Consider the following 68,588-nt stretch of genomic DNA (forward strand, 5'->3'; position numbering starts at 1 on the left):
AAATGGATTCCAGGTGACTACTTCAAGAAGCTGGTTGAGAGAATGCCAAGAGTGTGCAAAGCTGTCATCAAGGCAAAGGGTGGCTACTTTGAAGAATCTCAAATATAAAATATATTTTGATTTTGTTTAACACTTTTTTGGTCACTACAGTACATGATTCCATATGTGTTTTTTCATAGTTTTGATGTCTTCACTATTATTCTACAATGTAGAAAATAGTAAAAAATAAAGAAAAATCCTGGAATGAGTAGGTGTGTCCAAACTTTTGACTGTTACAGTGCATTTGGAAAGTATTCAGACCCCTTGACTTTTTCAACATTTTGTTACGTTACAGCCTTATTCTAAAATGATTAAATTATTTATTTTTCCTCATCAATCTACACACAACACCCCATAATGACAAAGCGAAAACAGGTTTTTGGTCAATTCATTTGATTGGACATGATTTGGAAGGCACACACCTGTCTATTTCAGGTCCCACAGTTGACAGTGCATGTCAGAGCAAAAACCAAGCCATGAGGTCAAAGGAATTGACCGTAGAGCTCCGAGGCAGGATTGTGTCGAGACACAGATCTGGGGAAGGGTACCAACACATTTCTGCAGCATTGAAGATCCCCAAGAACACATTCTTAAATGGAAGAAGTTTGGAACCATCAAGACTCTTCCTAGAGCTGGCCGCCCGGCCAAACTGAGCAATCGGGGGAGAAGGGCCTTGGTCAGGGAGGTGACCAAGAACCTGATGGTCACTCCGACAGAGCTCCAGAGTTCCTCTGTGGAGATGGGAGAACCTTCCAGAAGGACAACCATCTCTGCAGCACTCCACCAATCAGGCCTTTATGGTAGAGTGGCTAGACAGAAGCCACTCCTTAGTAAAAGGCACATGACAGACCTCTTGGAGTTTGCGAAAAGGCACCTAAAGGACTCTCTGACCATGAGAAACAACATTCTCTGGTCTGATGAAACCAAGATGAACTCTTTGGCCTGAATGCCAAGCGTCACGTCTGGAGGAAACCTGGCACCATCCCTACGGTGAAGCATGGTGGTGGCAGCATCATGCTGTTCGGATGTTTTTCAGCGGCAGGGACTGGGAAACTAGTCAGGATCGAGGGAAAGATGAATGGAGCAAAGTACAGAGAGATCCATACCTCCATAACTTGCTACATTTGCACACACTGTATATATATTTTTTCTGTTGTATTTTTGACTTTGTTTTGTTTTACCCCATATGTAACTCTGTGTTGTTGTTTTTATCGCACTGCTTTGCTTTATCTTGGCCAGGTCGCAGTTGTAAATGAGAACTTGTTCTCAACTGGCTTACCTGGTTAAATAAAGGTTAAATAAAAAAAAATAAAAAAATGAAAACCTGCTCCAGAGCACTCAGGACCTCAGACTGGGGCGAAGGTTCACCTTCCAACAGGACAACGACCCTAAGCTCACAGCCAAGACAACGCAGGAGTGGCTTCAGATCTCTGAATGTCCTTGAGTGGACCAGCCAGAACCTGGACTTGAACCCGATCAAGCATCTCTGGAGAGACCTGAAAATAGCTGTGCAGCGCCACTCCCCATCCAACCTGACAGAGCTTGAGAGGATCTGCAAAGAAGAATGGGAAAAACTCCCCAAATACAGGTGTGCCAAGCTTGTAGCGTCATACCAAAGAAGACTCGAGGCTGTAATTGCTGCCAAAGGTGCTTCAACAAAGTACTGAGTAAAGGGTCTGAATACTTATGTAAATTTGATATTTATTTATTTATTATTTTAGCAAAAATGTCTATAAACTTGTTTGTGCTTTGTCATTATGGGGTATAGTGTATAGATTGATGAGGGACAAATACAATGAATAACGCTGTAATATAACAAAATGTGGAAAAAGTCAAGGGGTCTGAATACTTTCCGAATGCACTGTATCTCTCCACGCTCCATCTCACGTCCTCACCCCATTCTCTAATACCCTCAATCATATCCATATCTACACTTGTTTTCGGAAACAGCCACAGAGAAACATTTCCCAGTGTAATTGCCTTCCCTCTCTGTCTCCCCCAGTCCATATTCTATCACTTTCTGCACAATTGTCCACCCGTACGCCCTCTGCTTACCCACTCCTCGCTCCCAGCGTTCCCCAGTTGCCATGATCGCAGGATGTCCTTCTGATCTCCCTTTTAACCTCGCCCAGTACGCTAATGCAAGTTTGTCCCGCCTTATCCTCAGTGGCAGTTCCCCACTATCCACCTGTAATGCCTCAACAGGTGTCGTCCTGAATGGACCCACACACAATCTCAGCGCCCTTGATTGTATCCTATCCAAACGCTGTAGTACCGTTTTGGCTGCCAATCCATATACAAAGCAACCATAAACCAAAGATGATCTGATCAATGCCTGATACATACACAACAGTGTTTGTCTATCTGACCCCCAATGATAACCTGCCACTGCCTTCATGAGGTTCAGCACCTTCCTACACTTAATTTCAATATCTCAACATGTCTCTTCCTCGTGAGCCTCTCATCAAACCACATACCTAAATACTTAAACTGAGACACCCTACCTATCTCCTGACCGTATATTTGCAGCCTAACATCTTTAACCTTCCTCCTAGAAAACACAATAAAGCAGGACATGGCCACAGACATCCTAAACTCCCATGTTATAGACCAATCTTCCACAACTCCCACAGCTTCTTGCATCTTCCTCATCACATATTTCACAGTCCCACCTCTCTTCCATACAGCCCCATCATCAGCATACAATCATCGCTTTTCTGTGATTTATGTTCCATTTCTGTAGATGGTAGTCACTACTTACCACAGCCACAAAGTCGCTCTGGATAAGAGCATCTGCTAAATGACGTAAATGTAAAATGTAAATGTATAAACCCCGCCCATTTCTACAATGTATCTTCTTAAAGGGCAACTCCACCACTTTTCAACCTCATTTTCATGATCTCCTGCACAATACCAGTGTCAAAATAATGTGAAAAAAATATCAGGTTAAAAAGTTCTACCCGATGACATCATCAAAAGTTAAAACATTTAAAAAATAGTAATTTTTAAACACTATTAGATTTGTGGTGACATGGATAGCAAGAAAATGCCTTCCCTTGGGGAAAAAAACCCCACCAGCGAGTGGGGTGTCTCGCTTCCGCTTCCATCTCTAAACGAGCTCTGCAATGCAAAACACAACTCTTGTTGCAGATCAGATGGTCCTATGGTACTAGAATTACTGTAATGGGATCAACTCACATACAATACTGACATGTAGGCCTAGCCCTAATCAATCTTTTTCTTTGCTCCAAAAGAAAAGCTTATGTTAGTCCTCCTCTTGGACAAGCTGCTAAATCCATCTTTCTGATGAGAAGTGTCAGTCATTTATTAAAGGCCATTTTAGAGTTATTTTACCAATCTCACATGGAAATGTACATTGTTGTTTTGTAAATTTCTCCCTTCTCAAAAGTAGATTGTGTCATATTATGCTCTTACTGGTGTGTCAATCTATTTGAAAGACCGACATTTGGTTGAAAGACAGATCTTCTTGACCACTAAAAGGACACACACTACCTACACACTCTGGCTACGAAATTGTTCACTTTTGCAGATGATATACAGTACCAGTCAAAAGTTTGGACACACCTTCTCATTCCAGGGTTTTTCTTTATTTTTATTATTTTCTACTACATGATTCCATATGTATTATTTCATAGTTTTGATGTCTTCACTATTATTCTACAATGTAGAAAATAGTAAAAATAAAGAAAAACCCTTGAATGAGTAGGTGTGTCCAAACCTTTGACTGGTACTGTAGGTTTCGGTCTGTATTCACACTTTTGAGAATATGTCTGATAAATCTGATGGTATTGGGTAGACAACAGAACAGTATTTCCTTCAGATAACATAATAATATAATAGGCTACTATCAGTATGGCTTGTATTGTAAAAATGTAGAGAAATAAATACAGTAGCCTACATGCATGACAGAGCATTAAACAGCTGTACATCACGTCTGTGAAAGTTGTGGCTAAAAGGGTTACTGCCTGACTTCCTTCCTGTTGCGTACATAGTTCCCTATTTGATTGCCTACTACATGATTTGATTCTAACTGAATCTGCAGTTCCAGGACTGAGGATGGACGACCAAGTAGTCTACGCAAGGAAACAGGCTACAGTTGGATTATTTTTAGTCTGTGGAAGTATAGGCTAGACCTCTCCTGCCCTGCACTATGGATAAAAAACAGATCTACATTGCAATTTAATGAGAGACATTGTGCCTTGTGGGAATCAAGACATTTAGACAAACAGAGAGCTGCAGCTGCTACAGATTCAGCTTCCTCTTTTTCCGCTGAGAGTATCAGGGAAACCTTTGGTGTGTTATATTTGCAAGTTATATTACATTTTTTGTAGTTACTGTATTTAACTTTTCTTTTTTACTTCAATAAGGAGCATTCATGTTTTGTGATTAACTCTCTGTTAAGTGCTTAGTGTGTATACAGAGCAGCACATCTATTAAAATAAATAAATAAATAAAATGTGAAGGATATTTCAGTACAGTTTTTCTTATTGGGGGTACAACATTTGAATAGTCTGGAGAATGATGTCAAGAACATGTATGGTAAGTTGATGTTTTTTCTTCTCCTAAACCACATGTACTGTTTGTAGTTGATCATCTTAACAACAAGATAATCTATTCACGAATGTGATATTTATACAAGATCAAACTTGTGTGTTTTGATAAACAGTTATGTTGTGAAAGGACTAGTGATGGAAAAAGTACCCAATTGTCATACTTGATTAAAAGTAAAGATACCTTAATAAAAAATGACTCAAGTAAAAGTAAAAGTCACCCAGTAAAATAATACTTGAGTAAAAGTCTAAAAGTATTTGGTTTTAAATATACTTAAGTATAAAAAGTAAATGTAATTGCTAAAATTACTTAAGTATCAAAAGTAAAAGTATAAATCATTTCAAATTCCTTATATTAAGCAAACCAGATGGCACCATATATATATATATATAATATTATTATTATTATTATTATTTTTTATTTTTATTTTTTACGGATAGCCAGGGGCTCACTCAGACATCATTTACAAACGAAGCATGTGTGTTTAGTGAGTCGGCCAGATCAGAGGCAGTAGGGATGACCAGGGATGTTCTCTTGATAAGTGCGTGAATTTGACCATTTTCCTGTCCTGCTAAGCATTCAAAATGTAACAAATACTTTTGGGTGTCAGGGGAAATGTATGGAGTAAAAAGTACATTATTTTCATTAGGAATGTAGTGAAGTAAAAGTAATCAAAAATATAAATAGTAAAGTAGAATACAAATAGCCCAAATAACTACATAAGTAGTACTTTAAAGTATTTTTACTTAAGTACTTTACACCACTGGAAAGGACCCATGTTTAATTCTCTTGTTTCAGGTTGGTTCCGTCAACTCTTAGTGAAACCTAAAAAATATTATCCACAGAGCAGCTCCTCTCCACATGTACCGGTCAGGGCCCCATCCCCTTCTGTTGATGGTGCCTCATCATTGGCTCCCACTTCCACTCCTAACCCACCACCACCCTTTCTGAGTTCCATGATTCGTTGGAGCCAGACCTACGACTTGTGTGTGTGCCATAGCCCTGTGGACATCGAAGAAGCCATCCATCTGGCCTCATATCTGGAGAACCCGGCATGTGGCCTGCGCTGTTTCCTGCGGCAACGTGACGCCAGCGTGGGGGGTGCCATCACCACCGAGCTATGCCAGGCTGTGCAGAGCAGCCATTGCTGGGCCTTTCTCATCACCCCCAACTTCCTGCTGGATGACTGGTGCCAGTACATGATGCACCAGGCGCTGTCTGAGGGGCCCATGTCCAACCGGATCATTCCCCTGGTCCTCAACCTGTCTTACTCTCAGTACCCAAAGGAGCTACGCTTTTACTACTACAAAGACCTGAGCAAGAACCCAGAGCGAGGCTACACACAGGTGTACAAGACAGTGCTGAAGTGTGAGTAGTAAAAGTCTGGTACAGACTTCCTTTGCAATTCTTCAGCTATTATGAGTCTGTGTGGTTGTTGACAAAGAGTAATCTGTCAACAACAACTAAAGACATGTTCAAATCTATGGCTGAATAACTTCTTTGTGCTTTCCTTTGTAGACTTGGAGGACATGGTTGAAAAATATGCTGATAAAGTTGATTGCAACATGGACAGTACTAGCAACAGATTAGAAGGGGCATCCTGTTTTCCAAGGACAAAACTGTCATCAAATTATCAGCATTCTGAGCCTCAGTTTTCACTTCAAGAGACTGAGAGGACAGAGGCTGCAGATTCATAGGACTATTGTAAATCACACACAGGAGGCTGCTGAGGGGAGAACAGCTCATAATAATGGATGCAACGGAGCAAATGGAATGGCATTAAACACCTGGAAACCATGTGTTTGATGTATTTGATGACATTCCACTTATTCCGCTCCAGTCATTACCACAAGCTCGTTCTCCCCAATTAAGGTACCACCAACCTCCTGTGAAATCACCCGATAGCTAGAATAAAGAAGGAGCTGACTGACTTAGGGAAATCCCCTTACGAAAAACACACCACTGGGCACACACTGGTTTAATCAACGTTGTTTCCACATAATTTCAATCAAATCAAATCAAATTATGTTGAACCAACGTATAATAGACGTTGAATTGACGTCTGTGCCCATTGGGACAGCAATGGTTAACTGATCTGACATGACCACAATTGACTTATTTTTTGTATAGAGTTTCTTTTCACAGATGTAAATATTAATACATTGAATCCCTGTTGTTGTGTGCAGACTTGCGATCTCAATGTACACTGATTCACACACGGTACTCAAAAGCCAGTGTTATGTGCAATAGAAACCTACTTGGACTAGGTTTTCAGTAGACTAATATGTAACCCAACATGGGAGAGTGATGCAAGATAGTAGAACAGAACATCCCTTTGGTACCAGTGATGTTGCCTGATATGTCATAACCAATGATGTGTATAAACCCTGGATGACTGACAGGGTGCACTGTATTGAAGCCAACAGGCAGCCATCTTGGCACTCCTCCTCAAGTGTAAAAAATATTTTGGAAGCTATAGAAATATATTTATTAATGTCTACATTCTTTTTTGATATGTTTATTCTATTACAGACACCTTAATGCATACTTTTAAATTACATTATGTGAGCTACACATAAAATAAAAAAATAAAAAACTATATACAAACATTTTCCTTAAAGTATTTTTTTGGAGTACATCAACAAAAATACTTAAATACATGTAATTTTGTCCTTGAAACATTTAGTTGAAATACTGTTGATTTTGCAAATTCGGGCACTTATGGAAGTTAAATGTTTTGGAAAATGAAACCTCTTGAAACTGATTTTTTTCTATCTGAATATTTTCTTCACTCTGTCTGGAAACAAGATCTAATAGTGGCTGACACCATACTATTTAAGAATATAAAGATTTGTATCGGTTTCCCCAAATACCTGAGGGGACATTTATACTATTTGGAAGTTTTCTTAATTATATGTATTCATCATTGTCATGTCTAAATGTCCATATATGCCTTGATGATACTCAGAAACATGTATTTACCACATCAAAATCTTAATATTTTATATTACTTTAGAAATTATCTTAAGAACAAGCATATAAGGTTCACATATGGGAAAAATCATCAATATCAATTGTAATTTAATACACCTTTGCCTCAAAAATATGTACCGTGATGGTAATGACTTAGAGTTGTGGTAATGACATTTCATATAAAACAACTGATGAAAAATACCATTAAACATTTTAATGTCACAGAACTCAACAAACCATTTCTGTATGGACCTCGCTTTGTGCACGGGGGCATTGTCATGCTGAAAAAGGAAAGGGCCTTCCCCAAAACTGTTGCCACAAAGTTGGAAGCACAGAATCATCTAGAATGTCATTGTATGCTGTAGCGTTAGGATTTCCCTTCACTGGAACTAAGGGGCCTAGCCCAAACCATGAAAAACAGCCCCCAGACCATTATTCCTCCTCCACCAAACTTTACAGTTGGCACTCTGCATTGGGGCAGGTAGCGTTCTCCTGGCATCCGCCAAACCCAGATTCGTACGTCGGACTGCCAGACGGTGAAGCGTAATTTATCACTCCAGAGAACGCGTTTCCACTGCTCCAGAGGAGGCTAGCTTTACACCACTCCAGCCGACCTTTGGCATTGTGCATGGTGATCTTATGCTTGTGTACGGCTGCCCGGCCATGGAAACCAATTTCATGAAGCTCCCGACGAACAGTTATTTTGCTGACGTTGCTTCCAGAGGCAGTTTGGAACTCGGGTAGTGAGTGTTGCAACGTAGGACAGATGATTTTTACGCGCTACGCGCTTCAGCACTCGCCGGTTCCATTCTGTGAGCTTGTGTGGCCTACCACTTCGCGGATGAGCCGTTTTTGCTCCTAGACGTTTCCACTTCACAATAACAGCACTTACAGTTGACCGGGGCAGCTCTAGCAGAGCAGAAATTTGAGGAACTGACTTGTTGGAAATCAAATATTTGTCACATACACATGTTTAGCAGATGTTATAGCGGGTGTAGCGAAATGCTTGTGCTTCTAGCTCCGACAGTGCAGTAATATCTAACAATTTCACAACATATACCCAATACACACAAAAAAGTAAGGAATGGGATTTAAGAATATATGCATATATGGACAAGCAATGACAGAGTGGCATGGACTAAGATACAGAATAATATTATAGAATAGAATGCAGTATATACATATGAGATGAGTAGTGCAAGATATGTAAACATTATTAAAGTGACTAGTGTTCCATTTCTTAAAGTGGCCAGTGATTTCAATAGGCAGCAGCAGCCTCTAATGTGCTAGTGATGGCTATTTAACAGTCTGATGGCCTTGAGATAGAAGCTGTTTTTCATTCTCTCGGTCCCAGCTTTGATGCACCTGTACTGACCTCGCCTTCTGGATGATAGCGGGGTGAACAGGCAGTGGCTCGGGTGGTTGATGTCCTTGATGATCTTTTTGGCCTTCCTGTGACATCGGGTGCTCTATGTTTCTTGGAGGGCGGGTAGTTTGCCCCCGGTAATGCGTTTGGCAGACCGCACCACCCTCTGGAGAGCCCTGCAGTTGCCGTACCAGGCGGTGATACAGCCCGACAGGATGCTCTCAATTGTGCATCTGTAAAAGTTTGTGAGGGTTTTAGGTGATAAGCCAGTTGCGCCTTCTTCACCACACTGTCTGCGTGGGTGGACCATTTCAGTTTGTAAGTGATGTGTACGCCAAGGAACTTGAAGCTTTCCACCTTCTCCACTGCGGTCCCGTCGATGTGGATTGGGGGGTGCACCCTCTGCTGTTTCCTGAAGTCCACGATCATCTCCTTTGTTTTGTTGATGTTGAGTGAGAGGTTATTTTCCTGGCACCACACTCCCAGAGCCCTCACCTCCTCCCTGTAGGCGGTCTCGTCATTGTTGGTAATTAAGCCTACTACTGTTGTGTCATCTGCAAACTTGATGATTGAGTTGGAGTCGTGCTTGGCCACGCAGTCATGGGTGAACAGGGAGTACAGGAGGGGGCTGAGCATGCACCCTTGTGGGGCCCCAGTGTTGAGGATCAGCGAAGTGGAGATGTTGTTTCCTACCTTCACCACCTGGGGGCGGCCCGTCAGGAAGTCCAGGACCCAGTTGCACAGGGCGGGGTTCAGACCCAGGGCCTCGAGCTTAATGATGAGCTTGGAGGGTACTATGGTGTTGAATGCTGAGCTATATAGTCAATGAACAGCATTCTGACATAGCTATTCCTCTTGTCCAGATGGGATAGGGCAGTGTGCAGTGTGATGGCAATTGCATCGTCTGTGGATCTATTGGGGTGGTAAGCAAATTGAAGTGGGTCTAGGGTGACAGGTAAGGTCACCCTAGCTCAGCTGGTAGAGCACGGCGCTTGTAAAGCCAAGGTAGTGGGTTCGATCCCCGGGACCACCCATACACAAACATTTATGCACGCATGACTGTAAGTCGCTTTGGCTAAAAGCGTCTGCTAAATGGCATATTATATTATTATATTATGATCCTTGACTAGTCTCTGAAAGAACTTAATGATGACAGAGGTGAGTGCTACAGGGCGATAGTAATTTAGTTCAGTTACCTTTGCTTTCTTGGGTACAGGAACAATGGTGGCCCTCTTGAAGCATGTGGGAACAGCAGACTGGGAAAGGGAGAGATTGAATATGTCCATGAACACACCAGCCAGCTGGTCTGCACATGCTCTGAGGACGCGGCTAGGGATGCCGTCTGGGCCGGCAGCCTTGCGGGGGTTAACATGCTTAAATGTCTTAATCATGTCGGCCATGGAGAAGGAGAGGCCACAGTCCTTGGTAGTGGGCCTCGTCAGTGGCACTGTGTTATCCTCAAAGCGGACGAAAGAAGGTGTTTAGCTTGTCTAGAAGCGAGACGTCGGTGTCGGCAACATGGCTGGTTTTCTTTTTGTAGTCCGTGAATGTCTGTAGACACTGCCACATACGTCTCGTGTCTGAGCCGTTGAATTGCGACTCCACTTTGTCTCTATACTGATGTTTTGCCAGTTTAATTGCCTTGCGGAGTGAGTAGCTACACTGTTTGTATTCTCCCATATTCCCAGTCACCTTGCCATGGTTGAATGCGGTGGTTCGCGCTTTCAGATTTGCGCGAATGCTGCCGTCTATCCACGGTTTCTGGTTAGGGTAGGTTTTAGTAGTCAGAGTGGGCAAAACATCACCTATACACTTCCTGATAAACTCAGTCACTGTTTCTGTGTATATGTCTAAATTATTTTCGGAAGCTACCCGGAACATATCCCAGTCCACGTGATCAAAACAATCTTGAAGCGTGGATTCCGATTGGTCAGACCAGCGTTGAATAGTCCTTAGCACAGGTACTTCCTGTTTGAGTTTCTGCCTATAGGAAGGGAGAAGCAAAATGGAGTCGTGGTCAGATTTGCCGAAAGGAGGGCGGGGGAGGGCCTTATAACCATCCCGGAAGTTTGAATAGCAATGGTCGAGGATTTTAGCAGCGCGAGTACAACAGTCGATATGTTGATAGAACTTCGGCAGCCTAGTCCTCAAATTTGCTTTGTTAAAATCCCTGGCTACAATAAATGCAGCCTCAGGATATGTGGTTTCCAGTTTGCATAAGGTCCAGTGAAGTTATTTGAGGGCCATCGTGGTATTGGCTTGAGGGGGCGATATACACGGCTGTGACTATAACCGAAGAAAATTATCTTGGGAGATAATACGGTCGGCATTTGATTGTGAGATATTCTAGGTCGGGTAAACAGAAGGACTCGAGTTCCTCTATGTTACTACAATTACCCCACGAGTCGTTAATCATGAAACACACACCTCCGCCCTTCTGCTTCCCGGAGAGATATTTATTCCTGTCTGCGCGATGAACTGAGAACCCATCTGGCTGGACCGATTCCGACAGAATATCCCAAGAGAGCCATGTTTTCGTGAAACAGAGTATGTTACAGGCCTTGATGTCTCTCTGGAAAGAAATCCTTGCCTGTAGTTCGTCGACTTTGTTAACCAAAGATTGAACATTAGTGAGTAGAATACTTGGAAGCGGTGGGTGGTGTGCGCGCCTCCTAAGTTGGACCAGCAGGCCGCTCCGAGTGCCTCTCCTCCGCCGGCGATGTTTTGGGTCAGCTGCTGGAATCAGTTCAGTTGCCCTGGGGAGAGCAAACAAAGGATCTGCTTTGGGAAAGTCGTATTCCTGGTCGTAATGCTGGTGAGTTACCGCCGCTCTGATATCCAATAGTTTTTCCCGGCTGTATGTAATGATGCAAAACACTTTCTGAGCTAATAATGTAAAAAATAATACAGAAAAAAACAAAATACTGCAAAGTTTCCTAAGAGCTAGTCGCGAGGCCGCCATTTTCGACGAAGAAAGGTGGCATCCTATGACAGTGCCATGTTGAAAGTCACTGAGCTCTTCAATATGGACCATTCTACTGCCAATGTTTGTCTATAGAGATTGCATGGCTGTGTGCTCAATTTTATACACCTTTCAGCAACGGGTGTGGCTGAAATAGCCGAATCCACTAATTTGATCCACTAATTTGAAGGGGTGTCCACATACTTTTGTATATATAGTGTATGTCCTTGTCCTATCCTTGGTTGATTTAGGGGGCATCTTATAGAAAAATTAAAAATTTAAGTAATAACCATAGTAAGTAAGTTACATAAACAGACATCAAAATCACTCAATCATCCTAACATACATTTTGTCATTACCACCACATTCTGTCCTTACCATCACAGTTCATTATGTGGTGGTAATGACGTGTGGTCGGAATGACATTTCTACAGTATTTGGTCATAAATAGCAGGGATTCTAGCATGCTAACTCCAGTTGAACAGCTAGCATACAATGTATCCTAAATACACATAATTAAAACATAATTTCAAAAATCTAACATAATTAGTGGAGCAGGTCGAGAGCTTCAAGTTCCTTGGTGTCCACATCACCAACGAACTATCATGGTCCAAACACACCAAGACAGTCATGAAGAGGGCACGACAAAGCCTATTCCCCCTCAGGAGACTGAAGAGATTTGGCATGGGTCCTCAGATCCTCAAAAAGTTCTACAGCTGCACCATCGAGAGCATCCTGACTGGTTGCATCACCACCTGGTATGGCAACTGCTCAGCCTCCAACCGCAAGGCACTACAGAGGGTAGTGAGTACGGCCCAGTACATCACTGGGGCCAAGCTTCCTGCCATCCAGGACCTCTATACCAGGCGGTGTCAGAGGAAGGCCCTCAAAATTGTCAAAGACTCCAGCCACCCTAGTCATAGACTGTTCTCTCTGCTACCGCACGGCAAGCGTTACCGGAGCGCCAAGTCTAGGTCCAAAAGGCTTCTCAACAGCTTCTACCCCCAAGCCATAAGACTCCTGAACAGCTAATCATGGCTACCCGGACTATTTGCACTGCCCCCCCACCCCCACCCCCACCCCATATTTTTACGCTGCTGCTACTCTGTTAATTATTTATGCATAGTCACTTTAACTCTACCCACATGTACATATTACCTCAACTACCTCAACTAGCCGGTGCCCCTGCACATTGACTCTGCACCGGTACCCCCCTGTATATAGCCTCCCTACTGTTATTTTATTTTACTACTTCTGCTTTCTCAACCCTTTTTTGTTGTTGTTGTTGTTGTTTTATTTTACTTTTTTATTAAAAAATAAATGCATTGTTGGTTAAGGGCTGTAAGTAAGCATTTCACGGTAATGTCTACACCTGTTGTATTCGGCGCATGTGGCAAATACAATTTGATTTGATTTGATTTGGTAATGACGTACAATACATTATCTTGTCAAGTCATATTTACCTTTATTTTTCTATAATTTCCTGGCATCAAAATGTGAATTCCCCTCCATGACATCCATGTGCTCCACTGTCACTATACATATCCATGGTAACCAAGTACACAAACTTTAGAAAAAAGGTTATTATCATGTAATTTGCTTGTCATGGAGGTAATGACATAATCCTTAGAGATGACTGTATTTTGTGTAATTTTTTATTTTTTTATTTCACCTTTATTTAACCAGGTAAGCCAGTTGAGAACAAGTTCTCATTTACAACTGCGACCTGGCCAAGATAAAGCAAAGCAGTGCGATAAAAACAACACAGAGTTACATATGGGGTAAAAAAAAACATAAAGTCAAAAATACAACAGAAAATATATATACAGTGGTGCAAATGTAGCAAGTTATGGAGGTAAGGCAATAAATAGGCTATAGTGCAAAATAATTACAATAGTATTAACACTGGAATGCTAGATGTGCAAGAGATTATGTGCAAATAGAGATACTGGGGTGCAAAAGAGCAAAATAAATAACAATATAGGGATGAGGTAGTTGGGTGGGCTAATTTCAGATGGGCTGTGTACAGGTGCAGTGATCGGTAAGGTGCTCTGACAACTGATGACTTATGCACATCTTTATTTTTATTTAACCTTTATTTAACTAGGCAAGTCAGTTAAGAACAAATTCTTATTTACAATGACGGCCTACACCGGCCAAACCTGGATGACACTGGACCAATTGTGCGCCGCCCTATGGGACTCCCAATCACGGCCGGTTGTGATACAGCCTGGAATCGAACCAGGAGGTCTGTAGTGACGCCTCAAGCACTGAGATGCAGTGCCTTAGACCACTGCGCTACTCGGGAGCCAATGTATATCTATATCTAATATGTATATAATTTTCATCTATTTGTCTCTTTTTCTTAAACAGGTGCATTCAATATTTTGTAATTATCAAGACTTTTGTAAGTGTAATACATAGAAGATGTCAAAAGTATGGGTGTGAGACAAGACGAAAACAGTGCAAAACAGTAAAAACCAGACATTAAATGCTTTAGAAAATAAAATAAAAAAACATTTTGAAAGATAAAAAAAAAAGTGTACTTATATTCTATTCTCTACTTAATGGATGTGAAATAAAAAAATCTAAATTAACATTTTATCTTAAAAATCTAACCCTGAGACACAAAAAGGCCCGTATTTGAAAAATCCTCCTCCTATGGAGGACTGCTCCTACTAGGGTTGGCCAATATGGCACTTGTTCTTAGTATCTACCACTAGGTGGTATATGTCTTCCACATTTTATCACTGGAGAATGGTATGCAATGAATTAATGTTCATACGAGAGTCTTATTTTTTGCAAAAAATTATCAGCAGATTGAAATGTCACAATACCAACCACACCACACATCAGCACAGACACTGCACATAACATGAAGCATCATCCTTGATCAATTTGTATTATAGCCTTACATATTAATTTCTATTCCCAAGTACCATCAACATTTTCCTTTGCCAGAGAAAATTATTTGTCATGTTTTCCATTGGCTTCCCTGCAGTGTTGTAATTAGGGTTCTGAGGCAGATGATTTTTGACTTTAAGTGGCTTTAGCTAAGCTTATATTGGAGTTGGACATTTCAAATGACCTTTGATCAGGCTGTTAGGTGGGATTATGAAAAACGTGATACCCTTTAGTTGGTAAAGTTGCACACAGTAGATATGACCTAATTACTATTACCTTAGTCAGGAATGCTTATTGGTTCTAGTAAGAAAGTTTGTTTGATTTCAAATAGAAAATAATACTCTTAGATGCAATACAATGAGATTACATTTGGATGGTTTGGAATATGCGTTTCTTCCTGGAGAGGTGTTTGTTTTGTTTTAGGGTGCAGCAGTAAAACCTGATCTGTAGTGGAGCAGGTGGAGCAGGTTGAGAGCTTCAAGTTCCATGGTGTCCACATCACCAACAAACTCCTTGGTGTCCATATCACCAACAAACTATCATGGTCCAAACACACCAAGACAGTCGTGAAGAGGGCACAACAACGCCTATTCCCCCTCAGGAGACTGAAAAGATTTAGCATGGGTCCTCAGATCCTCAAAAAGTTATACAGCTGCACCATCGAGAGCATCCTGACTGGTTGCATCACCGCCTGGTATGACAACTGCTCAGCCTTTTTTTTTACGCTGCAGCTACTTGCTGTTTATTATCTATGCATAGTCAGTTTATCCCTAAGTAGATGTACATATTACCTCAATTACCTTGACTAACCTGTACCCCCGCACATTGACTCGGTACCGGTACCCCTGTATATAGCTTCGTTATTGTAATTTATTTATTATTATTTTTTTTAATTTTTTTTACTTTAGTTTATTTAGTAAATATTTTCTTAACTCTTATTTTTCTTAAAACTGCATTGTTGGTTAACGGCTTGTAAGTAAGCATTTCACAGTACGGGCTACAATACAATTTGATTTTATTTGATTTTTATTTGAGAAGAGTCGGACATGAAAAAGCACAGGAAAACCCCTCAAATAAGAGGCAAGCTGTGTGTCAGCATCTTGAAGCCTGCCACATGACCCAAGCAGAGAAACTACAGCAGCTAGGGCCAGAGGATGGCTAGCTGGTTTGATTGGGACCACCAACAGCATGGAAAAGCACTCAGAGCTTTGGTTTAGATGGTGGTAACCTGTACTTTTTGAACTCAGGCTCTCTCCCTCCACACAACCAAAGCAAACAGTTTACCTCTAATGGATGAGACTTTAGTTGTGAGGGTGATCAGTGAATGGATGATCAAGTACTTCTGATACTTTGAAACGTGGGGCTTTATGTATCAAGCGTCTGACTAGGAATGCTGATCTAGGATCAGGTCGCGCCTGTCCATTCAATCTTGTTCATTGTGGTCTAAAAGGCAAGATTTATCCTAAATCAGCACTCCTACTCTGAGACACTTTATACAAACAGCCCCAGGAATCTGGTCTACCCAAGTAAAGAACTGTTTAGAATGACGTTCTCCCCATTTCAAGGGATGATCCACAGCCAAGCACCTAAAGACGCACACAGATCAGACTGCAAGATGTAGATTACTGGCACTTCAAATGAGATGTGAAAACTGAAATGGAAAACGGACTACTCCCACGCAGTTACAACCAAGCAGTTCTCCTGTCTGTTTTTTACAGGGCTCTGGTGCTGCCCTTGGTCAAAGAATAAGCAAACATTTGCTCACCATTTTGTTATTGGCTTTCAAAGTTTGTAATCTAATGTCAGGAATAAGAATTTCAATGTCCAGTAAATTTAGGACAGGGGTGGATCCATTTAGTTACATTAGACATCTACAGTATAATAACTTTACAACTTGATACAATGCGAGAAGGTATGGATACATTAACAGTTTTATCTCCATCTCTTCATTCAAAGACTCAATCATGGACACTCTTACTGACAGTTGTGGATGCTTCGCGTGATGTATTGTTGTCTCTACCTTCTTGCCTTTGTGCTGTTGTCAGTGCCCAATATTGTTTGTACCATGTTTTGTGCTGCTATCATGTTGTGCTGCTGCCATGTTGTGCTGCTACCATGTTGGTGTCATGTGGTGTTGCTATCACGCTGTGTTGTTGTCTGTCTTAGGTCTCTTGTCCTGATGTGTGTTTTGTCCTATATTTTTATTTTTAATCCCAGCCCCCGTCCCCGCAGGAGGCCTTTTGCCTTTTGGTAGGCCGTCATTGTAAATAAGATTTTGTTCTTAACTGACTTGCCTAGTTTAATAAAGGTAAAATATTTGTATTTATTTTAATTATTCTGAAGTTGAGGTAACATTTACATATGAAAGAGATATTCCTCTTGAGTATCTATTTTCCCCTTTCAAATAAAAATCCTGTGTGCACACAGCAGGCTATACCAACGTGACCTAGCTCTACAATTGTCTCACTTCACTCAACTATGTTGGCATATTGTTCAAGAGCTCCACCTGCTCTTGGGTCTCATCCACAAATGACAAAGTACAGGGTATTTTTTCCCTTTGGGAATCAGCCTACTCACTCAGGCTCAAGGACGCAAAAGCAGCCCACTAGTTCTAACAGACAAAACAAATCCTATGCTGTCAACTGTGGGTGTTGCCAGTAATAGTATTGGCCACAGCCATTTTCTATTCACACTAATATATATATATTTTTTGTTGAATAAATATTAAATAGGTTATTATAAAATATGATGACTTGAGAATGTGTGAAACTGTTTGTAGTTCACAGAAGAAAAAAACATTTAGTTGTACTTACTTCAGAACTTCTTTAAATACAGACAGCATGCATATCAGCATTCAATCAATCAATTGATTATTCATTTTCTGACGGTCAATATCTCAAGAACTGCATACGCTGCGCATGCGTCAAAAATACATATTTTGAAAAAGGGTAGGCGTTGAACTGACTACATTCCAATGGACCGTTAACTCTGCCTACGGAGTTAGCAACCCGTTAGATTATAGCCAACAAATTATTAATTTGCTTCTTAAATGTGGTATGTGTCTATGTTTTCAAATCGTGTAGGCCTAATCAATGAAAGGGATACCACGGCGCCTCCCACTCGGCGCATTAAAACGCCTATTTCTTGCATCTCAAAGATAGAGTTTAACATTGCGAACGTTAGTTTACATGCCTATGCTATTCTGCTTGTGCTTCGGATTGCCAAATTTGTTAACTACATTGCTGGTAAGTGAATTCACATTTGCTTTTTCAATCTTTTTTTCTAGCAACCACAGCTTCCAAATACTGTGAGCTAGCTGGCTAATTTTAATCATTCAGGAAATAGCAGTTGCAGGCCCAGCAATCGCATAGAGGCAACTAAAATGTTATAATTTCTTTAAAAGTTTCTGAAAACATTAATTAACTTTGACATCTGTTTGCAAATGGGTTTGTTTAGCATAGGATTGATACTTTGTAGCTAATAACCACTTTGTCAATGTTATGCTGTTGCCAAATTACAGCACATCAATTGAGGCAGAAACAGGGCACACTCAACTTGGTCATGATTTTTTATAAATGATGAACAAAACAGTATTTAGTTAGAAGTACTTTCCAAAAATGTGAAGTGAAAAACAAGAGCAACAAGGCAGTTTGATGGATATACAATTGTTCTAGGAAAGTTTGCAGAATGGTTGTGGAAGTTGTAACATTGAAAATGCAGTCAGGGATGGTGGAAGATGTTATCCTTTCATTTTCACCTCCCTGTAATCTCACTAAGCAGTGTGTTAACAGATTCTTGAGAGCTTCTATTCTGAATTTGATTCCCCACATGCTGTCTGTCTGTCAGCAGGGACATGTCGTGAGTTGCCCCCTGCTGAAATAAAATCTGGCCCCTGAAATGGAGAGCAATGAGTTTGGCCTTGGCAGTTATGACTGTCTGCAAACTGTCATGCATGTAGAGCAACATGCAATGTCCATTGTGTTATATTCAGCTAAATCATTATGTTTTGATTGTGAAAGAATATAGCAAACTGGTGAAGCTCCACACAACAAAGAAAATGCAATAAACTGTTAGGCTATATTTTTACTTACTTTAATTGTAAGGGTGCTGACAGTCTTTTTTTCTATTAATGACTTTAGTGTCCCCAGCATTCTTGGATTAGGCCTAAGCGTTATAAAAAAACACTGATCAATTTATATGCCTATAGTCTTATACAGAAATACACAGTGCATGTTCAGTTTCTTGTAGGTCAGCCCACTGGTCCTAGTATTGAAAGGTATGACTCGTTATAAAAAGAAGAGCATAGTTAGTGTATGATGAGATGACCAATGTTAACTTGAATAGATTTTGTTTTCTCAGATGAACATTGAGAGACATCCAGCAACCTGAGGGCATTGTGTTGTTTTCTTAAGTGCCGGTGGGATGTCTTTATTGGAAGAGTTGCCCTCTGCCCGTCTGGCTATCTGCCATTCTGATCCTCACAGCTGGATTAAACAAGCTCACATCACATCAGTCCTCTGAACAGTACACTATGGCTGCGTTTACACATCTTTTGCTCAATTAGTGAATAAAAAAGATCAGAATTGGGCTGCCTGTTTAAACACGGCCTAAGTCAATGTTCAAAGGTTGCATTGGGGAGTTGACTCAGAAACTAGTCCATGCCAGGGGCGTAGGCATGGGTGGGCCTGGGTGGCCCAATCAGATTGAGCAACAAAATGTTTACTTTACTTGTCAGTGTTCCAAACGGGATATTAGTCTTTTTACCTAAACATGCAAACACATATTAGATAGAATTCATAGCAAGCAGTGCACTAGGTTAGTAAGATTTGATTAAATATAACAGAACAGATTAACTGGAATGACATTCACTCTCACGGAATGGGTTGCCAAAAATAGCTAACTGAAAGTCACACCCCCAATTAACCGGGAAAATGACTGCATTGAGGCATACTGTATGTCACTGTGCTTCTATGGCTATATGCACCATGCCACTGCCTATTTAATTTGTTCATTTAGCAAACAAGATAGCTCATAACCCAGTGCCTTTATCACAGTCAACACACATATTTTAGCTTTAAAAATGCAACAATTTCTCTCAGCCTCATTCATGGCAAAATGTGTAGAATAGCATGAACTGGACATTTTTCTCTTTGCCCCATGGCAAAATGTGTAAAATTGCAGGAAGTTAGCTGCGTTCACAAATAAAAAATGCTTATATATTTTTGGGGGGCCCACCCAAATTTCTACAAGCCCACCCACCAACAAATGTTTGGCTATGCCACTGAACGCTGCATACTTCATTCAACATACTACTCATTTGGTGTAGGATGGCTGTTATCAAAGAAAGGAATACAATACAAGTAGCCATGCCAATTGTCTCAATAGACTGGCAATCACAAGGGGTTCTTGGCAACAGTGGAAGCATTGACTAATGTGTTATCTCATAATAGGCATAGGCCTGTCTCCTTATCTAGATTAGGTTTCCTCTTTCTACAGCCATTATGATAAGATATCCAAGTTTTGAACTATTTATAGGTATGCATAACATTGCTCTGTATAATTCAATTTGAGGCTTGGTTCTTGATTTTGGAACCAACAAACCAATATCGGAAATGGTTAACGCATGTGGTTTGTCATAACATCGGTGCATCATGTTTGTGCAGACTAGATTTACTTTAGAAATGTAGCCCAAATGATATTTTACTGTAAAGATAACGTTGTTGAAAACATAGGCTACTTTTAAAGAATTTCAAGAGGGTTGGTGCAGCAGTTTGGAGGAAGGTTTGTTATAACATTCTAATAACACAGAAAAAGTAGGCTAAGCACTATACTGTTCAACACCAGTGTCAGACCAGACTGATACTTAGCCTAGGGATGCAGGGTTGCTCTGTACAGTAGACTAGTTAGTTTGTGAATTTGTGGAATTTATTTACTTCTTAATGCGTTTGAGCCAATCAATTGTGTTTTTACAAGGTAGGGGGGGGGGGGGTATACAGAAGATAGCCCTATTTGGTAAAAGATCAAGTCCATATTATGTCAAGAACAGCTAAAATAAGCAAAGAGAAACAACAGTCCATCGTTACTTTAAGACATGAAGGTCAGTCAATACGGAACATTTCAAGAACTTTGAAAGTTTCTTCAAGTACAGTCGCAAAAACCATCAAGTGTTATGATGAAATTTGCTCTCATGAGGACCGCCACAGGAATGGAAGACCCGGAGTTACCTCTGCTGCAGAGGATAAGTTCATTAGAGTTACCAGCCTCAGAAATTACAGCCCAAATAAATGCTTCACAGAGTTCAAGTAACAGACACATCACAACATCAACTGATCAGAGGAGACTATGTGAATCAGGCCTTCATGGTCGAATTGCTGCAAAGAAACCCCTACTAAAGGACACCAATAATAAGAAGAGGCTTGCTTGGGCCAAGAACAACAAGCAATGGACATTAGACCGGTGGAAATTTGTCCTTTGGTCTGGAGTCCAAATTTGAGATTTTTGGTTCCAACCGCCGTGGCTTTGTGAGATGCGGTGTGGGTGAACGGATGATCTCCGCATATGTATTTCCCACCGTAAAGCATGGAGGAGGAGGTGTTATGGTGTGGGGGTGCTTTGCTGGTGACACTGTCTGTGATTTATTTAGAATTCAAGGCACACTTAACCAGCATGGCTACTACAGCATTCTGTAGTGATACGCCATCCCATCTGGTTTGGGCTTAGTGGGACTATCATTTGTTTTTCAACAGCACAATGACCCAACACACCTCCAGGCTGTGTAAGGGCTATTTGACCAAGAAGGAGAGTGATGGAGTGCTGCATCAGATGACCTGGCCTCCACAATCCCCCAACCTCAACCCAGTTGAGATGGTTTGGGATGAGTCGGACCGCAGAGAGAAGGAAAAGCAGCCAACAAATGCTCAGTATATGTGGGAACTCCTTCAAGACTGTTGGAAAAGCATTCCAGGTGAAGCTGGTTGAGAGAATGCCAAGTGTGTGCAAAGTTGTCATCAAGGCAACTTCAGCCCGGTCCGGCCCGTTCCTGCTCCCCGCACCAAGTCAGTGGTGCGCTTCGTCAGCCCGGTCCGGCCCCTACCTGCTCCCCGCACCAAGCCAGTGGTGCGCGTCGTCAGCCCGGTCCGGCCCGTTCCTGCTCCCCGCACCAAGTCAGTGGTGCGCTTCGTCAGCCCGGTCCGGCCCGTTCCTGCTCCCCGCACCAAGCCAGTGGTGCGCTTCGTCAGCCCGGTCCGGCCCGTTCCTGCTCCCCACACCAAGCCAGTGGTGTGCGTCGTCAGTCCGGCACAGCCCGTGCCTGTTCCAGGCACCGGTCAGCTGCTCCACGCAGGAGCTAGAGCAATCCGCTCCACCAGTGTTCAGTCCAGCTCCGGCCAGCAGGGCCAGACCGGACCAGGGGTACTTTGGGGAGTTAGAGAGGGAGTGGGGATCATGCCCGGAGCCGGATCCGCCGCCAAGGCGGAGTGCCCACCCGGTCCCTCCCCTGTGGTGTTTGGTTGGCGCGGTCGGAATCCGCGCCTTTGGGGGGGGGTACTGTCACGCCCTGGCTCTGGGGACGCTTGTATGTTGAGCCAGGGTGTGAGTTTTCTTTGTATGTTCTAGTTTTGTATTTCTATGTTGGCCAGGGTGGCTCCCAATCGGAGAGGGCTGTAGCTCGTTGTCTCTGATTGGGAGCCATACTTAGGTAGCCGTTTGGCATTGTTTTATGTGGGATCTTGTTCCAGTATAGGTTTGTGTTAGAACCGAGGACGTCACGTTATCGTTTGTTGTTTTTGTTCGTGTGTTCATTCTAAATAATAAAAGTATGTTCGCCTTCAACGCTGCGCCTTGGTCCTCTGTATCCGACGATAGTGACACCCACAGTAGTTATTGGGGTCAAATTTGTCTCCACTTTTGTGGATTGGGGTGATCAGTCCTTGGTTCCAAATATTGGGGAAGATGCCAGAGCTAAGGATGATGTTAAAGAGTTTAATGATAGCCAATTGGAATTTGTGGTCTGTATATTTTATCATTTCATTGAGGATACCATCAACACCACAGGCCTTTTTGGGTTGGAGGGTTTGTATTTTGTCCTGTAGTTCATTCAATGTAATTGGAGAATCCAGTGGGTTCTGGTAGTCTTTAATAGTTGATTCTAAGATTTGCATTTGATCATGTATATTTTTTTGCTGTTTGTTCTTTGTTATAGGGCCAAAAAGATTGGAGAAGTGGTTTACCCATACATCTCAGTTTTGGATAGATAGCTCTTCGTGTTGTTTGTTTAGTGTTTTCCAATTTTCCCAGAAGTTGTTAGTCTATGGATTCTTCAATTACAGCAGATTTCTGACATGCTGTTCCTTCCTTTTCCGTAGTGTATTTCTGTATTGTTTCCTTAGTGTATTTCTGTCTCCCTCACTCTCTGTCTCGCTCTCTCTCTGTCTCGCTCTCTCTCTGTCTCGCTCTCTATGCCTCTCTCTCTCTCTCTCTCTCTCTCTTTCTCTATGCCTCTCTCTCTTTCTCTATGCCTCTCTCTCTCTTTCTCTATGCCTCTCTCTCTCTCTCTCTTTCTCTATGCCTCTCTCTCTCTCTCTCTCTGTCTATGCCTCTCTCTGTCTATGCCTCTCTCTATGCCTCTCTCTGTCTATGCCTCTCTCTATGCCTGCCTCTCTGTCTATGCCTCTCTCTCTGTCTATGCCTCTCTCTCTCTATGCCTCTCTCTGTCTATGCCTCTCTCTCTCTATGCCTCTCTCTGTCTGCCTCTCTCTCTCTATGCCTCTCTCTCTATGCCTCTCTCTCTCGCTCTCTCTCTCTGCCTCTCTCTATGCCTCTCTCTCTCTCTCTCTCTCTCTGCCTGTCTCTCTCTATCTATTTATGCCTCTCTGCCATGCTGTCTGGTGGATGGTCACTGGACACATTCCACATTCCACTTTTTTCACAATGAGCACAGAGCCAGAGAAACACTGCAATGATTACCGTCAGTCAGGGATCCAGAGTCTATGTGTTGCCTTGGTGTTTCATCTCACTCCCAGCTTCTCATTTATCATCCGGGAGGAGAAAGATGTCATTTATGGTGCCGTTTAAGGCGCTTGGTTCTTTTAATTGGCTCGCGCCACTCCTGTCCAATTGAGCCAGATGTTAGAGGTGCTAATATGTTGTTCTTCCTCCTCCTTCCCCCTCAGGGTAACATCATGCGCAGTACCGAGATGAGAGGGCGACGGAGCATGTGAAGATGTCCCTAAAGACTGCTAAAAGTAAGCTCCCCGCTGCTTCTTTACAGTGGGTGGTTAATAGACCTGTACATAAAATACTTTTATCAGACATTTAACCCCTGTCTCTTCATTAGTGGCAGTTGTACATGAAATTAGTTTTCTTCTGTTTTATTTTCTTTACTTTTCTTTTTATCTAAGGTTTACAGTATTTGTACAACTCTAGCCTGGTACAGTTTCATTCTTTCAATTCACTCAAGCTTTTGGTGGATGTAGTGTTACACAATAACATCCTTGTGTAATAGCTCTCACATACTGTGCTTTGTCCTATACATTATTAATTCAGCCGTTGTACATACTATAAGACACATTCCAAGCATGTCATGTATAATCCAGATGTTCCTGGATGTGTTATGATGATCATACAGAAACACACATCTTGGCGCTGCCTTGATCTTCTCATTTTCTCTTATTTGACAGAAAACACCGGCCTTGCCTTCAGAGCCGGGTGCTTGCTTTTGCCATTTACATCAGCTCATTTCAGTTTGACTATAGCTGCTGTGCTGAAAATGAAAAGTCATTTCAAGGTTTCTCTGGCTCAGTTAATGGGAGTCCCAGAAAGCAGATTCAGCTTGATGGAGACTGGGTTTAGTTTGGCACTATATGTTTGCCTTTACCGTATAAGCAGCCATTTGTATTCCTGGAACAAACGTGTGGGAAGTAGGTCTTTGAGCTGGAGGACTGCCCTCCATCCCTCCCAATCTCCTATATATGTAGGGCACTATCTGGGCTGGGGAGTGTTTATTTACCAGACTAGAGAATGGTTGTGGTCATTGACATGTTGCTAGTGTGGAGGTAGAGGGGACTTTTGTTCGGCAGAGTTGTTTGATATGGGAACTGAAAGTTCTAGGGGCTGCTGTTGGTTTTTTCTTTACGGCTCAATTAATAGCACTCCTCCTTTCCACTCCAGTTAAGTTAGTGATACTGTACTGTAGGAAGTGAAAATCTGCCTGCAGTCCTGCCTGCCTGCAGATTGGATCTCATGCAATCTCATGCCATAATTAGCAGCAATTTGCAATGTCATAGACTAGGATTTGACCACAGGCTATACAAGAAAAGCATGATGTTGGTTTCTAATCTATTGCATGTGGTTGTTCTCTCTCTCCCTCTCCAGCATGGTGCTATAGACTGATCGCTGTTGTTCTGTTCTTCATCTCCTACTACTGCTCCCACGTCTTCCTCCAGAGGTAAGGCTGCTCGGCCCTCAGCCCTGATCTACTGCCTGGAAGCTCCCTCTCTGTGTAGTGGCAGGTAGAGCAATCACACAGATACTCATCTATGCTTTGCTGAAGGAAAGAGAAACCTTGAAATAAGGCTGCTGCTAAATCACAACATGTTGACAACCCACTCCATTCACCTAGTCTAGCATCTGATCTACCCACAGCTTTAAGAGGGTAAACGGCGGTCAATTTAGGCCTTAAATAGATACCCACACTTGGCATTTTTGTATTTTCTAAATTAAAGTCACTGGGCATGGTGAGTGTTTTAAAAAGTATGCAGTTTCTGTTCCAACTGTGGTGATTCGTGTGCTTGTCTTTCAGCTATGGCGGCACCAGCAAGTCTCCTCCAACTCCGAGCAAGTCACTGTGCGGCGGCTGGCTAAAGCAGAAGAAGTGGGAGAGCCTCAATTTTAAGTGAGTAATGGAGTGTCTGAAACAAGGAGGGTGGGGTTGATGCCAATGCTTTTACTGGAATGCGAGGTGCCAGCTTCTTTGGTGATTTGGGGGCTGTTTTCACCCAGTCACCAGTAAAATTCAGATTTTTTGGGTAAGTAAGAACAACAAAAGGAAATAATTTTCTACCCAGAGACTCATTAAACTACATTTTCTGTAACAATCGTTCAAGTTGAAACTGTTGATGGATCATCATTGAAAACAGACCCCTAAGAGCAAGTCTGTTTTTAAAGGAGCTTTCGATTCACACAATTACAGGACAATGGACAAATGTATTCCTCTGGACCTTTGTCCAGGATACTTGAATGGTCCTCCATTCATTATTACTCTGTGCTATTATCAGTTTATTCAACTGGGTATGTACTGGAGCTGTTCTGTTTGTGTGCCCTGCTCAAGGGTACAACAGTGATATGCCCCATCTGTGTCCTCCTGGTCCATCAACTTTGGGGTCAGCAATTTGTTTCTCTGACCACTAGACCATACAGTTCAGTTGGCCTCCTCAGCTCAGCTCAGACAGGACTTGTAAAATATAGAGATTAACAACGCTCCATTTTCTCAAGGTCAATACTGTTTGCCAACTGATTGTGATTCATGTGCGTGGCAGTGATGAGAAGGTCAGGTCATTTTCCACATGCAAATCAGATGCTTAATTATCAGAGACACTGGGAGGCCTCCTAGGCAATAACAATGTCACTCTCTGCCTAAAAGACATGGGGGTTGATTACACTGAACAATGAGAAGGAATTACGGCCATTAAGGTCATTTCAGTTTAATGACTGAAACTAAAACTGCCAGGTCAACAGTGTATAATGTATATCTCCATGCCATTGGCAGTATAGAATATTTAGTAGGAACTGTACAGTATATCCTTGTATTTCTGGGTTGTAATGTGAAATATTTTCTCCCCTGTTTTTAATACAGCATTAGCAGACAAACGCAGCTCTTCTTCAAACTGGAGGATTTCTTCTGGCGACAGCATCAGTCCACTCTAGCGTTACCCTACGGTATTAAAGGCAGTGGTATGTTCTCTCATTTCATTGTGTAATTGCTTTGTTTTCGTCTCTTTCCCACAAAGCACAAGGCCTTTAATGGAACATGTTTATGAAATTACATTTAATTCTAATTTTGCTTTTATTTAAAAAAGTAAGGATGCCATTGTGTTCTATCTTTGATAAACACAGATATTAAACTTTTTTTCCAAAATGTTATCGTCTCAAGAGTTACTTACCCAAATTGATCCACACGGACCAAAGCGGTTTGTTAAAAAGCGTTTATCCTTGGATAACTGCCGTCGACTATTACATATCTTAGATGCTTCATCAAAACAACAGCTCCTTGGCCTTTATTATCTCTCAATGCAGAAAAAGCTTTTGATAGACTAGAATGGTCATATCTCTGGTCTGTCTTGGAACATATAGGAATTGGCTCCAATTTCATTAATACTATTAAAATACTATATGCCAATCCCTCAGCCATAGTTATAACAGGCAATATCTGCTCTGCTCTGTTCAGAATCACTAGAAGTAGCAGACGAGGCGATCCAATTTCACCTCTGCTATTCTTATTATCCATGGAACCTCTGGCCCACGCAATTCGTCAATTGAAGGAAATAACACCAATTTCTCTCAAAACCACTGATCTATTCAATCTGACCTCAGTAGGTGGAATTATATCCCAGTTGCTTTAACCAGGAGAATATCTATTGTCAAAATGAATATATTGCCACGGCTGAGTTTCTGTAGTTCAATGCTTCTGGCTATTTGGATAAAATTCATAGTGAGGTTCCAAAATGTATATGGCAATATAAACAATCCCGGATAAAATGAATACATTTACAAAGAGGGAAAGACGGAGGAGGACTATTTGTACCAAACTTTAAATTGTATTTCCAGACTTTAGCATTTCGCTCATCTTAAATTGGTTTAGACATGATTCTTCTACCCCCCTAGCTGAGTAGAGAGAGATAAATATGGTGTCTCCTATGGCCCTGGAAGAGGTGGTCTTCACTGATATATCTCTTAAACAATGTAAACTACGCTTTGGTCCTATTATTGCTCCCACAATTTCTATTTGGCACAAAATTTAAAAACAATGTAACTGGGAATCCAAATGGCATGCCCATACTCCAATATTTCACAATAATACTTTGCGATCTGGAGGGCAGCCTTTTGCATCCCCCCCAATGGTCCACATGTGGAATCCATACCCTTGCTGATATCATGGACAGTAATGGTTTGAGAACTTTGAACTTGAAAGATATACACATTACCAGGCAACTCCTTTTTCTATATTTACAACTTAGGCCAGAATAGCTGACCTATGTAGTCCCTTAGTAAACCCAACTACCGAAACATCTAATGATGGGATTTATAAATAATTGATCCGGGCTTCCTAAAGGACTGATCTCTATAATATATAAACAACGTTTGAAAAGCTCATTCTGAGCTAGCCATTAAAAAACGATGGTCCACAGATCTAATTAAATCTGAACCACTCTTTAACTGGAACAGAATATGGAAAAATATGACCTTGGCATCCCGTAATCCGAACCAAAAACATATACATTTTAAGTTTGTTCACAGAATGTATTTAACACCAAGGAAACGTTTTATGATGAAATTGGCCCCAACTCCCAACTACTCCCATTCCTTCATATGATGTCGGAGTGCCCTGCAGGTAAATGCTTCTGGGGCAATGTTGCAAAATTAATTTTGAAGTGCATGAATTTAAATATTCAGTGCTTTCCATCTATTATGTTACCTAACAATGATAGCCCCTTTAATCTCTCAATCAATCAGAGAAGATAACTGGTAGCAGGCAGTTGTGTAACCCCCCCTCGGAAAAATGACAAAACTAAATAAAAAGTATACAAAAATTAATAAAAATAAACCTTTCATTCTCAGCCAAGCTCTACAGTCTTTTAGCTTACCAAGAGTTGACTCTTGAGTCCCTTCCTGTTATTGGTCTAGTTCCTTTTTGAATGAGCAGCTGTTTGGATATACTGCTATAAAGTAATGCTTGCTCTTTGGGGTTTTAGGCTGGATATCTGTATAGCACTCTGTGACAACTGCTGATGTAAAAAGGGCTTTATAAAATACATTTGATTGATGTAAGAAGCACTATGGAGTCAATGTCCTCTAGGTTTATGCTCCCTTTCCAGAAAACGTGTGTGACGTGCGTTGAGTTTATGATTAGTTAGTTGGAAACAGTATTGGGTCATACGGCCTCTCGATATGGACTTCTCTATGTGAAGACAAACTGTGATCAGCATCTACAGTCAGACCAAGTGATCTCACCTTTTTTTTTAATACCTCTCTCTTTTCCAGAGTTGCTGCTGCTGAAGGTTTTAGCCATTATTGCCAATTACAAAATGCCAGCCAGCATTGATAGGTAAATGTGATGAGTGTTTCTTAGCCATATTGGCAAGGTTGTTAACCTCTGGTGTGTCGTATGAACCACTCTATTTCTTACAATAATTGTTACAATCACAAAGAACCACCGATAGCTGATATGTGTCTGAGAGCAATATACACAAGGGTATTTTTTTAAGGGTACTCTCCTAAATGTATTGTAGTGTAAATGCTGTGCTAACATAATGACTCAAATCGTCCCTGTGGTGTGTGTGTGTATAATGGGTGGACAAATGTGCCACAAGGAATCTGCCTTACTTCATTAACTTCATTTCAAGCAAGAATGCCAAATGTCAAACCAAGCAGTGTGACCAGTCGCTATTACAATGGCAGTGTTGGAGAATGTCCAGTGGTTCAACTGTAGTGTGCAGTTAGTCATCCCTCTGAAAGTGGCCTTGAACTTTAAAAGGATGAAAAAAGCAACACTAAAGTAAATGGATTGTAATAATAGGAAGCAGTGAATTATACTGAACTTCATTTATTTTGTTTTATGTCCTCAGTCTAGACTGCAGAACGTGTGCAGTCATAGGAAATGGGTTTGCCATTAAAAACAGCTCCTTGGGGGGCGTCATCAACGAGTACGATGTGGTGATCCGGTAAGTATAAAGCCTAATGGTTCCATCCTGTTTTCTACCACACAATCTTCATTAAGTCCATCCTCCCTCCTCTTCTGTTGAACTGTTGCTACAACTCACCACTTCTGTTTTCATTTATCAGATCTATCTGATGCACTATGTTTGATGATGGACTATTTCCTTATTGACCCAATGATGTTCCTGTACAATTAGTGGTATTCCTAATCAATATCAGTACATAGAGTGCATTATATTGCGGACAGTACAGTCGAGCCATATAATTAGATATCTAAAGATGGCTCAGAGTACAGTATGTAGCTGCAATAGCATTTAGCCAGTCCCCCAATGCCCTTTTCCATAGCAATTCCCGTAATCCAGTAAAAAACATATTTTCTATGATGCATTGTCCTCAAAAGAGGGATAGTCTAATTATTTTTGCCCGTGAAAGCATAATGCAGTCAATGGGCTGTACCATAATGGCCAGCTCAGACTGGTGACCTTGCTTAAATGCCTTTTTCTTTGTAATCAGTCAACTGTTGGGTTAACTCAGTCTCTTAAAAGGGGGATTTGGTCTGCCCTGCAGAAAAACATCCCAGCGCCCTCTCCAAATCTAATTTATAGCCTTGGAATGAACACATGTATTTTGAGGTTTTTATAAGCCTCTTACCAACAGCCCAGGCAATTTTGCCTGGTCATATGGAGGGTTAGGGTTAAGTCATATCCACCGTTAGGTCATTTCCAGGCACAATGCGCTCTGCTTTGTTCTGCTCTGTTCTGCTCACCTCTCACATCTCCCATTCTCATAAACTAATCTCACAGGCCGAGGAAATCGAGTTCATTGACATTTGGTGCTCTGCTCTCCTACCAAGCGTTCTCCTACCCCCGTTCTTGTTTTGATACATGGTGGTGAAATAGTGGAGTGAATTCTGTTACATAAGAGGGAGGGTAGAACAGCTCTAAACTTATCATGTTAACACAGAAAATGAAGGTCACTTGAACTGTAGTCAATTTCACCAGCCATGGTGTGACTGACATGCCCTGGCACGCAACGCAATTTGAACTGTGACTGTTAAGGTGGCAACGGTAGAATTAACTTAGCAACACCTCCATGTTATTTTTGTCCAGAGTAGCACTGTTACATGGCAAACCTACGTGTTTTTTTTTATTGCTTTTTTTATTCAAATGTAGTACTGTAGTACACACAATCCAACAAACTTACACAGTGCAAGGTAAAAGTAACGTCATTGGGAAAGAGGATAAATAGGAAGCCTCACTAAGAAAACCATTTGTGGTTGGAATGTTGCTATTTACACTACAGTAGCCGTGTGCTGTTTTTTAAACTCTGTTTTAATGACTATTTTTATAGAAGTGAATGGCTAAGGTTTCTCTTTCTCTGTATCCCTGTGCAGGCTGAATGATGCCCCCGTCAGAGGTTATGAGGACGACGTGGGGAACAAGACCACTATGCGTCTCTTCTACCCAGAGTCGGCCTCCTACAACCCCAGCATGCACAACGACCCCGGCACCCTCATGGTCCTAGTGCCTTTCAAACAGCAGGACCTCCGCTGGCTCAAAGAGATCCTGTACGACGAGAAGAGGGTACTGGATGTGTGCGCACACACACCTCCATTTTAGCTGCTTCCCTGGTACTTGCAATCCATCCGCGCAGTGACAAAATATACACTATCAATGGCAGCCTTGCCAAACCTACTTGAAAATAAACTGTAGTCTCAGCAGCCCCAACACCCCCACTCTCTGGTTTAGCTCAGGCTGCTACGGTTGCTGTTAGCACGATTAGGAGCAGGGTCATTACCCCCTCATTTACGCATCGATTAGGTTGCCCTGAGTAACTGAGTAGAACGAGACTAAAACAGGGCCTCAATTGTGTAGACACGGGCTCTGTGTGTGCACTCACTAATCAACACACCTTTTCCTCCCTGTGTGTCAGGTGAGGAAAGGTTTCTGGAAGCCCCCTCCACAGATCTGGCTAGGCAGGACCAGTCGCATCCGGGTGCTGGACCCTCACTTCCTGCATAGGACAGCCAGCAGTCTGCTACAAATCCCCCTTCACCCAAAGAGCAAACAGGTAAGGGACCAACTCCGTTTACTCCTAGCCACTTTGGGAACCAGGATATGGGCAGAAAAAAAATCCATGTGAAGTGGACTTCAGCTACATTTACATTTACATTTACGTCATTTAGCAGACACTCTTATCCAGAGCGACTTACAAATAGGTGCATTCACCTTATAGCCAGTGGGATAACCACTTTACAATGTTGTTTTTTTTTTTTTTTTTTTTTTGGGGGTAGAAGGATTACTTTATCCTATCCCAGGTATTCCTTAAAGAGGTAGGGTTTCAAATGTCTCCGGAAGGTGGTGAGTGACTCCGCTGTCCTGGCGTCGTGAGGGAGCTTGTTCTACCATTGGGGTGCCAGAGCAGCGAACAGTTTTGACTGGGCTGAGCGGGAACTATGCTTCCGCAGAGGTAGGGGAGCCAGCAGGCCAGAGGTGCATGAACGCAATGCCCTCGTTTGGGTGTAGGGACTGATCAGAGCCTGAAGGTACGGAGGTGCCGTTCCCCTCACAGCTCCGTAGGCAAGCACCATGGTCTTGTTACAGATGCGAGCTTCAACTGGAAGCCAGTGGAGTATGCGGAGGAGCGGGGTGACGTGAGAGAACTTGGGAAGGTTGAACACCAGACGGGCTGCGTCATTCTGGATGAGTTGTAGCGGTTTAATGGCACAGGCAGGTAGCCCTCCTCCTCCATCTGCGTGAATGGAACAACAGAACTAATGGAATCAAGAAAAATGATTGTGGAATAGAATATTGTGACAGATTACATTTTAATAGTTCTATCAAAAATCTTGAATAAGACTGCTGTACTCAAAAAGGTGCAATATTTGATTAGCGACAGCACTTAAAAGTTAATATAATTTGGCTGTAAATTATTTAGCTAACAGGCTTTTTGACTTGGGAGGTCAAGAGAGGTGTTGTGTACCACATAACTGCACAATCTTGACATTTCATCAAACTCATTACAGGATAAGTCCTTGATGTTTTTTAGGCCTCTCAGTACATCCTTAAAAAATAATTGGTTGTTGAACAGGGGCCAGTATTCTGTGCTGTCTGTATACATTTCTACCAGCTGCAGTTTGTAAAGGAGAAGGTCAGTTCCAAACGCTCTACTGATTACCCAGAAATGGAAGAGCAAGAAAAACAGATAATGCAGGGAATTCCACAAAAGAACAGTGGAACATATGCAGAATGGAACAACAGAACTAATGGAATCAAGAAAAATGATTGTGGAATAGAATATTGTGACAGATTACATTTTAATAGTAAGCCATTGAGCTGTTTTCTGTTCACAAATTGGATCACAATTGTCTGTTTGGCTGAGGAATTCTGGGTTTTGAAATACATGATACATTGATTTGAAATATAACTAATGTGTAATTATGTTTTCATTGGCCAAGAGAGCTTGTTCAGTGCATGGTGGAGATGTCTTTGAGATGGAACAAAGCCAGGTTTAGTTTGTTCCCCCAGCGAGCCCCTGAGTCAGAGACTGAGGCTGTGCACCCTTTGGACTGCTGAAACACAACATTGAGCCAAGGGAACAGTGGTAAAGCAGGGGTCCTGCAGGCGATAAGCGGGGCAGCCCAACAGTAGCCCTCCTCCTCCATCTGCGTGGCCCTATAGGCCAGATGAGTTCGACCCTGGCTGGCTGGCTCCTGGCTGGAGGGGGTAGGTTGTTTACTCTGAGCGAGAACAGGAACAGGAACCACTCCGAGCACTCGGCCCTGGCCCATTTCTCCTCTCTCTGGGTGCGCCCCGTCAGCCAGCTGCCAGTGGGAGACTGAGAGGGCCTGACCGCAGCCCCACAGCCCCCATGCCTCTCTCTCACCCCTCCCCGTGGGTGCCATGTTGGCAGTCATCCATATGCCCTGTGAGAAGGCAGCAGCAGGCAGTCCCCCTGGTTACAATACAGAGGCTTACTGAGCTGAGGAGGGCTAGAGGGCTAACTAATGCCCCTGCCAGTCAGACAGTCCCCAACGCCTCCCCCACCCACTTCCAAAACAAAGGTCCCACAAAGATCCCACTGCCACCACTCTGGTCTGGCTGGCGAACAGCAGTGACAATATTCACCCCCTCCCCCCTCTCACCAAGGCTACATGGGCCCACGTCCAAACTATGCGAGGCACTACAGAAGTTGGAGCGCTCGGTGACCGACCACATGAGGCTAATGCACACAGAACATCAGATTTAGCCCAGCCAGGCTGAGGAAAAAAGGCCCTTATGCTAAATGCATTAAGAACCTGGTTTGGAGGAATGTCCCGTACGGTGTGATGAAGAGAGGAGAAGCAGGGGTTTGAGAACTTGGCTGGTCTGGTCCAGTTTCTTTCTCCTTAGGGCCCGGGGATGGATGTCCAAGACAGACAGCATGCTCGTAAAGCCTTGCGGGCCAGGCTCACACATAGACAGACAGACCGACAGACGCAACCTTTTCCCACGCAGGAAACTGTCTCGCCCCGGCCAGGGGACAGAGATTGAAAGCATGGTACTGATAAGAGGAGCAGAATTGCAGTTTTATTCCTGTGTCACAATATTGATGTCGTTTAAAAAGTGCCTCACTCAGACATTTACCTTGAAAATTGGTTTTATGTATTGTTGTTTTAATTTTATTTTATTTGGCTGATTTCTACTGCAGTCCCAGCACCTCAGAAGGGGTATTTTGGAAGGAATTGGGAAAGCAGTAGGGTGGAATAATGTGCCTTAACAAGAAGCTTCCTTGGAAATGGTGGGTAGTTGAGTAAAGCAAGGGTAATGATTACAAGGAACAGCTAGGGGAGAGCGGGGTAAGTTGAGCCAAAGGGGTAAGTTGAGCCACCCTTGTTTCTAGGAAACAATACACAATTAATAATTTGACCAAATATTTAGGAAGACGTCTGTGAAGGAAGAAACCACATGCTAAAAGTGGCAAGCAAGTTAGGTAAAAAAAAAACAGATTTTCACGATGCACTTAAAAGTAGATACTTTTAAGATTGTTCTATACATGAGTTGGGGTCTCTATACGCTTCAATATGAGGTCCTAAACCTAACATGAAAGTGTGTCCTTGTAGCTGTGTGGGCTAATATAGTCACAATATTTGCCTTGGGGTAAATTGAGCAAATGGTTGAGCTAATAGCAAGTTGAGCGAATTGAAGTGTTTTCTTCCCAGGTGTAATGCAAGTCATTATTGCTGGGATATTAGGTAACAACAGGGTCTGGCCTATGTTTAAAGTGTTTTAAAAAGTACAAAGTGTTTGTTAGGTGTTAAGCCTGTGTTAAAAGATGCTTAAAATGATTAAAAGACAAAAAGCGATTGTGATCGTGTTGAATATTGTTTGGGAAATAAAGACAGACATGGTTTTTAAAAGATTGTGGTAATATTTCATTCAGTACAGAACTGTGTAGGTGGCTTAACTTACCCTGTCCCATTTTTTTTCTAAACTGTAACGTTTACATGAATTCTGATTATTTCCAGGGATACACAACATATTAAATATATGTAGATATCTTTGTTTGAAAGAATACTATATTTCCCTTGATGGGAGTGATGCTGAATGTATAAATTGGCTCAACTTACACCACTCTCCCCTAAAGGACAGATAAGGAAAGGCTATTGGAAAGTGAAACAGAGTGCAACATTTGGAAAAGGGGATTTTATTCCCCCTCACAGCTCTGTGGAAACAATTCCCCTCTGCTGCTCCTGTGAACATTAGTAATCATTAACAGTCAGCAAGAGTGGAATCAAACCAGGGACACCCCTTGCATTGTACTGGAGACAAAAAGTCCAGAAAGTCTTAATACCATCTCACTTTGTCCCAGTATACATTAAGAAAAGGGCACACTGCTCTGTAACATACCAGTGACCCCAACTAATGTACTAAAAGTGCAGGACTAGGGGACTCATGAGTTTTTACAGGTCTCTGCTACCCCCTGGTGTCTGAAACATGATACATGTCTGTTACCATGCTATAGGTGTCATTGGTTTTGGTTCTCACTCCTACAGAAACCAGTACACCCCACCACAGGGATCCTAGCCGTGTTCGTGGCACTCAACTACTGTGACGTGGTCCACGTAGCTGGGTTTGGATATCCAGCATCCAAAAGCCAGAAGCATCCTATACACTACTACGGATATGACACTATGAAATCCATGAAGGTGAGTGTGCATGGGATTTTACTCAACTCCCATGTCAGGGATGAACACGCTTAAGTGTTATACTCCATGGTAGTAGCTTTTTAAGTGCACTTGTGTATGTTGTTTTCTATTTTATCTAGGCAAAATAAGTGATGTTATGTTTAGACTCTGCTTTCGTTCTGTTCCAGGATTCCTACCATGACCTTACTCACGAAGCAGAAACCTTAAAAAAACTAGAGGATTCGGGGGCTATCCTGTACTTACACCCTCACTCCTGACACACATACACAAGGTCCAGAAACAGACCATATCCCTTATCTCCTAGAAACGTCATCAAAATCTGAAAGGAATTTTCACTGCACTGCTAATACCTATAAATGTTTTCTTCAGATCTACACACATGCCTAGGTGGTAGAGGTTAGCGGGCGTTCATGGACTGACAATACGGTCCATACAGTCCAAACATCACAATCACACATTGAGCCAGTCTTAATTCACCTCACTCCTATTGACAATAACTAATTCATTTCTGTTTTGAAAAAATGTTAATTAACTTAATTTTTTTAGATCGTTGTCTTTTAAATGGTATCACTGGATATTTTATTGTGTAATTAATTTTTATTAAAATGAAATCTAAATGAAAATATCACACTGTTCAGTTTACAATTTCTTAGCAAAGACTGATATTTCTTCTGTGCCATGGTCAGACATTTTTCATAATTGATTCATGTTTTTTTAGTTGTGAATATTTTAGTCTGTTATGAGATGTACACTGAGTGTACAAAACATTATGAACACCTGCTCTTTCCATGACTCAGACTGACCATGTGAATCCATGTGAAAGCTATGGATTATTTATTATTATTATTATAAAGCTATGATCCCTTATTGATGCCACTTGTTAGATCCACTTCAGTGTAGATGAAGGGGAGGAGACAGGTTAAAGAAGGATTTTTAAGCCTTGAGACAATTGAGGGTGAATGGGCAAGACAAAGATTTAAGTGCCTTTGAACGGGGTATGGTAGTAGGTGCCAGGCACACCGGTTTGTGCAACGCTGCTTGGTTTTTCACAGTTTCCCATGTGTATCAAGAATGGTCCACCACTCAAAGGACATCCAGCCAACTTGAGACAACTGTGGGAAGCATTGGAGTCAACATGGGCCAGCATCCCTGTGGAATGCTTTCGACACCTTGTAGAGTCCATGCCCCGATGTATTGAGGATGTTTTGAGGGCAAAAGGGGGTGCAACTCACTATTAGGAATGTGTTGTTAATGTTTTGTACGCCCAGTGTATGTAGCTGAGTTCATTGTTATTTGGTTTATGGGAAAAGCGATAGCTGACGTGTGTTAGCTACACGAAAGTGTATTTACAGCGGAAGTTCTGCGTCAGCTTCTGGCCACTAGATGGCGGAAAGGCACTCCATAAAGGTGGCGAAGGATACAGTAGGTAGCCTCCTTTCACAGCCCCCAAAAAACAGCCACTTCAGAGATAGAAGCTGAAGCTCTGGGCAGTTCCAACAACAGCACTAGCAGCCAGCCGTACCGTGCAGTACATGTACTAAAGCCAATCCTGAACATCTGGAGCACAAGAAGACAGTGAGATGCTCCTTATTCAGAGTGACTAAATAATGCTGCTAGTGACAGATGCTAATGATGTTTTTTATCCTCTCTAAATGCAGTGCCATCCTTATTAGAGCTGACATGAATGAAGTTCTGCCTATGTCACTACATCCTCACTGCCAGTGAGTGGCCAAGCACAGCCTCTCACACAGTAAGAGTCTAACCCATGCAGTCAGTAAGTCTTACACACAGGAGCAGACTTAGTGATTTGGCGGCGTCAGGCAGAGGCCAGTCTGAGCCCCCCCCCCCTAAAAAAGAAATAATGGGATTTATAGTAAATATGTAATTGAACTGTAAACATTTACATTTTAATGTGTCATGAACATAAATATGAACCAGTCATGAGGTTTTCATCTGACTGTCAAACAATTCACTTCAAGAAGTAGGTTACCTCAAATCGAATAAAATGTTATTGGTCGCATACAACCAATGTTATTGCGGGTGTAGTGAAATGCTTGTGTTCCTAGCTCCAACAGTGCAGTAATATCTAACGATACACAACAATACACACAAATCTAAAAATAAAAGAAATATATAAATATTTGGACGAGCAATGTCGGAGTACCTTCGCACGATCATTCAAAAATAATTTCAGCATCCTTCAACATCCTTCAATTCGCAAATGTGGCTGAAACTATCTCACCGCATAAAGCATCCGAGCGAGTTGTCTGGCCAAAAAGAGTTTGACATGCCAGGTAGCTTAGTGGTTAAGACCATTGTGCCAGTAACCGAAAGGTCGCTGGTTCTAATCCCCGAGCCGACTAGGTGAAAAATCTGTCGATGTGCCCTTGAGCAAGGCACGTAACCCTAATTGCTCCTGTAAGTCGCTCTGGATAAGAGCGTCTGCAAAATGTAAAATGATAATATTTTTGGCCAAACCGAATCAGATACAGTGCCTATAGATAGTCTACACCCCCCTTGGATTTCTTCACATTTTATTGTGTTACAAAGTGGGACTAAAATGGATTTAATTGTATTTTTTTGTCAACGATCTACACAAAATATTCTGTAATGTAAAATAAAAATGATATTTTTCTTTAAAGATTAATTCAAAATAAAATACCAATATACCTTGATTAGATACGTATTCACCCCCCTGAGTCAATACATGTTAGAAACACCTTTGGTAGCGATTACAGCTGTGAGTCTTCTTGGATAAGTCTCATAAGAGCTTTACACACCTGTATTGTGCAATATTTGCCCTTTTATTATTTTCAAAATTCTTCAAGCTCTGTCAGTGTTGGTGATCATGGAAAGACAGCAATTTTAAAGTCTTGCCATAGATTTTCAAGCAGATTTAAGTCAAAACTGTAACTCGGCCACTCAGGAACATTCACTGTCTTCTTGGTATGCAACTCCAGTGTAGATTTGGCTTTGTGTTGTAGGTTATTGTCCTGCTGAAAGGTGAAATCCTCTCCCAGTGTCTGGTGTAAAGCCGACTGAAGCAGGTTTTCCTCTAGCATTTTGTCTGTGTTTAGCTCCAACCCGTTTCATTTCATCCTGAAAAACTCCCCACCCAGTCTTTTTGCTGATGTCAAGTACATCCATACCATGATGCAGCCACCATCATCCTTGCAAATAAGTTTATTTTTATTTTTGTTAAGTATTACTTTAGTGCCTTGTTGCATACATATGCATGTTTTGGAATATTTTGATTATGTATACTTATTTTCACTCTGTCATTTAGGTCATTATTGTGGAGTCACTTCAATGTTGTTGATCCACCCTCAGTTTTCTCCCATCACAGCCATTTAACTCTGTAGCTGTTTTAAAATCACCAATGGCCTCATGGTGACATCCCTAAGCAGTTTCCTTCCTGTCTTGCAGCTCAAGAACAATTGCAGGACGACTGCATCTTTGACGTGTCTTGGTGGTTTAATACATAATCCACAGGATAATTATGAACTTGACCATGCTTAAAGATATTCAATGTCTGATTTGTTATTGGTACCCATCTACAAATCCCTGCTCTTCTTTATGAGCCTTTTGAAAAGCTTCCTGTCTTTGTAGTTGAATCTGTGCTTGAAATTCAATACTTGACTGAGGGACCTTACAGATGTTGTATATATGGGGGACAGAGGAAGGGGTAGTCATTTAGAAAGTCATGTAAACCGTGATTATTTCACACAGAATTACTTTATTATGTGATTTGTTAAGCCAAGTTTTACTTCTGAACTAATTTATGCTTGCCTAAACCAAGGGGGTGAATACTTATGCAACAACTTTATTTTTGTTATTTAATTTGTGTTAATTTGTAAACATTTGTAGAATTTTCAAAACACTTTGACATTATGGAGTATTTTGTGTAGATCAATGAAAAAAAACGAAACAATTCAATCTATTTAAATCCCACTTTGTAACGCAACCAAATGTGAAAAAAGTTCAAGGGGGTGTAGACTTTCTATAGGCACTATGGGCTACCCATACAGTTGAAGTCAGAAGTTTACATACACCTTAGCCAAATACATTTAAACTCAGTTTTCCACAATTCCTGACATTTAATCCTAGTAAAATGTCCCTGTCTTAGGTCAGTTAGGAATGTCAGAATAATAGTAGAGAGTGATTTATTTCAGCTTTTATTTATTTCATCACATTCCCAGTAGGTCAGAAGTTTACATTCACTCATGTAGTATTTTGTAGCATTGCCTTTAAATTGTTTAACTTGGGTCAAACGTTTCGGGTAGCCTTCCACAAGCTTCCCACAATAAGTTGGGTGAATTTTGGCCCATTCCTCCTGACAGAGCTGGTGTAACTGAGTCAGGTATGTAGGCCTCCTTGCTCGCACACACTTTTTCAGTTCTGCCCACAACTTTTTTATAGGATTGAGGTCAGGGCTTTGTGATGGCCACACCAATACCTTGACTTTGTTGTCCTTAAGCCACTTTGCCACAACTTTGGAAGTAGGCTTGTGGTCATTGTCCATTTGGAAGACCCATCTGCGACCAAGCTTTAACTTCCTGACTGATGTCTTGAGATGTTGCTTCAATATATCCACATAATTTTCCTTCCTCATGATGCCATCTATTTTGTGAAGTGTACCAGTCCCTCCTGCAGCAAAACACCCCCACAGCATGATGCTGCCACCCCGTGCTTCACGGTTAGGATAGTGTTCTTCGGCTTGCAAGCGAGCCCCCTTTTTCCTCCAAACATAACAATGGTCATTATGGCCAAACAGTTCTATTTTTGTTTCATCAGACCTGAGGACATTTCTCCAAAAAGTACGATCTTTGTCCCCATGTGCAGTTGCAAAGAGTAGTCTGGCTTTTTAATGGCGGTTTTGGACCAGTGGCTTCTTCCTTGCTGAGCGGCCTTTCAGGTTATGTCGATATAGGACTCGTTTTACTGTGGATATAGATACTTTTGTATCTGTTTCCTCCAGCATCTTCACAAGGTCCTTTGCTGTTGTTCTGGGATTGATTTGCACTTTTCGCACCAAAGTACGTTAATCTCTAGGAGACAGAACGCGTCTCCTTCCTGAGCGGTATGACGGCTGCGTGGTCCAATGGTGTTTATACTTACATACTATTGTTTGTACAGATAAACGTGGTACCTTCAGGCGTTTGGAAATTGCTCCCAAGGATGAACCAGACTTGTGGAGGTCTACAATTTTTTGTCTGAGGTCTTGGCTGATTTCTTTTGATTTTCCCATGATGTCAAGCAAAGAGGCACTGAGTTTGAAGGTAGGCCTTGAAATACATCCACAGGTACAACTCCAATTTACTCAAATTATGTCAATTAGCCTATCAGAAGCTTCTAAAGCCATGACATCATTTTCTGGAATTTTCCAAACTGTTTAAAGGCACAGTCAACTTAGTGTACAGTGGGGAAAAAAAGTATTTAGTCAGCCACCAATTGTGCAAGTTCTCCCACTTAAAAAGATGAGAGAGGCCTGTAATTTTCATCATGGGTTGTAGGATTTTTAATGAATTTATTTGCAAATTATGGTGGAAAATAAGTATTTGGTCAATAACAAAAATTTCTCAATACTTTGTTATATACCCTTTGTTGGCAATGACACAGGTCAAACGTTTTCTGTAAGTCTTCACAAGGTTTTCACACACTGTTGCTGGTATTTTGGCCCATTCCTCCATGCAGAGCTCCTCTAGAGCAGTGATGTTTTGGGGCTGTCGCTGGGCAACACAGACTTTCAACTCCCTCCAAAGATTTTCTATGGGGTTGAGATCTGGAGACTGGCTAGGCCACTCCAGGACCTTGAAATGCTTCTTACGAAGCCACTCCTTCGTTGCCCGGGCGGTGTGTTTGGGATCATTGTCATGCTGAAAGACCCAGCCACGTTTCATGCCCTTGCTGATGGAAGGAGGTTTTCACTCAAAATCTCACGATACATGGCCCCCTTCATTCTTTCCTTTACACGGATCAGTCGTCCTGGTCCCTTTGCAGAAAAACAGCCCCAAAGCATGATGTTTCCACCCCCATGCTTCACAGTAGGTATGGTGTTCTTTGGATGCAACTCAGCATTCTTTGTCCTCCAAACACGACGAGTTGAGTTTTTACCAAAAAGTTATATTTTGGTTTCATCTGACCATATGACATTCTCCCAATCCTCTTCTGGATCATCCAAATGCACTCTAGCAAACTTCAGACAGAGGAGCCTCTTAAAGAATAAGTTACAGGTCTGTGAAAGCCAGAAATCTTGCTTGTTTGTAGGTGACCAAATACTTATTTTCCACCATAATTTGCAAATAAATTCATTAAAAATCCTACAATGTGATTTTCTGGATTTTTCTTTCTCAATTTGTCTGTCATAGTTGACGTGTACCTATGATGAAAATTACAGGCCTCTCATCTTTTTAAGTGGGAGAACTTGCACAATTGGTGGCTGACTAAATACTTTTTTTCCCCACTCTATGTAAACTTCTGACCCACTGGAATTGTGATACAGTGAATTATAAGTGAAATAATCTGTCTGTAAACAATTTTTTGAAAAATTACTTGTGTCATGCACAAAATAGATGTCCTAACCGACCTGCCAAAACTATAGTTTGTTAACAAGAAATTTGTGGAGTGGTTGAAAAACAAGTTTTAATGACTCCAACCTAAGTGTATGTAAACTTCCGACTTCAACTGTACATGTCCTTTACTAAAGAAATGCATATTGTATCCACCTAGAGTCTAAGGGTCTGGGGCTGGGTTTCTAGTAAGCTAACATATGGAATTGTTTTAAGATGGTCATACCAAAGATCGTTTACCTATTTGATTTAGAATTTTAAGCCCTGTAGGTATAACAAAAATATGTATACAAAATGTATTTGATGAAACATTGAATTTGGCCTTACTGCTGTTAGCCCATAGAAACGCATTGAATAACAGATGATTCATACATGGAAAAACAGATAGTAAAAAATGTCATGAAAAGGAAGTATGTTTTGAAGTGTCATGGAAATGCCCTATTCACCTCCCTTCATTTTCAGCCGGTACTGGGTTACCTTCAGAACAGTACCGAGGGGTTAGAGCAAAACGGAGAACTTAATTGTGTTCGTGAGCGTCTCATCTTTCCATGGAAGGGTCATATTAGTGTGCTTGGACGCTACAGACATTTTCGTGAGAAGAATGATTTTTGGGATGTCTCCTGGTCTGACATAAAACGCTGTAGCTCGGCCATCTTCCACCACAGATGTGGAAGGCCGACATTGGCGGATGCGGTAGATTGAGACGGAGCCCAGCTCATGAGGCCCCTTGATGATGTAAGGCCTGAGGCAATTGCCTCTTTTGCCTAATGGTAAGTCCGCCTGTGCTTACACATGCTCATGTCCCTCCAGAAAGAAGATGTACAATTAGATTACAATTACAGGGACATTTATTTTCTTCTGGATCAAAGACGTCTAAGTGCTGCTCTCTCCACTGTAATGAGTGAACTGATGATGCGCAAAGGCTGCTCAGGGACACAGACTGTCACCGCAGATAGACTGTATACAGACTAGAGAGAGAGAGTATATCAGCTTTCTACTCAATACAGGATGTATACTGAACAAAAATATAAATGCAACATGTAAAGTGTTGGTACCATGTTTCATGAGCTGAAATAAAAGATCCCAGAAAAAACAGAGCTGTTGTCAGAGAATTGACTGTTAATTTCTCTACCATAAGCCGCCTCCAACATCGTTTTAGAGAATTTGGCAGTACGTTCAACCGGCCTCAAAACCGCAGTCCACGTGTAACCACGCCAGCCCTGGACCTCCACATCCGGCTTCTTCACCTGCGGGATCGTCTGAGACCAGCCACCCGGACAACTGATGAAACTGAGGAGTATTTCTGTCTGTAATAAAGTCATTTTGTGGGGGAAAACTAATTCTGATTGGCTGGGCCTGGCTTCCCAGTGGGTTAGCCTATGCCCCTGCCCAGTCATGTGAAATCCATAGATTAGGACCTAATGCATTTATTTCAATTGACTGGTTTCCTTATATGAACAGTAACTCAGTAAAATCTTTTAAATTGTTGCATGTTGCGTTTATATTTTTGTTCAGTGTATGTCTCTCTGAGCTACACCATCTAATGTTATGGGTTGCAGAGTGATTTACTGTGCTTTCAACCACAGTACTGTACATTAGACAAGCCCAGTGAGCAAAAGATAAGATACATTTTCAACATCTTTTCAACCAAAAAGACGTCTTTCAACGTCTTTCTGACATCTTGTGCTTATAGGGAGGTTAATCTCAGCTCTCAATTACCATAAAGTCAAGCTTTTTAAACGTTCTCCTGTGGCTCATATACAGTGGGGAGAACAAGTATTTGATACACTGCCGATTTTGCAGGTTTTCCTACTTACAAAGCATGTAGAGGTCTGTAATTTTTATCATAGGTACACTTCAATTGTGAGAGACGGAATCTAAAACAAAAATCCAGAAAATCACATTGTATGATTTTTAAGTAATTAATTTGCATTTTATTGCATGACATAAGTATTTGATCACCTACCAACCAGTAAGAATTCCGGCTCTCACAGACCTGTTAGTTTTTCTTTAAGAAGCCCTCCTGTTCTCCACTCATTACCTGTATTAACTGCACCTGTTTGAACTCGTTACCTGTATAAAAGACACCTGTCCACACACTCAATCAAACAGACTCCAACCTCTCCACAATGGCCAAGACCAGAGAGCTGTGTAAGGACATCAGGGATACAATTGTAGACCTGCACAAGGCTGGGATATGCTACAGAACAATAGGCAAGCAGCTTGGTGAGAAGGCAACAACTGTTGGCGCAATTATTAGAAAATGGAAGAAGTTCAAGATGACGGTCAATCACCCTCGGTCTGGGGCTCCATGCAAGATCTCACCTCGTGGGGCATCAATGATCATGAGGAAGGTGAGGGATCAGCCCAGAACTACACGGCAGGACCTGGTCAATGACCTGAAGAGAGCTGGGACCACAGTCTCAAAGAAAACCATTAGTAACACACTACGCCGTCATGGATTAAAATCCTGCAGCGCACGCAAGGTCCCCTGCTCATGCCAGCGCATGTCCAGGCCCGTCTGAAGTTTGCCAATGACCATCTGGATGATCCAGAGGAGGAATGGGAGAAGGTCATGTGGTCTGATGAGACAAAAAGAGAGCTTTTTGGTCTAAACTCCACTCGCCGTGTTTGGAGGAAGAAGAAGGATGAGTACAACCCCAAGAACCATCCCAACTGTGAAGCATGGAGGTGGAAACATCATTCTTTGGGGATGGATGGATGGGGCCATGATCTTGGCCAACAACCTCCTTCCCTCAGTAAGAGCATTGAAGATTGGTCGTGGCTGGGTCTTCCAGCATGACAACGACCCGAAACACACAGCCAGGGCAACTAAGGAGTGGCTCCGTAAGAAGCATCTCAAGGTCCTGGAGTGGCCTAGCCAGTCTCCAGACCTGAACCCAATAGAAAATCTTTGGAGGGAGCTGAAAGTCCGTATTGCCCAGCGTGGGCCAAAATCCCTGCTGCAGCGTGGGACAAAATGGGCCAAAGTGGGCCAAAATCCCTGCTGCAGCGGGCCACAATCCCTGCTGCAGCGTGTGCAAACCTGGTCAAGACCTACAGGAAACGTATGATCTCTGTAATTGCAAACTAAGGTTTCTGTACCAAATATTTCTAATAAGTTCTGCTTTTCTGATGTATCAAATACGTATGTAATGCAATAAAATGCAAATGAATTACTTAAAAAGATTTTTATTTTAGATTCCGTCTCTAACAGTTGAAGTGTACCTATGATAAAAATGTCAGACCTCTACATGCTTTGTAAGTAGGAAAACCTGCAAAATCGGCAGTGTATCAAATACTTGTTCTCCCCACTGTATGTGCTGCTCGCAATTGAATGAACTGCAAAATAAAAAAAAAGGGGTTTTATTTCAGTTGAAATGGAGCCTGAAATGCTTGATAAAGGCATCTCCTCTGCGTCTCTATGCCTTGGCCCATTTGATTACACTGTCAATAACCGTATGGTGCAGCCAGAGAAGAGACCTCCCATTCAATGAGGGGAGCAGGCTAATCAACAGTAACAATTGTATGTGGCCATTTCATGCAATTAAAAACCAATTTGATATTACCTGTTCAAACAAGGAATTCACTTTATCAATTTTACCCCTCAATTTCAGTCTCCAGGGCCCAGTTTTTCCAAAGTTATCTATCCAGATTTCTGCTATCGGTTGGTATTAAATGCAAAGAAATAGATTTAATAGAACGGGAGTCCCCATTCAAGTCAATGATTCGTCCATTCTATTAATTATATTTATTTGCATTTAATCCTATCCGATAGGCAGAATCCAGATAACTTTGGAAAAACTGGGCCCAGAGCACTACCATTATATGTTGAGGGGATTGACTGATTAAAAGCTTATAGTGCAGTTCTCCCCTTCCTCTCTATATTCTGTCCGAGATACAACTGGCCACAACTGAAGACTCAGATGATTGTTGATACACACGTAACTGCCACGGTGTTGATGTGTTGATGAGAGGAGCTCACCGTGTCATGCTTGATGGGCTGCTCTCTTTATCTCTGTTCTCTTATGCAACTGACTGAGTTACATAACTGAACAGGACCGTGTGAAAATTCACATTTTTACATTTTAGTCATTTAGCAGATGCTCTTGTCCAGAGCGACTTACAGTTAGTGAGTGCATAAATTTTTTTATTTTAATTTTTTTACTTGCGGGCTGTTTACAAGACAACTGGAAACCAGGTCAGTCTGTTGGAGGAAGATGCGTGCACACCGTCCAACCTGGTTGGCTCTAGGCATTAGTGTTGGGAGCAGAACACAGATGTGTATCTCTGGCTAATTGATTTATGGGTGAAAACAAATAGATCCAATTGTATTTTCTTGCCTTCTCAGATATTTACACAGCAACACTATCATTTTCTAAGCTCCAGTTAATCTGAATTTGATTCAACTGTGACTGTAAAGGGCCTAAAACGTTTTTCTCTTGTGTTTTATATTTACACACTGAGGTTGGAAAAATACTGTGAAATTGTGAAAATGATGATAATGCCTTTTAGTGTAAGAGCTGTTTGAAAAGACCTGAAATGTCTGCCTGTTTTGGTGGGATGGAGTATTGGCCTGCCTGTTAATAGACCAATAAGAAAGAGTTCCAAACCTTTCTGCCAATAACAGCTAATTTTCAGTTTCTCCTCCCCACTCAGACCACTCCCAGACAGTCCTAACAAAATTCTTGCTTTAGAAATTGCTCTTTACCAAAAAGCTATTTTTGTTTCTTTTTTGCCATTTTAATTGAAAACAAATCACAGTAAGGTAGTTAATTGTTACCCAGAAATAATTTGATATTGAGATAAAAATGGCGGCAGTGGATCTTTTTAATACGTTTTCTCTGACAATAATAATAATAATAATAATATGCCATTTAGCAGACGCTTTTGTCCAAAGTGACTTACAGTCATGTGTGCATACATTTTTACTATAATAAGAGCCAATTCAGGCAGAGACTTACCTCATATCTAATTACACCATCTGGTACATACACACTGTCCACCCATTATGATACTTTGCTTTAGCGCATCTGTCTCCTTTTCTTGAGTTTATATATATTTTTTTTCATTTTAGTCATTTAGCAGACACTCATCCAGAGCGATTTACAGGAGCAATTACGTGTTAAGTGCCTTTCTCAAGGGCACATCAACAGATTTTTCACCCAGTCGGCTCAGGGATTCAAACCAGCAACCATTCGGTTACTGGTCCGATGCTCTTAACAGCTAGGCTACTTGCAACATAACACCACAAGTCGCCCCCCGGAGGCCAATTTGGGTATTTTGTTGTATACCTCACTCCCGAAGCGGGTGAGAGATGGAGACTCAATGGTGAAGTGTTGGAGCCTGGAGCCCAGAGGAAGGCTTGTCTCTGGATTATGTGGGAAGCAAGGAAGAAGGGTTGTATTCTACCTGGAGAAGGATCTAGCTTTACACACCACTCACTCGTCCACAGTGAGGGGAACTGCAGTGATTCAGGTGCTTCTCACATAAACCCAAACACCAATGCTAAGGGAAGTAGGGAACTAGGTACATGGGGGAGAGAAAAATAATGAAAAGAATAAGCTTATTTTCGTGTGCGTGCAGTGAGCCTGCTTGGCTATGTTTTCCGTGCAGAGCCTGTGTTTGTTCACAGCGTGGGCACTCTTTAGGTGTTTAGGTTTGATATCCTCTCTTACTGCAGAACTTCGGGTAGAAAGGAGGACAGCTCACAATTGTAATGAACAATTTCAGCATGAATAAAAAGGGCAGCTGTCAAGCACAGGTGGAATGGTTATTTTCACAGATTCAAGGAAAACCTGGTGTACCTAATAGTTGAACTACATTCCCTCAAATCCTATTCAAACAAGTTTATAGTCTAACGTTTTAAGACCATTGCTTCAAGAGACATTCACCTAATTCAGCCTTTCTTAAAGTATGGGTCGCGACGTGTCAGAGTAAATTTATAATTATTTCATTAATTACTGGAAGTGATTTGGCCAAGTGCAACTGCGCTCCCTGTTCAGTGTGCTCTCTGCTTAGCAGCGGTGTCTGCTCAGTTTGGCAGCTGTGCGAGTGGGAGGGAGATGCCCGTGTGCAGCTTCGTGGTTTAGCGGATATTTTTTCTGCAGTTTTATTGAAGATCACTCTGCGAACCACACGCTGCAGCGCTGTAGTTCAGCATCAGATGATGCGCTGTCAGCCACTGACTTGTCATTCCCACTCGGCAGCACTCACCGCTGTCATTAAATGGACTCAAGGTAGCAACAAGTTCTGACTGAGCTCAATTGCCATGAAACGCAAATACAGCGATGAGTTTCTCTATCTTGATTTAATACAAACTTTGAGAAACGTCCACAATGTGTTTTGTGCGGGGAAGTGCTTAGTAGTGCTTAGTAATGAGTCTCTCAAAACGAACAAATTAAAACGACACTTCCTGACCAAACATCCACAGCATGACGGTAAACCCATGGAGTTATCAAAGATGTTCTAACTGTGGAGTTATTTCAGAACAGGGCAGAATGCTTCAAGAAACAATGCTTCGACAGTGGAAATGTAAGTCAGCGAGCAAGGCATTGTTGTCATTTTATAGCAGGTGATGATAAGCAGAAATAAGGGAGTATTATGTCTCATAGTAGTAGATGTCAGTTTATTTTTCTAACAATCCCGTTGCACGCAGCTAATAGCTAGCTAGCTGACATTAGCTAAAGCAAGCTAGCTAGCTACTGATAGTGCAACCCTTTGTAACAGTACAGATGAAGATGAAAATTAACAGGCCTAGTGTACATCTTACTGTATACATTATTGTTGAAAACAAGTCTAGGTTGGAACTGTTACTGTTAAAATACAAGTAATCATTTTTATTCTGCAATAAACTGATTGAAGCAAGATGCAGTTCTAACAGTTCTGGGTTGCTGTCTCCTGTCTGACTGAGAAAGCAGTAGATGTTCTGATCCAGTTTGGCACCACAAACCTGTACCTATGCGAGTCAGGGTTCTCAACTCTGGCATACTTAAAAAACAAGTACAGAAACATACTCAATGCTGAGCATGACCTCAGGGTTGCACTGTCAAAAACTGTGCCCAGAATAGACATGTTTGATGAAAACTTCAACCAGCCACACACCTCTCATTAGGACTGTGTGTGTGTTTTCAGGTCTACATCTGTGTGATGTGATCAATCCGTTTTTTTCCAATTCAGAATAAAAATTATTTATTGTATTTTACAGTTTTTTCCAACTGCTTACACACAAAATCTTTTCATGTCACACGATTTTTTAAACCTCTCACTCAAAGTGCAAAACTACACACCACATCTCCAAAACCATAAGCTATTTCTCAGCCTTTGACTCAGTTGTCAATTGCATAAAACACTTTTTTCAAAACACTACACACAATTCTCTACCTAAAACACAAAAATCTAACAGGAAGTGACTTGCTTTCCTTTTCCAAACACAACCAATCAAAATGCTACACTTATTCACCAGGACACACACACACACTCCTCACATGTGCAAACACTAATTGCTTAACTGATCACTAACCAATCACTGCTTTACTGTAGTATAGGACTGTTTTGATCAATGGATGCCAACAATGGACAGAGAGCAAGAGGAGTAGGAGGGAGAGGCAGGGGACAACAACGAGGACAAATTCAAAGACGAATAGTTGGAAGAGGAGGAGGAGGAGGAGGAAGAGAAAGAGGAAGAAGAGGACGAGGACGAGGGCAAAGAAGAGAAGGAAGGAGAGCCATCTCTGATGAGATTAGGGCAACACTTGTTGATCATGTGATCAACCACGGTTTGACCATGAGAGAGGCTGGACTGAGAGTCCAGCCCAACTTGAGTCGATTTACAGTGGCGTCCATAATTCGAACCTTCAGAAATGAGAACAGGTATGCAACTATCTAATGACTATTTTAGCATTACAGTAATGTACTGTAAAATACGTATGACTGCATAGTATTGCATAAACATTTGTAACTCTAAGCCATCCATTTACTGCACTGCATTGAATGAATGAGGTTGGTTATAATGCTGTACTACATTTCTGTGTACATTGTTTACAGTTCCTATGCTGAACACATACTGTGTTTGAATTTTGTACAGAGTGGAAAGGCAAAGACATCATGGAGGACGAGGACGCTTGTTTACAGATGTACAAGAGACTGCAATTATAAATATGGTTTTGGCCAACAATGCAATTAGGATTTGAGAGATAAGAGAACATATCTTGAATAATGACACCATATTTAACAACATCAATGCTGTAAGCCTGTCGACCATACAACGCATCCTCCAATGGCACCAAGTGACGATGAAACAACTTTACAAGGTGCCATTTGAGAGAAAATCTGACAGAGTCAAGAATCTGCGACATGACTTTGTAGAGGTATGTATGCAACACTACTTCCAGTACTTCAGACATACCATATTTACTCATCTGTATATCCTTTTGTCTGTTACAGAGAGTATTGGAGATGGATGCCCATGTAAATGTATTTATGTGGATGAGGTTGGCTTCAACCTCACCAAAACCAGGCGCCGCAGAAGAAATGTAATAGGACAGAGGGCAATTACCAATGTCCCTGGACAGCGTGGGGATAATATAACTATGTGTGCTGCCATCACTCAAAACGGGGTCCTCCATCACAATGCCACACTGGGTCCGTACAACACCGGCCATATGCTCACTTTTCTGGATGCAATTTACACAATGCTTGTCCCTGATCCAGATCAGGAGCCTGCTAGATTTGTGGTTATATGGGACAATGTTAGTTTTCACCGGGCTGTTCTGGTCCAAAACTGGTTTGCCACCCATCCACAATTTGTAGTTTTGTACCTACCCCCATATTCACCTTTTTTAAATCCCATAGAGGAATTCTTCTCAGCCTGGCACTGGAAAGTGTATGATCGCCAACCCAATGCCCGCATGCCGCTTCTCCAGGCAATGGAGGACGCATGTGGGGACATAGAGGAAAGCCTCTGTCCAAGGTTGGATACGCCATGCTAGGAGATACAGTACTTCCCTCGATGTTTGGCAAGAGAAAACTTATCTTGTGATGTGGACGGTATTGTGGCCAGACCCAGCCCGGAGAAGAGATGAAGCGTAGCTTAGCACTGGTGACTGCCCCCTACCATTTCCTGGACTGCCCCCGGGACCCCCCCACACACAATTGTGTTCTTTACTGTATTCTAAAGAATATACTTTTGGTTTACATATGTTTATGGTTTTGTTGTATGCTGCTGTATACAACAGTAATGTTTGGCCTAATAAATATTTTCTGTTTCTACATTGCATTGGTGTTTACAGTGTACTTGTTACCCCTCTCAGCAGATTACTTTCACTGTAGAACATTGTATTGAAATGTAGATATAAGCCTATGAAAGACCAAAGAGCTTTAGATTTAGAACAACAGTGTTTACATGGTATATCCAAAAATGTACTATTATGAAAGTAGTGTTTGCCATTTGATGCAAATGCTTCATTCTGACATTTTGAAGGAGATGTGAGGCATTTTGCATTTTGTGGGTGCAGTTTTGGGAATTGTGTGTAGAGTTTTGAAAAAAAGGCAACATAGTTTTGAAAACGTGTGTAAGCAGTTGGAAAAAACTGTAATAGAAACAGTTCCTACCTAGACCTTTTTTTCAATAATACTTTCAACAGTAATATGTACAGTAGGCCTGATTAATTTTTCATCTGTACTGTTACTTAGGGTTAAAAATGGAACCTGTGTGTGTTCTGTTATTCATCGCTGTGATGTGATCAATCAGTTTATTCCAGTTCAGAATGAAAATTATTTATTGTATTTTAACAGCAACAGTTCCAACCTAGATAGATATGTAAGAGTTTTTTTAATGGGGAAAAATAAACATGAGTTGCTATTTCTATGGGTATTTCATTTAATTGTTACTTGTTTTTGTCTATATTGCATTTGTTTTAGGCATAAGGGCAATGAAATGTACCGATATGTATGTATAGTTGCATGTTTTCATAAGCTTTGGTCCCAGGAAAACACATAATTTCTAATTTGGGTCCCAGGCTGAAAAGGTTTAAGAACCCCTGACCTAATTTATCATGGTTTTATGCCAGGAGGAGTAATTCATCTCCCTGACAACCAACAAAGATCAGTTTTCCTGGATGATTTAAAGCCTGATAGTCAGCCATTTTCTCCTAAACTGCGGTGAAAGGTGTTGTGGGCAAAAATCGTTGTTTGCATTGTTGAGCAGCACTACAGTTAGGGGCTGGCTGCTGTAAGTGGACAGGGTCAGGGGGGAACTGGTATGCTGTGTGCATAATAAACCTTGACTGCTAAGGCTGCATGTGTGTGTGTGTGGTGATTTATCCAGGGTCTAATTGCAGATCTCAGGGTTGTTTACCCTAGCAGTACCCTTGGGGATGCTGGTCTCGCCTCATTCACTGAGACTCTCTCTGGCCATTTTGTGTGGTATGTGGGTGGGATTTCTGCCAGGCACCGCTCTGTCTGTCTGTCTGTCTGGCCGTGTGCTCGCTGTCAGTGTGACTGTCAGTCTTATCTGTCCGTCATCATCTCCTCTTGTCCTCCAGCATCTAAAGCTAGGACAGAGTGTCACAAGACTGTCTGCGTGTCACCATGCTTCTATAAACAACACCAGTGTTGTGTTCCATCTGACTGACTAGAGACAGGTAAACAAGTGACATTCAAGCTTTGTTCACACTGGAGGCCTTAATGCTCAAATCAGTTTTGTTTTTCAAATCCGTTTTGGAATACTGACTGTCCAAACAGCAAGTTACAAGTGTCCAAATCAGATTTGTGTGTGTGCAGACTGTAGTCATTTGCTGACATGGCTACGCTAGTTGTCATGATAATGGCGGGTGTGTGTGCAGTGGTGGAGGCTGATTGGTGGTGGTGTTCTTGCTTCCTATCACTCAGAAGTTATGTAGCAAGCTAAGGTGACAACATTGCCTGCCATGGAAGTTTCCCAGTTGCTTTGAGTGTTCAAAATCATAGTGTAAGGACACTTTGAAAGACTCAAAGGATAAGATATGATCCAACTTTCAAAACAAGTCATTTTTGGCTAGCCACAGCAGTCAACTAGCTAGCTTGGTAACTGTTTAGCTTTCTAGCACATTCACTAATTTGTTTGTAAACAATTAATAAGCTACCACATGTTTTTGTCAAACTGTCAACAGAGTATTGACTGTTCAGACACAAGTCACATTGCCAGGAATCAGATTGTTATCTGATTTCAAGCCACCTACGATTGTGGTTTGAAATTTGGCTTGAAATATCCAATTCGATGTGCTTTTTGGCTGTTCAGACTGCAGAAAAAATAACAGCTCTGTCAGAGTGACCATCGGGTTCTTGGTCACCTCCCTGACCAAGTCCCTTCTCCCCCGATTGCTCAGTTTGGCCAGCTCTAGGAAGAGTCTTGGTGGTTCCAAATTTCTTCCATTTAAGAAGGATGGAGGCCACTGTGTTCTTGGGGACCTTCAATGCTGCAGACATTTTTTGGTACCCTTCTCCAGATCTGTGCCTCGACACAATCCTGTCTCGGAGCTCTACGGACAATTCCCTCGACCTCATGGCTTGGTTTCTTCTCTGACATGCACTGTCAACTGTGGGACCTTATATAGACAGGTGTGTGCCTTTCCAAATAATGTCCAATCAATTTACTACAGGTGGACTCCAATCAAGTTGTAGAAACATCTCAAGGATGATCAATGGAAACAGGATACACCTGAGCTCAATTTCGAGTCTCATAGCAAAGGGTCTGAATACTTATGTAAATAAGGTATTGTTTTTGTATTTGTAATTTGTTTTGCAAAAATTTCTAAAAACCTGTTTTTGCTTTGTCATTATGGGGTTTTGTGTGTAGATTGCTGATTTTGTTATATTTTTTAATCCATTTTAGAATAAGGCTGTAACGTAACATAATGTGGAAAAAGTCAAGGGTTCTGAATACTTTCCGAAGGCACTGTATAGACCTAGTTTGTATGAATGTTGAGGCTTGGGCACTGGGGTAGACCTGCTTTTATATGGGTATGCCCATGGATTTACCTGGTTTACATGAGTAATGGGGTGTAGGGATACACAAGGCTCATACAGGTAATGGGTCTGGATGGACGTCTATTGCCCATTCAAAATCTTTCTGGCAACAAGTTTGTGGTATGAAAAAAGTGAATGGTTCTGGGGCACATTTGTTATACCACTGTACTATGAATTGATTTATGAAATTATTAGTGTGTACAGGTTAGAGGTCACAGGACTGAGATATGCAAATAACATGCAAATGTGCAGCGAATAGCTGGATATAGGTTACTGTTGGTGACTTGGGGGAATACAGGGCTAAGAAAAGTGGGTAACAGGGCTGAGATGGGCAAGTAACAGGGATGAGGTGTATTGGCAAAGGAACTGGGGTCTATGAGTAACAAATAGGGCATTTAGAGCTAGGATATGGGTGTATCGGTACTTGATTGTACCAATATTAGGGTATTGGCATGTTGGTGTTAGGGTCAGGGCATGGGGGTAACAGGGCTGGAGTGTGTGGGTAATTGGGTTTAGGTTTGTTGATAAGTGGGCTGAGGTATATAATTTAGATATTGGGGCTGAGGAATAGGGGTAAATGTCTGTTCATTTTATTATAGGCAAACCCAGAGCACATGTCAGAGAACATTAACATATATATAAAGCAATATGGATTACATGTTAGGGTTACTAATGGCATAAGACCTGCATAGTGGCATGTCTGGGAATTTCTTTGGAACAAATGAGTTAAGTGACATGTCACATGGGGACTTTGCCCTCCTGCCTACCTGCAGGCCTGCACTGTACGCCTTGCCTTACACACAACATTCCAGACACATTTTCTGTGTACACTCTTTACTTTTTATTTATTGACTGTTTGTCTTATTCAGGTCAGGTGGATATCTTTTGCATCGCTGTTTAGATTTAGCATAGGTTTTTGTGTAATGTGAAATGATAAGAAACCACATTTCATTTGTTAGCATTTGAAGATCTGTCAATTCTGATCTCCAAATGACATTTCGTTCAGCATCATGAAACGTGCGCCTTGAAAACACACACACTCCCTTATGTACGCATTTATGGCATCACATGGAGTGTAAAAATATTCCTGGAAATAAGTGTGTTTGCTGACAAATGGTAGCATTTCACTCAACATGCCGTGTTTACTGTAAACCCAGAGCACGTCAGAGAACATTAACATTTTATCATGAACAGCTCCAGCTCCAGACCTAGGTGTAAATCTCTTGATACAGCCTTGGACATTTGCTTAAAGACAAGAACACAACCACAATGGAAATGTTGCATTGCAAAGCTAGTTGCTCTCAAACATCTATGGTTTAAAATAATTTGGCTAACAAGGGAAATATGGGGTTAGGAATATGCTTGCATAATAGTGCAATGACACTTTTTTTCAAAAATCCCCCCAAAATCATCATGCAATTCAAATTATTTGAGCAAAGTAAAACTCCATGCTCTTGTCGACCAGCTCTTGATGTGGTAACACCCACCCACGCTATGAAGAGGTCAACTTCGTCTCTCTCCATCTGCCCGATACAGAAAGACTTGAATAATAATCCTAGAAAACAATGTAAAAATACAGTGGTAAGTAGACTGTTTCATAACCCTTAAAGCAGTGTTTTCCCTGCCCTGATAATATTCATTCCAGCACTTGGAGAGGAAAATAGATCCCATGGCATTCTGAAATAATGTTGAGGACTTGTATAGTAGGTTTGTCAGTACATGTTTACTGTATTGCTTCAAATAGTACTATGACTATTTGTCACAACTGTTGCATGCACTTTTACTCATTTATTTTACAACATTAAAATTGATGTAATTTAGGTCTATCTGTGCCACTGAAAACAGGGAGCTGATTGAAAACATGTACAGAATGACTTCACCTCTGCAGTGTGGAACTGAATTGTAGGTGATCCAAGCCTTCTTTTCAAAGAGTCCTTAAATGACAGTGATATATGATGTCATTAGAATCAGTGGAGCTCAACCATGTATGGCTCACTGACTGGCTCTCTCCCTCCAACTTAACCCCTCCCTAACCAGCCACTTGGCAGCAGCAGTGGGGGTCTGATATTGGATGAGAGACCTCAGTCTATAATCTCAGTGAGAGCCATTTACATGAAGTAAATATGATTACATAAAGAGGGTTTGAGAAAAACATATTTCGCCAAGCATGATTGAGGGAGAGTCGAGGAACAGTGGGCAGCCTAAATGCATTCCGGGCTTGAACAAGTAATACATTTTCTTCTGTGTGGCTTATTCTTTCAAAACGAGACCATATATGACAGACCTGAATAGATTTCTCTCTGTTCAATGGGGAAAAATTGTTTCAATCAGCAAACAAGGGGGACCTTCATTAGCTGGCCTCATGCTAAAGCTGCTTTGTAGCTGCAAAATGGCTCCAGTGCAGACTGTCTGCTTGGCACTTTTATGGGGGACTGTGTGCTGCAGAGTCGGATCAGCAGGATCTATATATCTGAGGCTTATCTCCGAGCACCAAATTGAAGAAGAATTTGAGCCAGCATAGCTCTACATCTCAGTGGCCACAAAAAGAAACACTCCAGGCCACCCGAGTTCAAAGGATCCCAGTGCAATGTTTCTGCCCCCTGCAACCGTTGTCAAAGGCCTGCAAACAATAAATCATGTTCTGGGTGTCTACCAGTAAACACATTTTGGTTCCCACTACATGGTTAGAGACAATACTCAGCTCACATCATCTTGCAGTCATGATGTGAGCTTGTTGCAGCCTTATGGTTCACAGGGAGTGAATAGCAGTAAGTATAAGTACAGTGGGGAAAAAAAGTATTTAGTCAGCCACCAATTGTGCAAGTTCTCCCACTTAAAAAGATGAGAGAGGCCTGTAATTTTCATCATAGGTACACGTCAACTTTGACAGACAAATTGAGAAAAAAAAATCCAGAAAATCACATTGTAGGATTTTTAATGAATTTATTTGCAAATTATGGTGGAAAATAAGTATTTGGTCACCTACAAACAAGCAAGATTTCTGGCTCTCACAGACCTGTAACTTCTTCTTTAAGAGGCTCCTCTGTCCTCCACTCGTTACCTGTATTAATGGCACCTGTTTGAACTTGTTATCAGTATAAAAGACACCTGTTCACAACCTCAAACAGTCACACTCCAAACTCCACTATGGCCAAGACCAAAAAGCTGTCAAAGGACACCAGAAACAAAATTGTAGACCTGCACCAGGCTGGGAAGACTGAATCTGCAATAGGTAAGCAGCTTGGTTTGAAGAAATCAACTGTGGGAGCAATTATTAGGAAATGGAAGACATCCAAGACCACTGATAATCTCCCTCGATCTGGGGCTCCATGCAAGATCTCACCCTGTGGGGTCAAAATGATCACAAGAACTGTGAGCAAAAATCCCAGAACCACACGGGGGGGACCTAGTGAATGACCTGCAGAGAGCTGGGACCAAAGTAGCAAAGCCTACCATCAGTAACACACTACGCCGCCAGGGACTCAAATCCTGCAATGCCAGACGTGTCCCCCTGCTTAAGCCAGTACATGTCCAGGCCCGTCTGAAGTTTGCTAGAGTGCATTTGGATGATCCAGAAGAGGATTGGGAGAATGTCATATGGTCAGATGAAACCAAAATATAACTTTTTGGTAAAAACTCAACTCGTCGTGTTTGGAGGACAAAGAATGCTGAGTTGCATCCAAAGAACACCATACCTACTGTGAAGCATGGGGGTGGAAACATCATGCTTTGGGGCTGTTTTTTCTGCAAAGGGACCAGGACGACCGATCCGTGTAAAGGGAAAGAATGAATGGGGCCATGTATCGTGAGATTTTGAGTGAAAACCTCCTTCCATCAGCAAGGGCATTGAAGATGAAACGTGGCTGGGTCTTTCAGCATGACAATGATCCCAAACACACCGCCCGGGCAACGAAGGAGTGGCTTCGTGAAGAAGCATTTCAAGGTCCTGGAGTGGCCTAGCCAGTCTCCAGATCTCAACCCCATAGAAAATCTTTGGAGGGAGTTGAAAGTCTGTGTTGCCCAGCGACAGCCCCAAAACATCACTGCTCTAGGGGAGATCTGCATGGAGAAATGGGCCAAAATACCAGCAACAGTGTGTGAAAACCTTGTGAAGACTTACAGAAAACGTTTGACCTGTGTCATTGCCAACAAAGGGTATATAACAAAGTATTGAGAAACTTTTGTTATTGACCAAATACTTATTTTCCACCATAATTTGCAAATAAATTCATTAAAAATCCTACAATGTAATTTTCAGGATTTTTTTTCCTCATTTTGTCTGTCATAGTTGACGTATACCTATGATGAAAATTACAGGCCTCTCTCATCTTTTTAAGTGGGAGAACTTGCACAATTGGTGGCTGACTAAATACTTTTTTTCCCCACTGTAACCTCACCTTGTCCATTTTCTTTTCAGTGTTCTAAGAATGTTAGTTCTAAAGGAACTGTCAAGCAACGTTCCCAGAACTCCAGGGGCCGTTCCTTGATCTAATTATGACATGAATAAAAGCTTTTCCTTGGACTCTGATCATTTCTGAAAGGTTGTGCTTGACTGAGCATTTTAGGACAATCCTGGCAAACATTGCACTTTAAGGTTATCTCACAACCAAATGGGCACCAGACAAAAAAAAGTATTTGTATTCTATTATCTGGTTAGCTGGCCTTACAGAGTTGAATGTGTCTACAAACAACTAACTGAAGTGCCACTTGTAGGTTTAAGCATTTTGACACTAGTGATTCAAGCATTGTGTTATAACTGTATTCTGAGAAAAAGGAGCCAGAGCACTGGATTCTCAATAAGACTGACAGGCACCAGGCTGGTCTGTCAGGAGCTCATATAGCCTCTTCTAACCCCCACCACTCTCTCTCTCCCCTTCAGCCACGTTGTGAAACTGAGGGAGCTGGATGTGTTCTGTGTGGTGACGTCCCAGAGGAGAGGGATAACCCTGGGGTACAGAGGCAGGCAGTGAGGAGCAGCTGGAGAGAAATTCTCCCTTGGCTGCTGTCCCAGTTAGCGTGGTCTCACACAACACGCGTGCGGACACACACACACACACACACACACACACACACACACACACACACACACACACACACACACACACACACACACACACACACACACACACACACACACACACACACACACACACACACACACACACACACACACACACACACACACACACAACATATTGAATAGCCTCTGGATTGCATTAAGGCCTGTGGGGCCAGAATGCCAGTTACTGGAAAGAAAAGCATGCAACCCCAGTTTGACATTTAGACAACTCTAGTAAATATCTACCTCACAAACACGTTTTTATTTTCTCTGACTTTAAAATGTTCCACCAATTCATTTATATTCTGTAGTGACATTTGATTTCTGTATCGTCTTCTCCATTAGCATGGTGGTCTTTAGAAACCATAACATGATATAACAAGACATCAGGACAGGAGTTAAGACCAGGACACATCCCTGTGGTTATGGACATGTTGGCACGAACCGTCAAACAACCCTCCTTTCTGTGGTGACTCAGCTTCTTGCTTTCACTTGGCACTTCCCTCTCACAGACTGACAATCTGTATCCAAGTGGTGTCCTCATCCTACCAGATGTAAAAAAAAAAATCTCTGGCAGCATTGCAACAGTCTCTGTCCTGACAACAAAGCTGTATGAAGCCATAGATCAGCAGAATATTCGCCAGCCAATTCTCTGCTCCTTGGACCTGACCAAGCTCTTCTTGGCAGTGGTAAAGCAAAAACTGGGAAATAATTTTCATCTTCATTCCAACTGTGTTCGTTGCAACTCATTCACCCGCCCCTACGCCCCACTTTATTATTCCAGCTTCTCCTAGTATGCAGATTTCAAAGGAGGCTTACTGCGACTGGGAGGGACATTTAACGGCGGCACCATTTTGAGGTCCAGTCTTGTTCTGTCTGAGCTCATTATACCGTCTCCACAGGTGACTGACAGCTGTTCTCTGGAGCTCTGCACCACCACAAGGGATGATGGGAAAGTGCTGTAGTGAGGGAGACAGAGAAAAGGGAGGGAGGAGGAAATGAGCAGCCATTAAAAGATTAAACATTGAAGATTAGGGATGGAAGGAAAGTGGAGACGGAGCTGTTAGACTGACTCCCTGTGGAGGGAGGAGGCCACAGAGGATCCTCTCTGCTGCAGCAAGGAGGAATATAGCCAGAGGTTAGGCCCAATTAGAACATTAACTGTAATTGTTTATGCACGACAGTGCAGCAACACTGCTAATTGTTTACGACAACACTAACCTAATATGACACCTCATGGTGGATCCATAGTACTACAGTTTATGGTAGTCACTGAACGTGAGTGTGTGAGCCATGCAACGCTTCTAAATAAACTACCATCAACTCGATCTGTGTCTGGACATTACTTTATTATTCATATTAAACATATGGAATATTATATTAACCAATCAAAACTCCACCACAGGAACACATTAGGGGGTATATTAGACCCTGATCACACCCAATGAATAATAACAATCACAGCAGCAAATGAGATGGTTTGCTTATCAATCTACAGATGTTGGTTATTATCCAGAGATGGTAGGTGTGGGCACAAGTCCCAAAATTGTGTGCAATTTGAAATGTTCAGATACTAATGGATTCCCTTCCCGTTGTGGAAGCAAATTGAAGCTATAGTGTTGAGAGACATCGCCACATTTTCAAGTGTAAAACAAGGAGAGCAATGAGCTCAGGTTCAGCTATTGATATTGTCATAGGAACTTAGCTCCCTTGATTGGCCTGTAGAAGGGAGGTGTCAGGAGGAGTAGATCTGATCGGATACTGAAGTGGTCCTGACTCCTGGGACATGATGAGAATGGACGGGACAGAGTGGGGATCGGGGATGAGTCAACAGCACTTCTGTTTGCAAGGGGGTACTATGATGAAACTGAGCCAAGCAACCAATTGTCTGTGAAACAGAAGGCAGCAGTCACATAACGTGAAGGATGTGAGAGGGAATGGATTTTAATGACTGGGAGCAGACACAGCAGACTGAGGTGGACTGTATTGAGGACTCAGGGCTCTTGGAAAGGGAGAAATGCTTTGCCACTGTGAGAGTTGCTGGTGTCAAGGCTCCTGGCCAGAAGCCAGTGTAAATCTCCTACAATGGCTGTGTCAGCAGTGGTTTCATACACATAGCTTGGCGTATTATGTTCTCTCCACTCCTCCTTCACCAGTTTATGAAGAAACCAAAAAATTAAAACCCAGTTGATGTATGCCATGCTGACATGTTGCACAATGTGTCCTAGTCACCAGGCTTCCATATGATCTCATCTCCTGGCATGAGGATTTTGTCGTGCTGCAGATGGCTCGCTGTGCCTTGGCCCATATAATAACACATGACAGGAAGCTCCCCACTGGGAATATTATTGGATTAAGAATGACACAGGCATGAATTGGAGCATTGATATACTGCACATTAGTAGGGTAACAGACTATACATTGATTGTATGATGTCAATATCCCTGGTTATCAAATAGTAATGTCTTCACCTTCACCACCTTGATAAATTACACAAGCCAAAGGCAGTACTTTGGAGCGGATCATTTCTAATAGAAAAATCATCATAACTCAATGTTCTTTTTTGGAGTAATACAAGCTCTTTAAAATGTTCCTAGAAATAAAATACACACTTTAAGGAATGACTTGAGCTGGGCCATCTCCCTTGGAGGATTCAGCATACTTAAAAATTATTTAACAACCCAATAGTCAAATTTCCCTCCATCTCCACTCTACAGCCTTCCTGTACCTTGGTTGTGTCTCTGAGGAGAGAGAGACTGTACTAGCAGAGAACAGCCAGCCAGCATACAGGGAGCCATCCAACTGTAATTATAGAGGCCTTAAAAGCTCATTCCTTCTCAGTCACCTGAAAAGGAACCACACTGGTCAAGTCCAATCGCAAAACCAATGGGTAACAAGCATTATACATTCAGACACACTTAACTCCCAAAGAACTTGTGAAGTATAAAACGGTGGGCATAAAGTAAATAATACATTATAAAATAGCCTTTTGGGTGACAGTGATATGTTCTAACACTGAGTGGTGGAAGTGAGTCACTATGAGTGACAACAGCAGGAGATTGAGTTGTTAGGTGTCACTGACGATTGACGTCAAAGTCCATTCAGTGTTAAAGTACTTGGGTTTCAACTTCACATGGACAAATTGAATGGGGGTCTTCTATGGTTTCAAATGGGGCTAGGAGGTTCTTTTGAATCTTTTGTACACATTTTTAAAAAAGCTTTGAAGGAATTGATTAATAAAAAAGTATATTGTTTAAGTTATTCTATTGTATAACAGGCATCCAATTCTAAATAATCAATAACAACAACAAAACAAAACAAACAACTTTTTGGAGATAACTTTCTCCTCGCCACCACCTCATGGTATAAATATTAATTTTTCAGAATAACCTATTATGAGTTCTCACCTCCAGTGTGGTGTGGTACTGTACTTGGGGGGACCCTGGGGTAAGGTGCCCTGCCTGCTTGGGAAAGAGGGCTAATATTAGTCATAAACAAGAGTTGGACTATATCATGAAAGCATGCACACACAATACATTTTATGTCTACCCCGGTGTCTTATGTTTTGTTTCTGAAATTACATTTGTCCAAGTAAAGGATCTATGGGCCATTCATTTGATAAAACACAGACATATACAAATGGCAAAAAATACTGCATACTGCATTAAGCAGATTCAAGCAGTCAATACAGTCATCTGCGTAAATTAATCCAAATAGCTACAGTTCCAATTATCTATGGCATATAGTCAATGTGGGAGATTTAAAAGAAAGCCATTGAAAACGATCCTGTCAAACATTAATTGACCGTAACAATGCTAAACTAAGCCCCTCTGCATATGGTTGCATAACTGAACACACACTCTTTAGTCAGGACAGTAAGAACAGTACAGTACCAAAACATCCCAAGAGGGTCTGCCTCTGTCTTCCTCATGGAGCACAATTATGCAAGGGCACGCTTTATGTCTCGAGAGGCCTGGGTTTCAATTAGATGATGCTACAGCACTATGTGTGCACTACGTGTTAACAAAGCTTACCTTTCAAACCCAAGTCCATGTTAATCAGACGTCCATGTCTAATCCTAGAGCGTGTAGGCTAAACAATAGGATCACAACAAAAGGGGAAGATAAAGGTAAAGTGAAGTGGATGTGGGTGTTGTGTTGGAAGAACACGACTTTGTTCTTTATCAACGACACAAGTTTATTAGCTATCACTCTAACATGCCCACTTCCTTGAGCTCGCATATCAACAACGTTTTGCCAAAGTACGATGTCCCTTCAGGATAACAATACGATGAGTCAAAAGACCCACACAACAAACTCACAGGAGCTAAATAATGAACATAACATTCCCCCTCCCAAAGTCTATGTATGAAACATAGTATCAAAGTCCTGACAGGTCTGGGCTCAGGGGAAGACAGAGCTGGCTGTTGTTCAGGAGTCTGAGCAGGTGGCATGGCAACAAGAATGTCCTGCCTGACCACTGGAGCAGTGGCCACGTTCAGTGTGTTCACGGGAGCAGGAACCATGAGTAGACAGCTGGCGTGCCAACGAGATCCATCTGCCAGTTGAAATGTCACTGGGCCCAGTTGACGACTGACCTGACTTGGAGAGGACCAGAATGTGCTCAGTTTGTTGGCCCGATGAGGTCAACGGGCTCGGACCCAGTCAGACACCTCGATGATTGGCGGCTGAGCTCTGTGCTTCTTGTCGAAACTGTGCTTCATGTCATGCTGATGCTTCCGCACTGAAGATCCAACTGGTGGGCGAGGTAGCAGTGCCCTTGGTGGCTAAGTCTGGTGAGGGGTAGCACAAGCTCACGCCCCAACATGAGTGAGGCGGGGGAGACTCCCGTAGTGGAGTGACAAGTTGCACGGTAGTGGAGAAGGGTCTGGGAGAGTGCAGTCCCCAGAGAGCAACCTTCGGCCATGTCAATTCTTTTGGGACTGATTAAATCTTTCCACCCCCTCTGTTCGATGCGGGTAATAGAAAGCAGTACGGATGTGGGTGACACCTTTGGCTGCGACCCCTGAGGACTGAAGGGATCACTGCACAGTGACCTCATGCAATGCAGGCATCACCCCAGCATGACAGTTCGTTTTCACATGTGAGAATGACTTCAGTTCTGATGGGACACGGGAAGGCCATCTATTCCTGATGTACTCAATTAGTGTGCCAAATGATGGTTCTGCAGTCGATGTGTCCTCGAGTTCCGTGTTCTGTAGAGGAGAGTAGGCAAGATGCACCAACTCCTCTTTACCATCTGTCACCATCTGAGTTAATGAGCTCTGTGTGGTGATGGGACGGGACAGGAAGTCTGCTGCAACATATTTTTCCTGGAGTGAACTGTACTTGGAAATCGTACTGTTGTAGGCGAGCTGACCACCTATGGAGACGGAGGGGCCTGTGTCCCCTGCCAGTGGTATACATCAGGGCTCTCAGGGCTTGATGGTCTGTTCTGAGGGTGAAGGAGCAACCATAAAGGTAGCGATGCCACCGTTCACAAGCCCAGATGCAAGCGAGAACCTTGCGCTCCCCTGCTGAGTACTTTTGCTCTGTCGGACTGAGAGCGCGAGAGGCGAAAGTTATGGGATTTTCCACGCCATCATGCAGCTGAGACAGGGTGGCCCCCATAGCCACTGCTGAGGCGTCGCATGCCACCAGCCTGGGGCAGTTCAAGTAGAAATGAGCCAGGGTCTGAGACGTGGTGAGAAGGCGTTTTAGTTCCTTGATCGCTGCCTGACAGGCCAGAGTCAAGTTCCAAGGAGCGTCCTGCTTAAGAAGCTGTCGCAGCGATGACGTGATGAAGAGGTATTCTGGTAGAAATCACAGTAGTAACAGGCGGTCATACCTATGAATGATGCCAACTGTGAAGCTGATGTGGGTGCGGGCACTTCGAGGATGTAATCCACATTCGACTGCAGCGGAGAGATACCCTTGCATGACACCCGGAACCCCACAAAGTCTATGACTGACGCTGAGAACTCACACTTGTCAATGTGAGGTGTGAGGTGATGGCGGTTGAGGCTGGTGAACACCTGCTGTAGGCGCTCATCATGAGTGGCAATGTCTGACCAATGTACCACAATGTCAGGTAGACCACAACACCAGGGCAGCCGGCGAGGATGGTGGTCATGATTCTCTGAAAGCAACTTGGTGCTGAGCTCAGGCCAAAAGCCATGCACTTGTAGCGATACAGTCCGCTGTGAGTGATGAAGGCCGTTAAGTTCCTGCTCTCCGGATGAAGAGGAACCTGCATATAGCCCTGTCAAAGGTCGAGCTTGGAGAAGATGTGGGAGCCATGGAAGTGTGTTGTGAGCTCCTCCGTTGTGGGTAGTGGATATTTGTCAGGCACCACTTCTTTGTTGGCTGCTCGCATGACAACGCAGGTTCTGATGTCCCTTGTTTTCTTCTGAACAATCGCCAGGTTCAAAACCCAGGGAGAGGCGTCAATGGGTTCGATTAGATCCTCAGCCACGAGGCATTTGAGATCCTCCTCGACGTCTTTGCGGAGGGCCAGGGGAATCCGACGCAGCGGTTGAATTACAGGAGGAGCCCTGGGGTCCAAGAGGGGTTTGTGTGTGAATGCAGTCAGACATCCCAAACCACTGAACAGCTCTGGATACTGTTGATGCCACGGAGAAGACACATTAAGTATCTTGGCCCCACTGTTGTCCTGTAGAGAGAATCCAAGACTGACAAAAAGGTCCAGGCCTATGTTATTTGCACCCTGGCGTGTGACGTGAAACGGGAAGGAGTCTAAGGCCTTGGAACCATAACGTACTGGGAGGTGGAGGAGGCCGACGACGTCTATCTTGCTCTGACCGTAGCCACAGAGTGTGGTGGACGGAGGCTGCAGCGGTACGTGCTGGAAGAACTGGTTGTATGTTGTTGTATGTTTAGCGAAGGCACCGGTGTCAAGGAGAGCGGGAACGCAGCTCTTCCAGGTAGAGAGGGCACATAGTAAAGTTCTCAGAGTGGGGCTCCACTGTATGGATCACTACCTGTGTGTTGTGGCTGTCGGAGGCATGTGGTTGCGCTGATGCTTTGGTGGGTGTGGAGCAGCTTTTCAAAATGGTTCAACTTTTGACATGTCTGCATGTCTGGCCCTTAGCTGGGCAATCTGGAGACCTTGAAGCATGATGGGTAGATCCACAATTTCCACAGCGCCTCTGCTGGCACCCTTGGTGAGGCTGTGCTAGCTGTTTGCGGCGGTTGAGTCTGTGTCACACACCTCATAGCTAGTATGTAGCTGCTGCACTGACTGCTCCCTAATGCTAGTACTTGTTGTGGGGTAAGCTTGTGTTTCAGCTATTTTAGCAGCACATTCAGTGGCAGATTCAATTTGTAGAGCAAGTGTGTGAATTAGCAAGGGTTAAATTAGCATCTTCAAGTCTTGTGTTGCTCCAAAATTACGACTGTGCTAGAGCTTTCAAATCAGCTACAAACTGGCTAGCTGACTCACCAGCTAGCTGATTGACCAGCTCGCTGACGTCATTGTTTGAACAGAAGCCATCTCAGTAGAACATTTTGAGATTTCAAAATATGTCAGTTAAGAGCTGCTATTGTTTCTTCTTTCCTGGCGCCGGCAACAGTATCCAGTCCTATGGCTAGAAGGTACGTTTCAAGCAAGCCTTTCCATTGCTCCTAGGGAATGACAAGATCGCCTGGGTGACGCAGAAACGGGTCCGGAGGAGGCAGAGAGATGGTGGGGATGACGGGTGCGGTATCAGCCATCCTCGTTCCCAAGGTTGTGTTGGAAGAACGACACAAGTTTATTAGCTATCACTCTTACATGCCCGCTTCCCTACGCTCGCATAACAACAACGTTTTGTCAAAGTACGGTGGCCCTTCAGGATAAAAATACGGTGAGTCAAAAGACCCACACAACAAACTCACATGAGCTAAATAACGAACATAAGATAAGACTGTGGACTTGGCAAGGATCAGTGGAAGCTATCATTAACATAAATGCATTCCAGTCGCAAGGTGCTCATTACCATGACCGAAAGGGCTAATCACAGTGCACTGCACAATTAAAGATGCACTTACACGTACAACGTTTCATTATTACTTCTAAAACATTAACTATCAAGATGAAATCCAAGGCGTTTCTGTCACTTAACATATGACCCTGTGAGAAGCATTAAGTATGCTGCAGTGAGGCTGAGGAGAGAGCTGACTGAGAACTATGGCTGCAGGCTAGAGGATGTCAGGGGAATCTGCGGAAAGGTCACAAGCCTGTACTTTCTCTGTTTGAGACGAACAGCAATGGAGAAGAAACTCACGTTATAGAACAATAAAGTGTGGTTGAGACTGAGGCTTGCAAACTATTTTGTTTAGTTGTATAGAGCAGTGACAATTGTGTGAGCAATTTCTCTTTCATTTTAGCTTTGTATGTGTAAGTACAATGCACTATACTATTGCTGACGATTGAAGGATGACTCATCCAGCGGGACCTTGCATGCTTCTATACAAGAGTATTTACACGAAGGCACAGGCAGTACACATAAGCAGTCAATAGAGTACATACTTACAGTAAGTCTATAAATTGCAGAGGCTAAGGAAAATGATGGTTCTGGTTGTTTTGAATTTGTTCCTTGTCATCTGGCGCTTCCCTCATAATCCAAATGCAATTTACAGCTAGAGGTTTCCAGCCAGAGGGGTCAGCCAGGGTTCACTCACTGAGGATTTAATTTGGATCAGATGAGTAATCACTGAACTTTCACTAGAGTCTTTCCCCCTTGGCCACACTAACTTTTATCTACCTTCATTACCATTTACCCTGACCTGACTTAACCCACCAAATGTTCCAAAAGTCAAAATATCCTGCAACTACAGTAAGTAATAATGGTATGAAACTCCATTGAACATAAAGGGCCAATTTTAGTCATGGAATTGGCAGAGTCCGGGAACCGGTCCAGAATATCCGTAACCTTAAAAGCTAAGAAGAATGATGCAGCAGTATGGATATGTGCCCCAATACAGCGGTGGAAGAAGACAATATATTCCGCTTAATAAAAT

The 68,588-nt window shown here is 42.3% G+C and overlaps 2 protein-coding genes and 1 long non-coding RNA gene across 5 annotated transcripts; 2 read left to right on the forward strand and 1 right to left on the reverse strand.

The window, feature by feature from the left end:
- Positions 1–3,769: 3,769 nt before the first annotated feature.
- Positions 3,770–7,207, forward strand: LOC121558422 (toll/interleukin-1 receptor domain-containing adapter protein). 3 transcript variants are annotated; one of them, XM_041871819.2, is made up of 3 exons: positions 3,770–4,599; positions 5,410–5,979; positions 6,130–7,207. In XM_041871819.2, the coding sequence occupies exons 1-3, from the start codon at positions 4,593–4,595 to the stop codon at positions 6,306–6,308; spliced, it is 756 nt and encodes a 251-aa protein (XP_041727753.1). In that variant the 5' UTR covers positions 3,770–4,592; the 3' UTR covers positions 6,309–7,207. The 3 variants fall into 3 exon arrangements, with proteins under 3 accessions (XP_041727753.1, XP_041727756.1, XP_041727749.1); XM_041871822.2 differs by having other exon boundaries at positions 5,457–5,979; XM_041871815.1 differs by lacking the exon at positions 3,770–4,599 and having other exon boundaries at positions 5,252–5,979.
- A 10,429-nt stretch (positions 7,208–17,636) lies between these two features.
- On the forward strand, positions 17,637–36,559 carry LOC121558444 (CMP-N-acetylneuraminate-beta-galactosamide-alpha-2,3-sialyltransferase 4-like). The gene is made up of 11 exons (XM_041871830.2): positions 17,637–18,061; positions 23,987–24,058; positions 25,188–25,260; positions 25,615–25,707; positions 26,668–26,765; positions 29,073–29,136; positions 29,657–29,752; positions 31,141–31,330; positions 31,680–31,817; positions 35,782–35,934; positions 36,102–36,559. The coding sequence occupies exons 2-11, from the start codon at positions 24,037–24,039 to the stop codon at positions 36,189–36,191; spliced, it is 1,017 nt and encodes a 338-aa protein (XP_041727764.1). The 5' UTR covers positions 17,637–18,061; positions 23,987–24,036; the 3' UTR covers positions 36,192–36,559.
- LOC121558455 lies at positions 18,372–29,066 on the reverse strand. Its single transcript, XR_005998544.2, has 2 exons — positions 28,676–29,066; positions 18,372–18,980 (listed from the first exon to the last, which is right to left on the reverse strand). It is a non-coding gene; the product is annotated as an uncharacterized LOC121558455 (long non-coding RNA).
- Positions 36,560–68,588: the final 32,029 nt, after the last annotated feature.

The sequence above is a fragment of the Coregonus clupeaformis genome, chromosome 5, assembly GCF_020615455.1.
Source record: "Coregonus clupeaformis isolate EN_2021a chromosome 5, ASM2061545v1, whole genome shotgun sequence".
NCBI classification, from domain to species: domain Eukaryota; kingdom Metazoa; phylum Chordata; class Actinopteri; order Salmoniformes; family Salmonidae; genus Coregonus; species Coregonus clupeaformis.

What these genes read in the sequence shown, in the direction of transcription:
- LOC121558444 (XM_041871830.2), top strand. Translation starts at nt 24,037, where the DNA reads ATGTCCCTAAAGACTGCTAAAA. An exon ending in TGGGAGAGCCTCAATTTTAA is followed by an intron (nt 25,708 to 26,667) that starts GTGAGTAATGGA and finishes TTTTTAATACAG; the next exon opens with CATTAGCAGACAAACGCAGC. An exon ending in ATGCCAGCCAGCATTGATAG is followed by an intron (nt 29,137 to 29,656) that starts GTAAATGTGATG and finishes TTATGTCCTCAG; the next exon opens with TCTAGACTGCAGAACGTGTG.
- LOC121558422 (XM_041871815.1), top strand. Translation starts at nt 5,388, where the DNA reads ATGTTTAATTCTCTTGTTTCAGGTTGGTTCCGTCAACTCTTAGTGAAA. An exon ending in GTACAAGACAGTGCTGAAGT is followed by an intron (nt 5,980 to 6,129) that starts GTGAGTAGTAAA and finishes TTTCCTTTGTAG; the next exon opens with ACTTGGAGGACATGGTTGAA.